At 41.0% G+C, this 71,820-nt stretch overlaps 6 protein-coding genes across 6 annotated transcripts in view; 3 read left to right on the top strand and 3 right to left on the bottom strand.

The window, feature by feature from the left end:
- Positions 1-1,098: 1,098 nt before the first annotated feature.
- evc (EvC ciliary complex subunit 1) lies at positions 1,099-15,316 on the top strand. Its single transcript, XM_083887674.1, has 19 exons — positions 1,099-1,371; positions 3,023-3,136; positions 4,071-4,157; positions 4,575-4,798; positions 4,908-4,992; positions 5,104-5,202; positions 5,362-5,490; positions 5,611-5,772; positions 5,867-6,083; positions 8,722-8,870; positions 9,087-9,185; positions 10,248-10,460; positions 10,622-10,731; positions 11,420-11,621; positions 12,340-12,564; positions 12,649-12,784; positions 14,665-14,767; positions 14,849-14,975; positions 15,069-15,316. Exons 1-19 carry the CDS (start codon positions 1,192-1,194, stop codon positions 15,138-15,140), a joined length of 2,733 nt encoding a protein of 910 aa, XP_083743800.1. The 5' UTR covers positions 1,099-1,191; the 3' UTR covers positions 15,141-15,316.
- Positions 15,317-17,067: 1,751 nt separating this feature from the next.
- LOC310925585 (charged multivesicular body protein 3-like) lies at positions 17,068-17,727 on the bottom strand (the record flags this gene model as incomplete). The annotated part of the gene is made up of 1 exon (XM_083887566.1): positions 17,068-17,727. The coding sequence occupies one exon, from the start codon at positions 17,725-17,727 to the stop codon at positions 17,068-17,070; it is 660 nt and encodes a 219-aa protein (XP_083743692.1).
- A 1,460-nt stretch (positions 17,728-19,187) lies between these two features.
- LOC310926311 (cilia- and flagella-associated protein 298-like) lies at positions 19,188-20,060 on the bottom strand (the record flags this gene model as incomplete). Its single annotated transcript, XM_083888420.1, has 1 exon — positions 19,188-20,060. One exon carries the CDS (start codon positions 20,058-20,060, stop codon positions 19,188-19,190), a length of 873 nt encoding a protein of 290 aa, XP_083744546.1.
- A 3,117-nt stretch (positions 20,061-23,177) lies between these two features.
- txnrd3 (thioredoxin reductase 3) lies at positions 23,178-40,912 on the top strand. The gene is made up of 16 exons (XM_083888439.1): positions 23,178-23,483; positions 25,967-26,027; positions 27,847-27,956; positions 28,609-28,716; positions 29,268-29,340; positions 29,430-29,549; positions 29,630-29,772; positions 30,797-30,912; positions 31,316-31,541; positions 31,819-31,911; positions 34,441-34,517; positions 35,265-35,421; positions 36,277-36,384; positions 37,364-37,459; positions 37,551-37,685; positions 39,365-40,912. The coding sequence occupies exons 1-16, from the start codon at positions 23,367-23,369 to the stop codon at positions 39,425-39,427; spliced, it is 1,803 nt and encodes a 600-aa protein (XP_083744565.1). The 5' UTR covers positions 23,178-23,366; the 3' UTR covers positions 39,428-40,912.
- Positions 40,913-48,443: 7,531 nt separating this feature from the next.
- Positions 48,444-65,149, top strand: LOC310925593 (carbohydrate sulfotransferase 11-like; the record flags this gene model as incomplete). Its single annotated transcript, XM_083887574.1, has 3 exons — positions 48,444-48,537; positions 61,315-61,391; positions 64,304-65,149. 3 exons carry the CDS (start codon positions 48,444-48,446, stop codon positions 65,147-65,149), a joined length of 1,017 nt encoding a protein of 338 aa, XP_083743700.1.
- Positions 65,150-67,965: 2,816 nt separating this feature from the next.
- Positions 67,966-71,820, bottom strand: part of LOC310926284 (macrophage-stimulating protein receptor-like) — a gene marked incomplete at both ends in the record, with an annotated part of 16,539 nt that continues 12,684 nt past the window's right edge. The window contains 5 exons of the mRNA XM_083888389.1: positions 67,966-68,182; positions 68,878-69,014; positions 70,110-70,275; positions 70,362-70,471; positions 70,597-70,778. Coding sequence (XP_083744515.1) covers positions 67,966-68,182; positions 68,878-69,014; positions 70,110-70,275; positions 70,362-70,471; positions 70,597-70,778 — 812 coding nt within the window. The remainder of the gene's footprint in view (positions 68,183-68,877; positions 69,015-70,109; positions 70,276-70,361; positions 70,472-70,596; positions 70,779-71,820) is intronic.

Raw genomic sequence — 71,820 nt, forward strand, 5'->3', positions numbered from 1 at the left:
AGGACATATGAGGCACACAGAGAGGTGATGAAATATAATCTGAGGAAATTAGGGGATCAAGAATTTAATTTAAAAGGAGCAATGGAAATGAGAGAGAAAGCACAAGTTAGGGTACTAATACATTTCTTACGGATTACGGGGCTATTTCACAGGGTGTAAAATAGAAAATTGGGGGAATATATAGGCAGAGGTGGAAAGTAACGAAATACAGTTACTGTATTGAATACTTTTTTTGTGTATTTTATATTTTATAAGTACAATTTAAAATCAGGATTTTGTATTTTACTTGAGTACGTATAAGTATTGTACTTAGTTACTTTATAAATCCTATCCGTTACTGAGTAAAAATAAAAATTCTGCACAATGAAGACCTACAGGGGGAAAATATACACAAGAACCAGACAAATGATGATGTGATTATCACCAGCACTGGAGCGTGAACATAGAGGGCGCTACGCCAAAAGTGACTTAATATCCTGTGTCCTGTGAGCTCCAAAATAGTTTGGGATTTCTGACCCCTTGTCATATTTCTACTCTCACATCCTCACACCCCACGCCAAGTAACTAAGTAACTTTTACTTAAAGTACATTTCAAATCAACTACTTTTTACTTCTACTTGAGTAACATTTCATCAAAGTACTGTCTGTAATGGTACTTTTACTTGAGTAAAATATTTTAGTACTTTTTCCACCTTTGTATTTAGGATAAGAGTGTGTGTGCGTGAGTGTATGGTGTGAGGGTGGCCTGTATCTAGTCCACACTCCAGAGCAGAAGGGGGCGGTAATGCACCTGCAGATGGATACCAACCACCGTAAAACTTAAAGAAGAAGAAGAAGCATCTGTGTTTCGCTAACATTATTAAGTTTTGCAGACTCCTTGAATTTCTGCGCATCCATTGGCTAACATTCACGCAAACGTGTTCGTTCTTTAGCGGAAAGTTCTGTTCTCTTCTGGCATAAATTGAGATTGTTTGATTGTTTTTTTCTAATCAAACAATCTTTAGTGAGCCATGTTAGAGAGGAAAAGCGAAGGCGAGGTATGTGAAAAAGAAAAACTTCAGTGCGGTGAACAGACAGGAGTTCGGTGGCTCCATTATTATTATTATTATTAACATTAGCTAGGTGACGTTTGCTAGCTAACTCACACAGTTTTTTACTTCAGTGTAATGGCGAATTAGAGTTAGTTGTGAAATGTCAGGAGAGGAAGCGATAGCGGGATGCGAGGCCGATGTGACGGTGATGTTTGCCGAGTCGTTGTATGTGAACACTGAAGTTTTCAGTGTGGCTACAGTGAGTGGAGGACTGTCCGCAGTGTTAGCTGCTGCTCTGCTCTACGTCTTCTGTCTGAAGCCGCTGCTACTAACCAGACAAGTAAGTCTATGTGCTTATCAGTCTCCACATGTGTTTTTGAACCATGAAAAGATACGTGATCATTACTTCAGAGTTGATTTATAGGTTTCAGAAATTGTAAACACTGCGTGCTTCATAGTAAGGATGTGCAGTTAGTGGAGTCTTTAAATATATCCCGGCACGGTGTTCGATCATCAGCTGAAATGTGATCTAACATGAATTGTTTTTTAATTAAAGGTCAAAACGAAACATGTTAACAGATAATGTATCAGTCAAAATGGGTCAAAGGTCACACACTTTCTCACTCGCTCATGGAACCTTCATTTGTGCCAGTTCACCTGTCTGCCCTCATCGTTCACCTTTCCTCATCGTTCACCTGTCTGTCCTCATCGTTCACCTGTCTGTCCTCATCATTCACCTGTCTGTCCTCATCATTCACCTGTCCTCATCTTTCACCTGTCTGTCCTCATCATTCACCTGTCTGCCCTCATCGTTCACCTGTCTGCCCTCATCGTTCACCTGTCCTCATCGTTCACCTGTCTGTCCTCATCATTCACCTGTCTGTCCTCATCATTCACCTGTCCTCATCTTTCACCTGTCTGTCCTCATCATTCACCTGTCTGCCCTCATCGTTCACCTGTCTGCCCTCATCGTTCACCTGTCCTCATCGTTCACCTGTCTGTCCTCATCATTCACCTGTCTGTCCTCATCATTCACCTGTCCTCATCGTTCACCTGTCTGTCCTCATCGTTCACCTGTCCTCATCATTCACCTGTCTGTCCTCATCATTCACCTGTCTGTCCTCATCGTTCACCTGTCTGTCCTCATCATTCACCTGTCTGCCCTCATCGTTCATCTGTCCTCATCATTCACCTGTCCTCATTGTTCACCTGTCCTCATCATTCACCTGTCTGCCCTCATCGTTCACCTGTCTTCACCGTTCACCTGTCCTTATCATTAACCTGTCTGTCCTCATCGTTCACCTGTGTTTACCGTTCACCTGTCCTCATCATTCACCTGTCTGCCCTCATCGTTCACCTGTCTTCATCGTTCACCTGTCCTCATTGTTCACCTGTCCTCATTGTTCACCTGTCCTCATCATTCACCTGTCTGCCCTCATCGTTCACCTGTCTTCATTGTTCACCTGTCCTCATCGTTCACCTGTCCTCATCATTCCCTTGTCTTCATCGTTCACCTGTCTTCATCGTTCACCTGTCCTCATCATTCACCTGTCATAACAATAGTTATCTATTGTCCACCGCTGCTTTACTTTATTTGCATTTCACTTTTCTCAACGAAGTGTTTTCAGTACATTTTCTCAGTACACTTTCCAAGTTGCTTACAATCAATTGCATCCTACACACTAAGAAAGTACGAAACTGTACCTAAAAAGGTACAAATGCTTTTATCGCTCCAGTTGTACCCTATCGGTGTACAAGCGCTGTACATTTAAAATGTGTACCTGCTTGTTTGTACCTCTAAAGAAACATTTCTTCACCCCTTAGTGACAGAAATGTACCTGTACACACTGAGAAAGGTACAGTGCTTGTACCCTGATAGGATACAACTGGAGCGACAGCAAAAAGTACAGTCTCATACTTTGATTTCTTAGTGTGTGTATTCAGTCTTTGAATTTGAAATTGAAATTTATATGCAATCACTGTCTCATCAGGGCTACAATGCAAGGAGGCTGCTGGACCCCGATGATGGGGATTTGGACAACAACCACAGTGACTGTGTTAGCAACAGCAGAAAAGAGGCTCCCAGTGGTACCACTAATGAAAAGGTAATGTTGCATCACATCTGGTAGCTTTAGTCCCATACATACAGTGTGTGATGTTAAAGTGCTCAAAATGGTCCATTTAGTTACCTTCAGTTAGGTGAAACTGTTTAGTCCATGTGGGTCATAACCTACATCCCCAGAAAATGTTATCAAAATCTGCCCTTTACATTTAGACTTTTTCTGCATACAAAGAGAAACACGTGGCAAATGTAACCTTTTTGGTATAAATAATTACATATAGAAAGAAAGATAATATTTAAAACAAAGAATCACAACTTAACTTGAGAAAGCACTCGGCAAGTGTTAATTCATAGTTTTGATGCCTTCAGTGAGAATCTAACTTGTAAAATAGTCATGAAAATAAAGAAAAACCATTAACATGGGTAGGCGTGTTGTTAAAAATCAGAAATAGAAGAGTTGGTAGTGTTTGAGAGCTTTTCTAGTCTTGATGAGTTTTACACTATACACTATAGTTTTGCCATTCACATGCTTCAACATGCCTTCCAGGTGAAACACAACTCGCCCTATCACTGAGCTACCATGGCTCAACTTCTCACTTTTTTAATACTTTTACTTTAAGTACATCAAAGTGTTTTGATATTTACTGATAATTTACTATTGACACTAAAGTAAAGTAAATGTCATGTATTCTAAGACTTTTTCTTAAAAGTGACTTCAACTTCTACCAAGTAAATTTCTAGTAAGACACTTTTACTCAACTTATCCCCTTTAGGTCCTTTATACAAGACTGGATTTTATGAGCATCAGTGTCCCCACCCGTCTTGTAACCAAACCTACGTCCTTGGTGACAGCCCTTGTCTAAAACTGCATATTTCACTTAGATCCATCTGTGGTTTCCCTCTGATTTGTTATGCATTAATATGTTCACTTATTAACTTCCCACTTAACCATTTAAATCTGTTTACTCATTGACCAGGGGAAGAAGCAGCCACCCGTCAACAATGACATTACTGCATTTGCATCCAGAGCAAAGGTGGTTTATCCCATCAACCAAAAATACAGAGTAAGTCCATATATATATATACATATTTACATCAATAAAAAGATATAAAAATCAATGACAGCATTTGTAAAAGCAAGTCTTGCTCCCATGATGACTATGTAATTAGTGGTGCATCTATTATCACGAGGTGGCAGCAGCAGCAATAATTTAGTGGAAGGATTTCATGTGTGTTTGCAGAAGTGTTGGAGTTTTTCTTGAATGCATCTCATCATCTGCTCATGTTAACTCAACATGTAGTGAACACTGCATTACTTTCACTAGCTCTCCTGTACTTGAATTGAGAATATTTGAATATTCAACAAATAATACATTTTGAATTCAATATTCGAGAATCACTTTTGTTCTAAATGTCAATTAATAAAGTGTGAGGAAATCGTTGTTGTTGAATGATGATATGCACCTACCTGTACCTGCCAGCCTTTAGCAGATGGAGCATCCAACCCATCGCTACACGAGCACACCAAGATGCCGGCAATGCCTGACGAGGAGTCGTCGTCCTCCACGGACGGAGACTCTATGAGCCAAGAGCAAGACAATGATGACAGCAGTCAGTTTATTTCTTACTCGCTGGTCCCCAAAAGTCTGCAGAACCAGAGTTTCACTCGGGTGTCGCACTACCCCCACACACTGACACAAACGGGGTCTGTAACATAAGCCATAACATTTTACACTAATCTGCAGCAGCTATGCACAAACCAGAATTTGCTAAAAAAAAAAAAAAAAGTGATACGACTCTTGTTACTCCTGCAGATTTGAAGGCAGGATCAGTCTTTACTGTTTGGCCCTGCAAGACATGCAACACCTTTGCTCTCACCTTCAGGAAGAAAAAATTCTGGTCAGTAAATTTAATTTGTTTAATTTAATTTATATTAATCATGTAGTTTTATAAGCCAAATATGGGGATATATATACCATTTTTTAAATGTCTGTGTGTTGTCTTGTGTAGATTTTTCTTCAAATGGTGAAAATAATATTTAGCTGCCGGTTCCCAAAAGACAAAAATGATGCAGACTTCAGCAAGAATATTTTAGAAATGCAGGAAAAGGTAAAACAAAAACACACATTCAACATGTTTTTTTATGTTGACATTTTATTTTTTTTTCAACATGCATTTCTTTTTGTTCACATTTTAAATTGAATGATAGACATTTGTATTTCAAACCCAATTCTGCCGTTTGAAGTATGTTGCCACCTGTCATTTTAGGAAATGAATGAGCTGAAGAAACAGTTGTCGTCAGAGCAGATTGTTATTGAGAAAAACGACAATGCTCCCTGTACGTTGGAGGAGATTGAGAGAACTCAGAAAGATCACCTTGAACGCAGCCTTCAAATGGTAAGAGTGACAAGAAAAAAAGAGAACAAACTTTATATTACATAAATACTAATATTATAGAACATTTACATTCAGTGTGAGTTCAAGTGAGGAAACAAGTCTCTCTCTCTCTCTCTACAGTCCAAAGGTTTCAGCAAACAGGTGGAGGACCTCTTTCAGCATCTGCTGAGGAAGACCAGCGTTTTCTCTCGGGAAGAAGCTCAGGATGTGATTCTGTCTCTCGTTCAAACTCTCTTGTTAGTAGAGAACCACCTGATGAACACTCAAGAAGCTGAGCTCAAAGTAAGAAACGTTGCACACACCACTGATCATCACTGATGACGTGAGGAACTGGATGGACTATATAAAAAAGGTTGAACGTGTCTCGTGCTTCTAGAGGATCCAGCAGAAGCTGCTGTGGTGGGAGGAGCTGACGGGGCTTCTTCAGTCCCAACCTGCCGCGCTTAAGTGGGAAATGTCCGTGATGCAGGGTTTGATAGCCACGACGCTGGAGCAGCTGACCAGTGACGATGTCTTAACTTTTAACCACATGGAAAAGATCCTTTCAGAAGTTCAGGCCACTCTTGCGAAAGGCCTTCAGCAATGCACCGAAGGTAAGACGTCCCCACAATGAAAAGCAAAAGATGGTCGCCGTGTTATAGCACACATTTTATTTATGGGTTAAAGGTCCATACTATTGAGAATTAGTAACATCTTATGCTGAGTGCAACAAACAGAGACCCCTGTCTTTCCCAGGGAGCTTCACAATGCTGTTGTCGGAACCTTTAAAGCTATTGTCTATATTTGGTTTCTAAAAAAGAGACAAATCTGGTGTCTGTTGCCAAAATATAGATTGGATAGTGCTGTCAGTTAAACGCTTTATTAACGGCAAACCCATTGTAACGGTGTCAATTTTGTAAACGTTCTTTTGGGCCAAGAAAAGAATCTTAAAGGTGAAGTAAGTAGTTTATAGTGCCATCTAGAGGAGAGGCTGAAATTTACAACAAAGAACCGCTCCTCTGCTCACCCCCTCCCTTCCCTGAGCGCTACGGTGTCCTCAGACGGTCAAATGTCGTCCTCGTCGTCTTTCTCCGTGTCAGCAGATGAGGTTCGTGAGGCGAGGGAGAGGGCGGAGCTACCGCGGCCGTAGCAGACGAAGCGGAGAGAGTGGAGGCGGGACTTCCGCTCGCGTTTGTCCTAACAGGCTCCCTTAGAAACATGGCGTCGTGGCAACGCAGTAGCGGCCTGCGACCATGTTATTTTACATGACTTTTTGAAACACTACGAAAATTAAACAAAAACTATTATACAGCGTCTAGACAATGCAGGAGCACATAATTATGTATAAAAAAGTGGATTTTGGGTCATATAAACCCATAAATACTACACAGTGTCCCTTTAAGTGTGTGCAGCGTGCCTGTTGCAAGCCACCCGTCACTGTCCCCGGAGCAGGGGTCGTGCCGGCCTTGGGCTCGCCTCCATGCCTCACCGTTTAAGTGAAATTGAATTTCTTCACTTTGACAGTCAGAGCACTGGGCAGAGATCACTTCGCGTCAATAACCCGCCATGGGCCTTCGCGATGCTTTCTTTAAATTAAACAGTTGTATTCCCGAGGTCCACACCAGTTCTAAGTCAGCTGCTAGGTACCGGCCTAGGCGACCGAACGGTGGTGCCGCCCACGCTAACGGGGGTCACGACGGGCGCCGTAGCTGGGGAGATCCGCAAGAAGAGCATTAAAATTAGAAAAAATAGTGGGACAAAAAGAAATCAAAGGACATTTAGAATAGATAAAAAAATGTGCGATTAATCGCAGTTAAATACTTTATTCGTTTCCCATAAATAAGATTTTTAGCAGCTGTCTAGTGTTGGTTTCTACAGCAGCAACAGAATGAGCAGTTAATCAGGAGGAGCTGCTGTTCAGAGGAGTGGTCTGACCTGCTAGTTACGTCACAAGCGAGCACTTTTCAGATCTGTTTGGGAGAGCTCCGGAAAAAACAATAAAACCCCGCGTTCTCAGCAGTGGCTGAAATGCTTGCTATGAAAGTTTAGGGCTTCAGAAACGAGGTAAAGATACACACCTAAGAGCAAACGTTGATTGGAGTGTCCATTCTATGTCCGCTTTAAAGAAACTAGTGCAGTGGGCTTCAACTGACTCAGCATCAGCGTTCCTGGCATATGCTCTTCAATTGTCATGTCTGTCTTTAGGCATGAAGAAGCAGCTTGCTTAGCAATGAATCTGTTGCATTTCTATGAGTCATCTGACAGTCTGTCATGTAAACTGTGTTATTAACAGACTGATCACATTGTGAGTTTGATTAAACACCTAGTCTGGCAGCAGGTTTGCAGAGGACGTCTATCCTAGTTTTTCTAACTCCAATTCCATATTCCCTCAAAATAAACCTCTTTAGTTCCTCAAATAATGTTGGAAACTTTCAGGACAACACTCTGAACATCATGTAATATATTTCAGTATGACTTAAAGGGACACTATGTAGTATTTATGGGTTTATATGACCCAAAATCCACTTTTTTATACATATTATGTGCTCCTGCATTGTCTAGTCGATGTATAATAGTTTTTGTTTCATTTTCGTAGTGTTTCAAAAAGTCATGTAAAATAACACAGTCGCGGGCCGCGGTTGCATAGCCACTGTTAGCAGCGAGACGCCATGTTTCTACCGGAGCCTGTAAGGACAAACGCGAGAGAACAAATCAAGCGTCTCTTTACTTGTAGCAGAAGTCCCGCCTCCTCTCTCTCCGCTTCGTCTGCTACGGCCGCGGTAGCTCCGCCCTCTCCCTCGCCTCACGAACCTCATCTGCTGACACGGAGAAAGACGACGAGGACGACATTTGACCGGCTGCGGATACCGTAGCGCTCAGGGAAGGGAGGGGGTGAGCAGAGGAGCAGTTCTTTGTTGTAAATTTCAGCCTCTCCTCTAGATGGCACTATAAACTACTTACTTCACCTTTAATAAAAGCTCTGACTGTTCTACTATGTGTGTATTTGGAGTCGCAGAATGTTGAAATTAATATAATATATTATTCTGGTAGAGAAGTGGCAAAATCTTTGTACAGGTGCCTTTAACTTACTGTTTATGCATTGTGTGTTATTTACAGTAAACGTTGCATTCAAGTGCAGAGTTTAAGATTATACACCAGTAATAACAATGTGTTACTGTAACAGTAATTGGTTACTCATACTGCACATTCTTTATAGGAACAACAATTTGAAGTTTGCATTTCATGTTGCAGAGTGGGCACAGAAGACAAAAGAGCTGGTGAATGAAAAGTGCAGTAAAATGGTGTCCAAGCAGAAAAAACTCCAGAGGAATCAGACCAAGGGAAAGACGCTTGCTCTCGAACTGATGCAGACTCACGGAGACCTCCAACAGCTCGCCAAGGTCACACAATTGTGTCTCCTTTACATTAATATATTGATCAGAATGTACTGTTGCATAATAAACAGGCCAAGCAAGTGGGCAGTTAGTTACGTTTAAGATGTTATGCAGTGATGACCACTCTTAGCTTCACTGTTAGTGGTCACAAAGTGAAGACAAGACAAGGTGAAAAAAAATATAATGCCCATAAGTAAATGTGAACTTTAACCTTTCCTGCAGGAGTACCAGGAGCTGCTGGTCAAACACAGGCAACAGACATCTGATCTGGAGCTACAGCACGAGAACAGAGTGGCTGAAGCTCTCACTGACCTTTGGAGGGTAAAAAAAAAAATGCATTGTGGGAATGCTTGTGTGTGGATGTATAGTACAGGCCACTTTGTTACACCTCTTCAAAGCTGCTTGTTAACATAAGTATGTAATTAAGGCAATCACGTGGCAGCAACTCGGTGCATTTAGGCATGGGTTGCCAGTTCAAATCCCCACCAGGTCAAGGGGTGGGATACACCAATCCTCATTGCTCATTGTTTAATTGGACACTTTAACGCTGTGCTTCTATCATGTTGCAGTTTGATACAGTTTGAAATAGTAAAACTTTGGGTCAGGCTTGCATTTTGTCTGAGAACAGAACCTTTACTAGGCTACAGCGTCGTGTTTGTACCGGCGCGACGACATCTGTGGGCATTTGCCTCGACTTCTATGGGCACATCCAGTGTACTCCTATTTCCAGGTCCTAAGCCCGGATAAATGGAAAGATTGCATCAGGAACACTTTAGAGTGGCCTAATATTGTGGCCAGCCTAAGGCAAACCTGTGCCATATTCAGGCTGTCGAATCAGCATCTTGATATGCCACACCTGTGAGGTGGGATGGAGAAGTGCTCACTAACACAGATTTATTTGGGAGCAATTTATTAAGAGAAATGGTTCTATTGTGTATATAGAAAATGTTTTAGATCTTTGAGTGCAGCTCATGAAAAATGAGAGCAAAAACCAAAGTGTTGCCTTTATATTTTTGTTCAGTGTATTAACATATGAACTAATTATTAACATACATATGTCCAGGACACAAACAATATTATTGAATCAGTGTTTCAGACTATTTCTAAAGATGATTATCCTCTAGGATTTTCATCCACAATTATCTCTACAATTTACAGAAAATGATCCAGTGAGTGGCTGTTCTCTGGGTGAACAGTAACCATTTGTTATGTCTATGCTAAACAGACCACCTCTGAAAAGCACAGCACCTTGATGCAGATAGGCTGCAGCAGTCGATATCCACACCAGCTGCTACTCCTGCCAGCTTGCCTTGTGTACCCTAATAAAGTGGTTGGTGATTGTGTATTTTTAATTTTTTTATATGTAAAATCCTGTGTCTTCAGAAACTCCGTATCTCCTGGTCAAAGAAATTTGGGGAGCTAGCCAAAAATGTCTTTCTTGCGTTGGTCTCTGCCAAGTCTGAACTCTCTTCCGAGTGCTGTGAGAAGCTGTGGTTTGATCTGGAGCGGAAGCTGGTCGGACAGCTGCAGCAGGTAGAGGGCACTATCAAGGTGCACCTGGAGGACATGAAGGCTGAAGTGGATAAAGATGGACAGGTACCATGTCTTGGATCAGATACACTTGTTTGCATGTGTCTCTTTTGTTTTTAAAAAATAGTTTCATGTTGTTTAAAATCTAAGTCCATGACATATTTGAACAAAAAAAAAAAGAAAAAAGATTCCTGTTGTTTTTAACTCGGCATCTTATTCTTCTGAAGGCGTGGAGTGAGGAGATGTCTCTGGCACAGGCCTGTCTCAAACATCTCACCGAACAACAGATGGACATTCTCAAAGACATGGTGGCCAGACAGAGCTACACACTCGACAGGTAAGATGGAGGGACACTGCCCTGTCACGTGTTTATGGCATATTTAGGCTGTGAATGACCGTACAGCTCGAGTTCATTCATTTGTACCCACGCCACACTAATAGAAGAGAGCACATCACCCCTGTTCTTCACTCTCTCCATTGGCTTCCAGTCTCTTTTAGAATCGATTTGAAACTTTTAATGTTTGCCTTTAAAGCTCTTCATGATCTTGCCCCATCTTATTTATCTGAGCTTTTAACTGTTCGTGATCCGGGTAGAGCTCTGAGGTCAAACAACCAAATGTTGCTGGAAGTGCCCAGGTCAAAATATAAACACTGGGGTGATCGAGCCTTTGCTGTTGCTGCTCCCAGGCTCTGGAATAAACTCCCTGTTGAGATGCGTCTTATCTCTGACCTGGGCCTCTTCAAATCAAGGCTAAAAACCTATTTATTTAGGATGGCTTTTAATACCGAGTAGTATGGTGACACTTTTTATCTTTTGCCTTCTTATCTTTTATCTGATTCTATCTTATTTTATTTTGCACTATTTTATTGTTTTTATTGTTTTTAATTACTTTTATTTGTTTCCTCTTTATTTATTTATTTCTTGTAAAGCACTTTGGATCACCGAAAGGATTGTTGTAAAGGGCTGTATAAATAAAGTACATTTACATTTACATTTACACGCATTTTATGTGATGCTTGAACAGTGGAGTGGGACTGCTGATGGAGAGGAAACACGAGCATATGTTGGCGGCGGTGCAGAGGAGCTTTGTGGTCCGGCACTTCTGTCTGCACATGCTGAAGGAGATGAAGCTGTCGAAGCTGAAGGCACTCTCTCAGACTGACTTCAGAACTGTGCTGGTGGACTGTCCCAGTAAAAGCCAGTTCTGTGTCAGTGCAACTTTAAAGGTGGGAAACATTTACAAGTAAGACAAATACACATTTGTATGCTATATTTTGTTTTATTGGTATAACTGTTCACCTAAGAGACGTTGAGTATCCTTGAAAGTTATCAGCTGACCAGACTTCAGTCAGTCTCACATAGCACCACGTTCTTTCAACATAATAGACTGACTTTGGCTATTTACTACTTCCTGTATCTGTCATTCTGTTCGTCAACTCTATAAAGCCTCAATAAAATGCACATTTTTATGTCACCTTTTTGTTTTGGTAGTAATTTTACAATTGTTGTAAAACATTAGTTACTCTTTACATTATGCACCGGTAACAGATTGGGCTGACTGATAGTGCTTCATTATGCTCTGAACCATAAGTTGGCGTAAAAGGATAAATAAGAGGTCAACAAGCTAATGTCTGCTGATGCAGTTTGAACACTGCGCTCACATAAAAATAAAAATATTCATACACATCATACTTCAGAGGTGCATGACACAGCGCCATTGGACCCAACACGCCCAGGACACCAGTGGAGATGACGATCATTTATGGTACATGCACCCTTACAACAGATGCGCTGCAACAATAAACAGCATAAATAAAAAGAATATCCCTGTTTAGTGATGATTTGATTTTCAGTTGCTCTTTTAGGAATCCTCACGCTCGCACCGACGACGCTGCTGCTCATTTGGTCTGGGCTAAAATGCTCTCGACTCTTGTTTAATCACAGAACAGCAGTGCCAGCCTCGCAGAGAGGCATCTGGGTCCAGAGAGCCAGCTGGTGAGCCACAACTTCCAGCAGGAGTTCCTGTCTGAACTGGAAACGGGGATGGAACTGCTTCAGTGCCATGCACAGCTGGTGGTTGGCAATGCCCTCAGCCAAGCCATTCAGCAGAAGATGGAGACCCTGCCCATGGAATCACTGGCCTCTCCAAAACAGGAGGATAGCTTAAAGGTATGACATTGCTGTTTTTTTTTAATTAAATTACTAGTGTATGATTTTGCCAAGTAAACCTCTTGTTTTTTCTTCCATCATTAGCACCACCTGATGGAAACTGCGCCAGAGAGCGTATACATGACCAAAAACTCTCTCAGTGCACTGGTCCAAAGCTACTATTCACATCTACAGGATGTTACCAGAAAAATACCCCAGGAACAGCCAAACATGAACCAGGGTGAGAACACGACCATATGTGTTAACCCTGATTGTTAGTGCTAAAGGTCCAGTGTGTAACATTTAGGAGGATTTATTATCGCACACTGTGCGATTTAAAGGTCACATAGAGTGGTCCTGTTGCACATATATGTTAGTTATGGAGGTCTACTTACATACATTAACTTGTTTTTATGGTCAAAAACCTCCTAGTTGCTGTAAACGAGTCGATAGAAATCCTCTTTTTTGACGCTGTTTCCCAGCCGCGAGATTTGAGACTCAACTCTCACACCCAGAAGACAGAGTCTTGTGATTGGCCAGTACCCGGAAGTGACATATTAAGCACACCCGCTCTCAGAAGCGCAGCTCCCCCCTCTGGAACGGTGGATGCACTGCTACTCATTATCAAAACATTGTTTTAACAGTGTTTAAAAATTAGTGCTGTCAAACGTTTAAAGTATTTAATTGCAATTAATCGCATTAATGTCATAGTTAACTCGCACGGAACATTTACTCTTTACTTACGCGAGCCGACTACTCTTTGACCGGCTCGCGCGGCGTGTCTGTTGTTTTGTTTCCGGTCTATCTAGATCCGGTGGGGTGTTGTAGTTGTTCTAACGTTACTAGTTGAGGCCACAGCTTGTGAAAAAACGACAAAGTTTGCTTGGCCAAAAAGAGCGTTAAGCCCAATTTATACTCCTGCGTAAAGTGCTCTACGTAGGTTACGCAGAGACTCTGCGCCAACGCAGAACCTGTCGAAGAGCCTCTGCGTCGTCTGCAACTGCACGAAATATTTTTTAAGTGTCCGTCACTCCGTCAAGGGACAACGGAGACGGCAAGAGCTGTGATTGGTCCTCAGGACAGGCCGAGCGAAGCTGCTCTGTGCCGGCTCACAGTGCGCACCCGAGCGTCCACAGAGGCGGAGCTGATCCCCGCCGACAACGCCGCTGCCAAACGTCATATCTTAACACACACAGCACATGTTTAGACTCTAAATGGCCAATTTCTCGCCTCAAATGATCTTAAAACTGCGTTCTCTCTCTTTCTCTCTCGGACGCCATTGCTCACTGTAGCCAGAACGGAACAACCTTGCGCAGCGACCCCTACTGATCGGGTGGGAAATTGCAGCGCGTGTCCGTCACCACGACGCAGAAGTATAAAGGCTCGAGTCGTCTCCGTGGTTACGCAGTCGGATAACGCATACGCAGTCGGAGAAGTATAATGTGGCCTTTAATCGCACGATAAAAAAATTGACGCTGTTAAAATGAGTTCGCGTTAACGTGTTAATTAACGCGTTTAACTAACAGCACTATTAAAAATAGCTTCTTCACGACTCCCCGCCGCAGTCCCTTTCATGACTTTGCCCCGTAGTCAGACCCAGAGTCAGAAGACACTGTCGCTCGTGAAACACCTCCACAACGGACGTTATTCTTCTTCTGCGGTTCAATGTACGCAACCGGATGTGCAACCAGGGCGATCTGCTTTTCCCGGAGAACCGGCGTTTACGTAACCGGACCGGGTTTTTTCAGAGATCTCGCTGAGCCCGAGATTACAATAAAGCACAGCGTTCTCAGCAGTGGCTGAAATAATAATGTTTGTTTCGAACCTTCAGGGCTTCTTAAACAAGGTAATGACGCAGATACACACTAAAAAACAGCGTTAATTGGAACTTCTGGTCTAGGTCTGCTTTTAGTGGACAAGAGCCTAATAGCAGAGATTCATATGTCACATGTGTCTTTTTAGTGTCGGTGAGAAAATATATAATACTTCACCGTTTTACACACAAAAAAAACACTTTTCTAGTGTGATTCTTTTGAACACACTATGTACATACACTGCATACCACAACAAGTGACAAATATTTCCATGTGTTTACATTATTCTTGTGATCTTTTCTATCAGAGGTGAATGAGCAGCAAGAGCGCAGCAGTCAGCTGAACAGAGCTTTACAGAGGGAGCTGGTGAATTGGAGCAAAAAGCCCACCTCGGTCGAGTTTCAACAGAGGTACAAAGAAAAAGAAACGGCAGTGTAAATCTTTTCACATTAAATTAGAATAATTCTGAATTTGTCTTAATTTGTTGCCAGGGTTGAACTTCACAAAACGAGGGTGTTGAAGCAGTGTTGCCTTCAACAGGATATGATATATGAGGAACTAAAGCAGAAGAAAGTGGCCCAAGATCAAACCATGGAAAGTCTCAAAAAGCAGCTTCTGGTGAGTCTCCTTCACATTGACTGTATTTTCTCAACTTCATGTTTTGATTTGCAAAAAAATAATCCTTATAAGCACTTCTTTGCTGTCTTAAAGGAGGCGGAAGAAGGCTTCATGAATGACGTGGCAGACCTGGCCCAGGCTTCTCACATGCAGTCCAGAGATTAGTGAAGAAGAGGACAATGCTGGTGATAAAGCGTAGAGAGAAGAACAAGTCTGTGCCGCCCTCGGTATATGTGCTGAATATACTGTACCTTGGCATTAAAGGGGAAATAAGTAGTTTATAGTGCCATCTAGAGGAGAGGCTGAAATTTACAACAAAGACCTGCTGCTCTGCTCACCCCCTCCCTTCCCTGAGCGCTACGGTATCCGCAGCTGGTCAAATGTCGTCCTCGTCCTCTTTCTCCGTGTCAGCAGATGAGGTACGTGAGGCGAGGGAGAGGGCGGAGCTACCGCGGTCGTAGCAGACGAAGCGGAGAGAGAGGAGGCGGGACTTCAGCTACAAGTAAAGAGACGCTTGATTTGTTCTCTCGCGTTTGTCCTTACAGGCTCCGGTAGAAACATGGCGTCTCGCTGCTAACAGTGGCTATGCAACCACGGTCATGTTATTTTACATGACTTTTTGAAACACTACGAAAATGAAACAAAAACTATTATACAGCGACTAGACAATGCAGGAGCACATAATATGTATAAAAAACTGGATTTTGGGTTATATAAACCCATAAATACTACATATTGTACCTTTAAGTTAAACGCCTTCTTCTCATCAAAACTCTGGAGACATTCATCAGTTTATCCACTTGAAACAAAGAATCAAACTGAGAGCACACAACATTGCATAATCAGACAAATTGCTTCCTGTAAATCTCTTGTAAATATGCTGTAAACATATTTTTTATTGTGAATTAAATAACTTTTTTTAAACCTTTTTAATTCACTCATGTTTACATGTACATTGTGTATTTATTGTGTTTAAACCATCTTTCTAGTTACCCATAGCATTCTTATTCTTTAACTTCTTTTAAAGAGGTCATATTATACCCTATTTCTACAAGTTAAACTGGTGTCCTAATGAACACGTCTGTGACATGCTTTGGTCAAAATACCATAAGAATGAAGCACCACAGCAGTTCAAGCACCCTGCCAAAACAGCCCTCTTCATAACGCTCTGTTTTAGTAGTATCTCTTAAAGAGTAAAACAAAACTTAAGGGACAGCAAATGACATCAGCCATGGAGGCTAGTGGGAGCTAACACCAGTTATCATTTGGAAAAGTGATCATTTGCAGGCTCTAGCAGGCACATTGCTGTCGTATATAACATGTATCCACTGGACAGATTAATCCTCTGAGGCTGGATGTTTGTGTAGAACTCTGTGCTGCACAGTGGAGCCAAAAATAGAACGTTTCATGGACTTCGCGGACTTCCTGGTTTTGGATACTGTATTTAGCGTCTTGTGACGTCCCAACGAGCGCAAAAGTCAACATTGCATGTTTCCATCTCCAGTTCTTAGACTGAGGAGGATCACAAAAACATGAGCGAGTCATCTTTTTTCACACTTTGCCGACTGATAGGACCTCCAGAGTCCCAAATATAAGCATTTAAATGATTAAAAAGTTGATTTTGCATAATATGTCCCATTAAAGGGGACGTTAGTGATTCTAACAATATTGATCTAAAATGTTTACATTGTCTTGCATCTTTGGCTGGCAACTTCCTCCCTGGTTAGTGACCATAGTGACCATGCATATAGTCAATTAGCGGAATAACAAGGTAAAAATGACCAGAGCTGAGTCATTCATAGTCAGATAGCATGCGAATTAGCCTGAAGTAGTAGCAGCAGCAGCAGTAGGCTACAAGCCATCTGCGTTGTGATGTATGCAGCGCAATATACAGTATGGCATGGCATGCATATACACTACCTTGTCCGCGTCATAAGTCTAAAAGTTATGCATTTGCAATTTAATCCAAGTTATTTATGCAGACTAATCTGAAGCACATATGACGCTCAGTACTGTAAATCCTGCATCAGAACCCACTCTGTCCTTTATGGAGTGGCCAAAACTGACTCTAATAAAAGCGTAGCAGTTCATCTTAGCTCCTCAGAGCTGCCAGTCTTGAATACATTGCTTCAGTGTTTTCAGTTTCATCATCTGAGGCTGCGGAGGCTCCAGCCGGCTCCACGCCGGGCAGCGAATCGGTGACTTTATTTGGAGCTTTTCCGAGTGCACCTGCCGTGACCTGGAAGAGAATGTTTTCAACTTCCTCGTCTGCTGCTTCCTCCACGTCCTCTCCATCTTCCATTCTCTCAAAGGATTCTTGCAGCACGTCCTCAATCATACCAGCCTTTATCATCTCCTTTGATAGCTCCATCATGGTAGCCTGGATCCTGGGGACTTTAACAAGGAGCTGCATGGCTTCCATGACCTCTGCGCTCTGCTGCAGGGCCCCAGCTAAACGCTGTACACTCAGCTGATTCTTCATAGCGAGTATCACAGAGTTCATGTGTGCTTTGGACGCGTGGAGTTTTTGAACAGCTCGTTTCGACTGAATCACCTCCTTGACGAGGATCACACACACATCCTTTTGACCCTTTTTAGCAGCATCCTTAATGGATCGTGTAACTTTTTCTTGTTCCCTCTGAATGTGTCGAACCTCTTTGTCAATCCCTCTCATTTCCTTCCTGATTTTATGAGACCAATTATTGATCAGTTCTTTGGGTGGTGTTTCTGGTGGTCGGCCAAACAGTCTCATCTTGACAACCGAGTTAAATGTAATCCAGACCTGGTTTTTAGTATTACGTTACTCAGTTAGTGCTTTTTAAAACTGTTAATATCACATTACTGCCTTCTTCTCTTTCCTTTTCCTCTACTCTCTTGTTTCCTGACCTTCACTTAAACAGCCGTTCATCTCTGTAGACCTATATATTTCAAATCTAGACAGGTAACTAACTTGCCTGTGATCACTGACTAATGGATGAGATAAAGAAGTTGTGTTTGGAGTTCAACGTTCTTCTAATTATTACTGGCAAGCTGTACACTGTGAGGTTTAATACTGCCCCTCCGCAGTTTTATACAGCCAAAGAAGTAACATCAAAGCAAATAGTATCAAAGCAAAGATGGATTATGACACACAAAAGGGAGAAGAACCGTGTTTTAGGAGTTCATAGGAGAATGCGTTATTGTACAGACTGAGCTAGTCTCAAGAGAAAACATGTCTTGCCAGTGAGAAGCCTGGTATAAACCAGGTATAAACCAAAACATATGGTATAATGAATGGGATTATTATATAATACAGATTGTAGGAGCCATTTGGCCTCTTCCCTGTTTAGTTTTTTATGTCCGCTAGGTGGCATAATGAGGTAACTGTGGGTCATGCCAATATAGGTGGGAACTGCCGTTCAGTTAACGGGTGTTGCTGGACGGAGGGGAGCACACAGTTTTTGACCGCTTCGCTTCACTTAACCCTTAGATGCGCCTTCAAAAAAGTTAAGTTAACACACCCAGCACACCAAATGGTGCGCATGAAAGTACACGGCTATAAAAATAGTATACATTTGTGTTGTTTTTTTTTTTTTTTTAAGGTCTAGATCAACATTGGTTATTTCCATGCTTATACAATATTAATATATATTTTTTATTTTTAACCCTTAAATTGCCAGGTTTATTCATGATGCCCCTTGATTTTATGATCTAAAAAACACAAAAAGTTAAATATTTTCAATATACTTCATGCAAACTGGATTTTAATTTTTTTGATTATTGCAGCCTGGTATATGTAAAAGATTACCAGAAGCATTTTCTTTTTGTATTATTATTTTTTGTGTAATGTCAAATGGCCTGAAATCCTAGCACTTTTACACCTAGCACACCAAATGGTGCGCATGAAAGTACACAGCTATAAAAATAGTATACATTTGTATTTTTTCTTTTTTTTTTTTTGAAGTTCTAGATCAACATCTGGCCTTTCCATACATATAAAATATGAATATATTTTTTTTATTATATATATATTATTATATAATAAAAAAAATGACATGATGATTATTGCAGCCTGGTATATGTAAAAGATTACCAGAATCAATCAATTGGGGGGCCACATGTGGCCCATGGGCCGTGAGTTTGAGACCTCTGATGTATATAATAATATAACATAACAAGGAACAGTATTGTGATAGTACAGTGACTCAGACACAGGTTTTTAGAGTCTAATTTTTATCTTGGGCCCCATTTGATGCTTTTGATGCCATGAAACTTTCTTTTGAAGGCCTGTCTGTCTGACCACTCTGAGTCCAAGTAGCTGTTGTCATCTGCCTCTTTCAGTTTGTTGAGCTCCTCCCGCCTCTTGTAGTGATGCAGCATCATCTGTTTCTGCTCCTCTTCGTTGACTAGAGGTTCCCTCGCTGGTGCCCCCCGTCCCTTCTTTTGGATTTTGACCACGAGTCTTGTCTTTTCGTTTTTGCCGACGTAATCCCTCACTTTCTTGTCCCGCTGCATCTCTTTTCCAGCCCACCACAGTTGGCACTCGTCCTCTGCGATCACCCGCAGAGACGCCTGAGTTCCCGACAGGTCTTCCCGCTCCTCAAACTCCATCCTGATGGGGTCATGAGGAGGCAGTCCCATTGGGTACACAATCATGACTGCGCCTCTTAGAAGATCCAGGGCTTCTTTTACCGTCTCCACGGTGACACGAACGTTTGCTTGAACTTGTTTATTTGAAATCAGTGCCTTTGCCTCCTCTGTTGTTTTTATCAACATTTCTTTCATTTTATCATTGGGAGCATGTCCATTCCTCCTCCCGATCTCATCCTTTCTAAGTACTGGCCCTCCACTGGGCACGCACTCGTCTTCCCATTCATCTCTTAGTTTCAGCTCCACAATCTGCTCCTCTGCCAGGCCCTGCATGTTGGGTGGTAGCGTGATGCCGTGTTCTGCGAGCTCAGGGATCTCTGAACATATTCTGTCCACTTTCAGCCTCCTGTTATAAATGGCTGTCATTTCCTGGATCACTGTCTCCAGGCGAGCGTCCACGGTGGTGTTGAACAGAAACTGGCTCTCCTCCCCATGCTTCACATGCAGCTGCACCATTTCGAAAACTTTTTTGTTCGTTTTTTTAATCAGGTTGTGATTTAGCAGTGGTGGTTAATTGCTGTTTGTGTGTAATGTTGTGTTACAGCCTCTTCTATTTTGTCCTTGTTTTCCTTCCCTTCCCTCTGTCCTTCCACTACGTCTTCTTCCTTTAATAATGTCTGTAGGCTGTGCACTGAGGGTTGCAATGCTGCCATCCACAGGGAAAAATAAAATCTGTCTTCAGTTCAAAGGTCTTGAACACAGTTGAAACTTTTTTCTTCTTTTTTGTCTTCTCTCTCTCTGTCAGTTCTCTTCTTCTACTCTTCCTCCCTTTAGACTGACATACTATATCGATGTCAGCGCTGTATAAAACAGATACAATGCACACAACCACTTTCCTTTCATGTTTTGTGACCGCTTTCCTTTAATGACGCAAACCTGTAGAATTGTGTTGTTAGTGAGAACCTGAGGACCATGAAGCACAGAATTCTACAGGTTTGCGTCATTAAAGCAAAGCGGTTTCCTATTTGTCTTCATTTGACCAACCAATTGCATATTGAGGGGTTGAACATGCACAGAAACAGCAAGAATTCAAACACAGGAAAATCATACATTCAATTTTTTTTCTCCTCATATTGCACATTTCCTCTTGGACAGTTACTTAAATATCATAATTTGTGTTTCTTACTGAAGTAAATTGATGATGTGTTGCAGAAGAGTTTTTGATCACTGCTTATCAATACACCAGTTAAATGTCAAATGTGAGAAAACATCGCCTCATTTAATTGGGTGCAGGGCCGGCCCAAGGCATAAGCGAACTAAGAAGAAGAATTTTTGCTTAGGGCCCCCAAGAGCAAACAATGGATTGTTTATTAGTAGTTTATTTAGAATTTTTCTCCCTGTTTTTACCAAAGATTTTTCACAGTTTATACATAGTTGTCAGATGTGATTATTTAACTTTATATTTTATTTATAAACCATTTTTATTACCTTGTTCCAGGTGCCTCTGTTGATTTACATTATTATTTATATATTCATATTGTTTGATATTTATTTGTTTATTTTATTTAATGCTGTGTTTTTTTTTTACATATAAAGGTAAAATCTTTGTATTCACTAGTGTATATTGAATCCCCCCAAAGATTGTTCACATTTTTAGATTTCCTTAATATCTTAATATTTTATTTAAAAAAACTTTTGTTTTTATGTATTGATTCTCTGTGTCGCCAGTAGGGGGAGTTGCTTTTCTGTAAGTTTGCATATCCAGTGTCTGCTTCCATGCAACAAAAAGTTCTCACATTTAGTTTTACAAGTGTAGTTTGACAAGTGTAAGTAGAATAAGTACCTTTAGTATAGTAGGTGTGTGAATGATCAATAATCATTATTATTGGCAGTAACAGAGGGCCCCAAAATCAAATTTTGCTTAGGGCCCCATGGAGGCTTGGGCCGGCCCTGATTGGGTGGCCGAAAGAACAAGGATACGGCTGAACTGTAATCGAGGATGTGATTGATGTGTAGGGTGACTTTGATTTACAGCTGTTTAGTTATTTATTTTTACCCAAGTCCAAGTATCTACATCACCAGTCCATAATTCAGGACAAGAGAAGAATTTGATGAACTCTACATTATACACTTTTCTTTTTTAAACCTTATACTTCACTGGATAGTAAAAAAGAAAAAAATATTAAAAAGCAACAACAGGTTTTCAACTAACTGAAAAGATCAAATGTTGTATAAAATCAAGTACCACAGCTGAAAGTTAAAGACAAACATCCTCCCCAGGAATCAGTGGTGAAGTGACCGCAGATCTCAGTGCATCACACGGTCACAGCTCCACAGTCCACACCGTCATCAGTGTCATGATGACATCATCACACGGTCACAGCTCCACAGTCCACACCGTCATCAGTGTCACCATGACATCATCACACGGGCACAGCTCCACAGTCCACACCGTCATCACTGTCACGATGTCATCATCACACGGTCACAGCTCCACAGTCCACACTGTCATCACTGTCACGATGACATCATCACACGGTCACAGCTCCACAGTCCACACCGTCATCAGTGTCACGATGACATCATCACACGGTCACAGCTCCACAGTCCACACCGTCATCGGTGTCACGATGACATCATCACACGGTCACAGCTCCACAGTCCACACCGTCATCAGTGTCACGATGACATCATCACACGGTCACAGCTCCACAGTCCACACCGTCATCAGTGTCACGATGTCCGGGACTGAACACAAGTGCAGCATGTCAGTCTCCTCTCCTCAATGAATCCACACAACAGCTCGTTAATACATCGATAATACGTTTTAAAATAAATGTTAATGAGCGCCGAATAAACAACTAAAACTTGCTTTGTCATAATATTTAAAAAATGTAAACGAAACCCTCTCATTGTCTTCATTTATTCACATTTCTCATAAAGTTTTCATGTCGTACGGTTCACTGACAGCAGCGCCGTTCCCGAGACGCCACATGACCGCGCTTGGCTGTGCTCGTACACAGCTGTGACGTCAGTCTGGGAAATTTGTTGATTTGTCTCGGCTTTTTAAGGCCTTTATGAATGTTTTTTTCAAATATGAAACTCCGTGAATTAAAAATATAGAATATAAAGATTTATAAAAGCCCGTGTCCGTGTCTCGAGGTGTCCTGTGGACACTTTTACAGGCGCTTTTTGGGCCCCGTGGGATTTTTTTGTTGCAGTACCCACAGTGGCCACCACGTAAAGGCAGAGGAGGGCGGTGCTCTATCCAGTTCGGTGAGCTTTTTCATTTTTTATTATTTTATTACATGTTCGTGTAAACGCGTGTTTAACTCTAAAATACTTTGATTTCGATACATATATGTATATTTTTTTTAATCGGGTGAAATTGCCATTTTGTGATTTTACACAGTCGACAACCCTGTGACGTTTTAAGGGTAGGCGCTTTTTGAAACACGACATAGAGCGCGTGGGCGGTGTTCTTCCTGTTCACTTCACAACGATAAGCGGCGTGGTGTGCGGGGTGAAACAGGTCACAAGAACCGAACGCACCCACACTGGAGAGACGTCAGAGTGAGGATAAAAGACGTTTGGCGCGGCTGCGAGACGAAAGTCGTAGAAGTCACACACACACTGGCACACTCGTCACCTTGCCGACTTCACTCTATTATTATTGTCTCTTGGAAAAAGAACCGGGAGATCGGAGGACGTTTTTTTAAATTTTTTCCCTCAATAGTCGGAACGACGAGTTCTTTCTCTTCCGTTCTCTGAGTGTTTTCGTAGCCTTGCCCCTGCGCAGGCAGACCCGGCATCCGTGGAAAAATGCCTCCCGTCGAAAATAACACCGGGAAGAATGAACTGAAAACCAGGATCCAGGAGCTCATTGACTCGAACCAAGTGATGGTTTTCAGCAAAAGCTACTGTCCGTATTGCACGAAGGTGAGCTGTTTGTTTTTTGTAATGGGGAGGAAGAGTGACTCACTTCACGACGCTCAGGAACTTCCGTCTTATTCTGTGAAGTACACACGGGCTTGGTCTAATTACTGGATCGTCCTTGCTACGCTAATGGTCTTATCTTATAACGTCCCAGCTCGTTTGAGAGTTCATGTTGAGTCGCTATTTGGTTTATTTACAGTGTTGTAATGTAACGAACTTAAGTACAACATTCAGGTATCTGTACTTTATTATTATTATTATTATTATTATTATTATTTATTTTTGTTTTAAGGCAAGGCAAGTTTATTTGTATAGCACCATTCTTACACAAGGCAATTCAAAGTGCTTCACAGGCAGGAAATGCATTTGAAATTAAAACACAATCAATTAAAAAATCAAGTAAAGAAATTAAAACCATTGAAACAATTTAAAATCAAGCAGAAATGAGTGTAATATATAAAATCATTTGAAATTTAAGCACAATAAATTCAAAAATCGATTATGAAATTAAAACAATTTAAAACATTAAACAATTTAAGATCAACAATTCAAAACATTTAACAACTTAAAATCATGCAAAACAATGCAATTTAAAATCATTATTTTAAAATTATTAAAATCATTAAAAAGGAAAATTAAAGTGGTTAAAATTGGTAATATTAGAAAGCTGCAGTAAACAATAATGTTTTTAACCCTGATTTAAACCCTGATTTTAAGCAACTTATACTCCACTACATTGTCTCTAGCTATCGTTGTTACTCATTACTACAAATAAAATCAGGAAAAGAAGAGGTGGTAATGATTTATATTTATATAGAGCTTTTCTACTCTCGATGAGCTGCTTTACACTATAGTTTTGCCATTCACACTTCTTTCATACTTATGAACACGCTGCAACATGGGTTTTAGTGTCTTGCTCAAGGACACGTATAGATGAGCAGAGCCAGGAATTGAACCCACAACATTTTAAAATACAACTCACCCTACCACTAGTCACCATTGCACAAAAAAAATATCTACAAATGTGTGCTATGCTTTCTATTTTAGGTGTCTACTTATCCAAAATGTTAAATGAAAGCCTACATTGATACTGTTATCTAGTGTAATGGATGTTTGTTTTTTTTATTTTTATTTTTTTTAAATGATGCATTTATTAAAGAAATCCAACAATAAAACAATGTCTTTTTTAAAAGAACAAATAACCAAAATTAAATAACAATAACATAACAACAACCAAGCATTTGATACACCAAATAAGTTGGCTTCATTATTGATGTAAAGAGAAGGTTTATTGTTGGAAAGTTTTGATTTGAAAATATGTTATATCACGGTAATTATGTAATAAGTAAAGTGATACATTTACATATGACATGCAATAAGGGAAATTTGGTATGAGTCACAGATATAACGCTGCTTAAACATGAGTTAGATAACACTTATCATTCATCATGTTTCAGGCAATTTATTGGCCAAATAGAGCAAATTTGGTCTTCTAGTATCCACTGTTTTTTTTTTTTTTTTGCTGTTAAGTTTAAAACATTCATGTCAAAACCAAATGTCCCATAAATACGATAAGGTGTCAAAATTGTTACCTCCACAGTAACACTGTTTACCCTTATGTCACAAGACAATGCAGAACACAGAAAGTGACATTTTGTCACATACAAAATTATGCAATTTATACTTCAACATGTGTGTATTGCAGGTAATTTACTGGCCAATTTCACAATTATCTTGATTGACAATGTTATGCAAGTGGCATATATATATATTGCTCACAAAATGTACTGGTTTTTGTCCTGTTCTGACAGCCTATATAATCTATAATGATGTCTAAAACTATGAGGCAAACCTGAACTCTTGTCTTATGAAAGCCAAATGGACATATTGGATGAATATTTATATTTATGTCACAAAAAGTCAACAGCGTAATTTTACAGAACCGCTTTTGGAAAAAGTTAAAAACATTTCAGTTTTGGTACAGTACGGTTTGGAATCGTAAAGCCCTTGGGGGGTCAGGCTTTTGGTAAAGACAGACAACAACACAACAGCCAAAAATGAAGGACATCCAGCAGCTGTTTTTCTGCTGTCGAGCTTTGTATGAGAATAGACGCTGGACATGCAAAAAAACCACAAAAAAAAACACTGTCACACTTGATGGAAACACAGTTTTACATACTGTTTCTGAAGCAGAAAAAGTTTGCCCGTATTACAACAGGGATCAATTTAACTGTAACATAATGTTAAGAAACATTTATTGTAGACAAATCCTGAGAGATTTTTTTACTTTTTGCAGTGAAACCCATTGACAATGCAGGATCTATCACGTAATGTTTGGGGGTGGCTTGATGCCAATTTTTTTTTGTCTTATCTTGAGAGTCATACGATACAGTATCAGTCTGAAACTGTGTTTCTTTTTTCTGATCAGTATCTGACTAGTCCTGATACTGAGTATTGTAGTAATGATACTATATTGTGTTTTCCAGGTGAAAGACCTGTTCACAGAGCTGAATGTCGAGTGTAACGTGGTGGAGTTGGACCTCGTAGGTAGGACTTGGATGTCTTGTCATGTTTGCAGAAGGGCTGAATGATTAATCTTATTAAAATCATAAACTGAGACAACACAGGTAGCAAATGGCAAAGGCTGCACTTTTGTGTATTATGAATGAATTACGTTTTTACTGAAAGGTTCTATTATTCTGGTTGTGTTGCTTCATTTAATAGTTTAATAGCATTTTTGGTGATTTTTTTTTTGTTAGTTAAAATACAGTCCCTGACTCAAAAGTGAAGTCAATTTATTTTAGTATATTAAAGCTCACATAGAGTGGTCCTGTTGCACATATATGTTAGTTATGGAGGTCTACTTACATATATTAACTTGTTTTTATGGTCAAAAACCTCCTAGTTGCTGTAAATGAGCCGATAGAAATCTGTCTTTTCTGACGCTGTGCTGAGCCGCGATATTTCAGACATAAATCTCACACCCAGAAGACCGAGTGTGTTATGATTGGCCAGCCAGCGTAGAGCCTTCCCAACTGTCTTGTGATTGGCCAGTACCCGGAAGTGACATATTCGGCACACCCGCTCTCAGAAGGGCAGCTCCCCCCTCTGGAACGGTGGATGCACTGCTCCTCATTATCAAAACATTGTTTTAACAGTGTTTAAAAATAGCTTCTTCACGACTCCCCGCCGCAGTCCCTTTTATGACTTTGACCCGGAGTCAGACCCAGAGTCAGAAGACACTGTCGCTCGTGAAACACCTCCACAACGGACGTTATTCTTCTTCTGCGGTTCAATGTACGCAACCGGATGTGCCCGGACTAGTGCCCGGAGCAGGACGATCTGCTGTTCAGGAGAACCACTGTTTACGTTACTGGACCGGGTTTTTTCAGAGATCTCGCTGAGCCCGAGATTACAATAAAACAGTGTTCTCAGCAGTAGCTGAACTGTTTGTTTTGAACCTTCAGGGCTTCATAAACAAGGTAATGGCCCAGATACACACTAAAAAACAGCGTTAATTGGAACTTACTGTCTAGGTCCGCTTTATATATAATTTGGGAGGGTTTTAGCTGTCAAATGAGCATTTCTTAAACCAGTGGATTAATTAAAGTCAGGATATAAGCTGTTGTTTCTACAAAATGGATAAGTGACAAGACTTTTGTCAGGGACTGTAATGCGATGCATGTTGGAAACAAGTGATGTTTTCATTGTAATATAGTATAAAGTGTTTGAAATAGTATTTTAATGGATATTTTTCAACCCTAGTTTACAGTTAAAGTAACATAGGTATGCTGTATCTCTTTTGCCTGGTTTATAAATGTTCCTTAAATTAACATTTAAAGGAAATCATTTTTGAATTTGAGTCCACACAGACTTCTGCCATCACTTGTGATGATTTAACAGTAATTGCAGGAGGAAATGGGGACGTTTCTTCAGAATTCAAAACCTGCCGAGTCACTTTGCAATTTCCTCTTGGCCCCAGGCCAGATCTACGGTTTGAGTTTGTTGAGTTGAGTTTACCTGACCGTCTCAGCTGTTGAAGGACCCTAGTGTGTAGGGATGTTGGTAAATAAGTGGTAAATGAATTAACCATTTAAAATATAATCTATTGAAAAAAACAAGCAAATGTGATTTTTAGAGATTTCAGTTTCTGTTCAAATCAATACTGACCACGTTAACGGCGGCTGAATGATTTGAGGAAATTATACTGACATACACCTGAGACATCAACACAATATGAACTTTTATAATGTAATGCAAGCATGAGAGTTTCAGATACATGAAACCATCAAAAATAGATATGTTTTGATTCAATAACGATTCAATGTTCAGCCCTAATAACAAAAACATTGATTCTTCTGTCCAGAGGATGGAACCAGCTTCCAGGAGATGCTGCTTGAGATGACTGGACAGAAAACAGTTCCGAGTGTCTTCATCAACAAGACACACGTTGGTGGCTGCGACAACACATTGCAGGTAACGAGCAAATGGGTGGAACTGCTTCCTCAGGACACTAATGGGTTACTCATCAGCAGTGTTGGGTACGGTTACTTTGGAAGGTAATTTATAATGTTGCTGTTAAATAAAAGTAATCCGTTGTGTTAGTGTGTTAACTCCTGGGTTACCAAAAATTAACGTTTGTGACTCCCCCACATGCTGTGGCTTATCTGACCACAGGACACACACACAGCCTCCTTTTAAATGTACCGGGAAAGTCCAGACAATTTGTAATTCAGGAGGCTAAAATTAACAGAAATAGTCCACTTAATGGGGCTTAAAAAAACGTTTAAACCAAAAGGCACAATCACTGGACATGTTTTGTTTATATAGAAAATGTTTTAGATTTTTGAGTTCAGCTCATGGAAAATGGGAGCAAAAACAAAAGTGTTGATCAGTAATGTGCTAGGGCTGTGCAGTTAATTGAAACTTGTGTTTCAATTACATTATGGCACCAAGCCATTACTAAAACAAAACAATTATTAAAATTTCATGTCAAAGCCACTTATTTTACATGCAAGAAATTCCATTTGGTTCACGCCAATGAATAACCGTTTGAAATAATCGTGATTTAAATTTTGAGCCAAATAATCATGATTATTTTCTTTATGGTCTCTTCCGTTTCTGTCAGGCTCATAAAGATGGCCGCCTACAGCAGCTACTGGCTAGTGACGGTGAATCATACGACTATGACCTTATCGTCATCGGAGGAGGCTCCGGAGGCCTGGCATGCTCAAAGGTGACAAGATAAGCTGCGACACGTTCACCGTGGTACCTGTTAAAACCTGCACGACTGTTGATCTGTGATGTTATTTTGTGGGTTTTGTGTGAGGTTGTAATGAGTAACTCGTAGGGGTTACCAAATTTACTGATTTTAAAAGAAAAACCACCACAACAACAATGAAAACCTTGGAGAATTTGCAGCGATGCTGAACACGCCACTGCCCCACCACCGTCAAAATGTTACATCCAGACGCTGTATAATTATGTGTTTATGCAAATTAATTAATTTGCCTTGAGTGTCTTAAAAGGCGCCCTTCAAATATAATGCATTATTATTATTATTATCATTAATGAGACAGCGTTTTACCAGATCTCCAAAGATCCAGCGAGATGAGGTCGCTACAGAAAATAAACAAAACGCAACTTAATTTTTTTTATAATTTGTTAAATATTTGAAATGAATCATCAATAACACATTAGTGACAACAGTTGTTCGATTCAGTGTTTGTATTTGGTGACAGAGATATTTGTGAATTGTTGCAGTAACACTGGTTCTGTTGAAAACAGGAAGCCGCCCTGTTGGGGAAGAAGGTGATGGTGCTGGACTTTGTCGTGCCCACACCCAAAGGGACTACCTGGGGTAAGGTGCTTCCACTTTGGGGATAAATGAACATAGAGTTGAAAGCAGCATTTGTTTGCTGACGGTTTTCTTGCGGTGGTACTGAACAGGCCTTGGTGGTACTTGTGTGAATGTGGGCTGCATTCCCAAGAAGCTGATGCACCAGACGGCTCTGTTGGGCACAGCCATGCAGGACGCGCGCAAGTACGGCTGGGACTTTCATGAGACAGGTGAGATCGTGGGTGGAATGCTGACTCTGCAGAGCTATCGTTCTCAGTAGTCACGTGTACATGTGTGTGTGTGTTCTCAGTGAAACACAACTGGGAGACGATGAGGACGGCGGTGAACGACCACATCGGCTCATTGAACTGGGGCTATAGGTTGTCGCTGAGAGACAAGAATGTCAACTATGTCAATGCCTACGCAGAGTTCATTGAACCACACAAAATCAAGGTAAGTGAGTAGTTTTTCAACGAGAACCACACCTTGTCTGTGTGGTTCAACACTGAAAGTGTGTAGCATTTACAACAATTTATTTGGCAGAAATTGAACATAATGTTTAAGAAAAAAAATTCATGGGCTTCCAGTTGAGCCCGCAGATGGTGTAGGCGTGTTAAGCGAGTGCTCCTGTGAACCCTCCAGTTTCCACACCAAAACAAGTCCTATTTCCCTTTAAGTTAAGATGAGATAAGATAAGATTCCCTTATTGGTACCGCAGTGGGGAAATTTCCAATTTCTGCATTTTAACCCATCCTAATTAGTGAACACACACAGCACACAGTGAGGTGAAGTACATGCTAACCCAGAGCAGTGAGCTGCCTGCATTCAGCGGCGCTCGGGGAGCAGTGAGGGGGACAGGTGCCTTTGCTCATTGCTCAAGGGCACTTCAGCTGCGTACAGGTCGGGGTTTGAACCGGCTACCCTCCGGTCTCAAGCTTGAAGCCCTAACCACTAGGCCACTATTGTTCTCTCTCTGCCATCTCTGAAATGTCTTTGAGAGACGGACAGTCGGGGGGGAAAAGAAGATGCTAACGCTTGCTTAACACAACACTAACTCATTGATGCCCTTCAATGATTGTCTTCTGGATAACGGTCAGATCAGCAGTCTTCCCCATGATTGTGTAGCGTAGTCTTGTGAATCAAACTGAGAGACCATTTTGAAGGCTCAGGAAACCTTTGCAGGTGTTTCGAGTTGATTAGCTGAATGGAATGTGACACTATAAAGTTACAATAGTGAACTTTTCACCATATTCAAATTTTTTGAGATACTGAATTTTGGGTTCTTGCTAAATGTGAGCCAAAATCATCACAAGAACCAAAGACTATTGAATGTATATAACTCGCAAGTTTCACTGTTTGAGTTGAATTACTGAAATAAATGAATGTTTCCATGATATTCAAATTTATTGAGATGCACATGTATATTGAATAAGGTTGGTTAAGTGTTTTCATTCATGTTTTTTTTTTTTTTTGACAGGCGACAAACAAACGAGGGAAGGAGACATTTTACACCGGAGCTAAATTTGTCTTGGCTACTGGCGAGAGACCACGCTATCTGGGCGTTCCTGGAGACAAGGAGTACTGCATCACCAGGTGATATGCCTCAGGGTAGCTATTCATGTCCCAGCTGTTTAAATGTTATGCAAGATTCTCCTCAGGTGTTTCATTTGGTGTTGCTGTTTCAGCAACCTACAAATGGTCTCATGCTGCTCACTTAGTCCCACGAAGCAGGTGGTAGTATGACGTATTGTACAAACCCAGCCTGGGTATAACTTGACAATATTATTTTATTTCTGCTCCACATTGGATGGTGGTGTTGAGAGTTTTTTCAAGGAATATCTAATCTGGTCATCATAAAATGTCTATTTTAGTCCATGAAATGCCAGTTTTCCCAAGGACCCTCGGGTAGCATGAGGGCTAATATAAGGCTACTGACTGCTATGCTAATAAATAATAAAATCTCTCTCCATTTCATGTCTGCATCTTATTCCACTAGTGACGACCTTTTCTCGTTGCCTTACTGTCCGGGAAAGACCCTGGTGATCGGGGCGTCGTACGTGGCTTTGGAGTGTGGTGGCTTCCTCGCTGGCTTGGGTCTTGATGTCACCGTAATGGTCCGATCCATTCTGTTGAGGGGCTTTGACCAAGAAATGGCCAACCGTGCCGGAGAGCAAATGGAGGAACACGGTGTCAAGTTCCTCCGGCGATTCGTCCCTGTCAAAGTGAGTCTTCACAAGTGAGACTGAAGCACAGCCTCCTAATGGGAATGATGTCCATTAAAATAAATGTGTGTTTCAGTATGGCTACTCTATGTGTAGTGGAAATTTAAAACTGTGTGATTACTGTAATTAGGCAGATATGTATTCAAAATAGTGACGGGTCTTGTAACTAAATGTGTTGCTTCACAAATGTTATCATACAACTCATCTTATCAGTTAAACATACCGTCAAATATTTTTGTTCCCTCCCTTCTGACTCTCTTGTGTCTGTATGTGTCAGATAGAGGAGCTGGAAGCAGGTACTCCTGGGAAGCTGAAGGTGACGGCTAAGTCCACAGAAACTGATGAGATCATCGAGGGAGAATACAACACCGTATGTACTCCTCATTCTTCTCTTCATGCCCACGCTTCACTGTTGACAAATTGTTTGACGGTTCTCTCTCTTAATCCTAAATAAATGAGGTGTGACAACAACAGTAAAGGCCACATTATACTTCTCCGACTACGTAATGCGTTATCCTGTCTGCGTCACCACGTAGACCACTCGAGCATTTATACTTCTGCGTCGTGGTGACGGATAGGCGCTGCAATTTCCCGCCCGATCAGTAGGGGTCGCTGCGCAAGGTTGTTGTGCTTCTGGCTACAGTGAGCAATGGCGTCCGAGGGAGAAAGACTGTTGTTGTCGAAACAGTGGCCGTTTCTCACTTTTCTGTGTCCTGGAACGCAGTTTTAAGATCATTTGAGGCGAGAAATTGGCCATTTAGAGTCTAAACATGTGCTGTGTGTGTTAAGATATGACGTATTTATAGTTCGGCAGCGACGAAGTCGGCGGTGTTTAGCTCCGCCTTCTGTGGACGCTCGGTGCTCACTGTGAGCCGGCACAGAGCAGCTTCGCTCGGCCTGTCCTGAGGACCAATCGCAGCTCTTGCCGTCTCCGTTGTCCCTTGACGGAGTGACGGGCACTTAAAAAATATTCCGTGCACCCCGAGACGACGCAGAGGCTCTACAACAGGTTCTGCGTCGACGCAGAGGACTCTGCGTAGGCCACGCAGAGGACTCTGCGTAGGCCACGCAGAGCACTTTACGCAGGAGTATAAATTGGGCTTAAGTTGTGTGATGTACTGATGAACTATCAGTGCTGACTGAGGTCTGCCCCCTGCAATACATAACAAGGCAATCAGAGAGGGCAGACTTCTGGCTGCCTCTGTTCGTCATTAGAATTTGGAATGTGAATGTGTGAGGCGACTTAAAGCTGGTCCCGTATGTTAGCAAGCTGTCAATAAGTTGAACTCGTGCAACATGTGTATGTAATGCTCAAGCATGTCTTGAATAAACCTGGCGTAATAGACGTTTATTACAGCAGATATAAATAACTATATATAGATATAAATGAAATAGTAGGACAAACACAGGATTTACCGGTAACATTAATTAACGTTCCACTCCAGTATTAACCTCTTCTTCACGGTTGCCCCCGGGGCCAGGGCAGCGTCAGACGCAGCGACAAAGGCGTCATAAAACCATATCTAACTTTAACAGACACAGACATGCTGCATACCCACAGAAAGGTCAGAAACTCAGCTAAAAGCTCATATAAACCATTCTTATGTTCACGAAACACAGTTAAAACACAGATGGATCAAACGGCAGGAAAAAAAAACGCCACCGGAGAGTCAGCGTGATTATGTAAACAAAAAAAACACGTCAGCGGAGAATCTACAGATTCCAGCGGTACCATTTTTTATCACTCTACGACCAAGATTCACGGATCCAGCCCCAAAATAAGAGCAAAAAAACAACTGACTTTCAAGAAATACAAGCAGAAATGTTGTCTTACCTTTGCTGTTTATCAAAATAAGTTATTTCCACCAGAACAAAACCGCTTCTTATGAAGAACTACACTTTCCAGCATGCTTTGGGAACAAATCCCGGTCTGATTGATCATTACAGAGCGACATTAGAGAAGGGCGAATGTCCGCATAAATGCGTCATATGCATTTGACTCGCTAATGAAGTGATTCACACGCATTTGGAGACCGGGGTCTGATTCTACCGGTTTAGAGGTTTAAAACGAGCTGTCGATCACCCTAATAGACCAAGGTAAGCCAGAGCTATGGCGCTGCGTAACTGAAGACGCTGCAGAGCAACAGAGTTGTTATTACGCACCGCACAGGAAGCATTCATTTACAGCGAGTTATCATACTTTTTTTTTTCTTTTCAAAACAAGTTCTTTTTAGACCTGTAGTGACATATAAATAAAATTAAATGGGTTTTTAATAATTTGGTACCTAAGAAATCTCAAATGGCACAGATGGTGCCAAAAGAGAGAACGCCCAGACATCTCTTTACTAAAACCTCTGTAATTTCACTCTGCTTCATTTCAGCAGCATCAGACTTTGCACAGCTCATGTCCACGTGTTGTTACATGACCTCCATGTGTTTTTACGCTCTTACTGCATATTTTAGAGGTGATATTTGCTTTAAAATGCAATATTTTTTTTAGGCGAGAGAAAAAAATTCTTCAGTTATGCTGTGTTCCATGTATGTTTACTCTGACACAGTGGCATCTACAGTGAAACGTACACCTCTGGTGGAATCTCACAAGTGTTATCTGTATTTTGATACCAAGATAATCCACATAGAGCTTGTAACTGCAGAGGTTTACTCTATTTAGTTTGGGCATGTCATTTTCGAGCAGGGACTCCAAAAAGAGGGTCAGAGAAGAAGTGGTTAACAGAGCTGTGTTATTGTTCAAGAATAAGGGTAAAAAAAAAAAGAAAAAATGGAAAAAACTATCCTCTACTTGTTATAGAATTGCTAAAAACCCCAAATCTAATGGTCTATCTTTAGTTGACTTTCCCTTTTTTTTCCTAATAAAAAGCTATTTTGCTTTGCTCCTCAGGTGTTGATAGCTGTGGGTCGTGATGCGTGCACTGACAAGCTTGGTCTGGACAAGACGATGGTCACGGTCAACCCTAAGTAAGTGTGCTTTGTTTCTGTACAGTCTTCCTTGTTGCTCATCGTGGCCTGTCCCTTTAAGACTCATGGTTGAGTCACAGTGATTCAGCAGTTATTGCCGCCCTGTAGATCTCTGCAGGGGAGGCGTGTTGGAGCACTGTGGGAATTGAGCAAGCTTTGGTACAGCTGTCTGTTAGTAATGGGGGAAACACCCGTGTATTGTCTCTGCAGGTTTTCAGTTTGGAAGAATATCATAACTCAAGTAGTGTATAAATTATCGATATTAACACTGAAGTAATGTTATGGACTACTGCAGTTCCCCCCCCCCCCCTAGTATTGCAGGTGTTGTCTGTGTATTCTTGTCTTTAAGAACTTTAAGAACTAAGGACTTTCCACTCATCAGAGTGGAAAATTAAATGAGGGACTGGTTCATACTGAGGCCAGCGGGACGGCATGAGTTCACCTTAAGAGTGCAGCGAGTCATATGACCCTAGGAGTAGAATGCTAACTTCTCTCTCACGCTCACCCTCCCCCTCTCCATGCCCAACACAACCTTAGACCCAGTTAATTTGAAAATTTGAACTCTATCTTGCCATGAACCGAAGGTTTATTGTTGCTGCTGGAAAACTACCCCCCCCCCCCTCCCCTCCAGAAAACAACCCAAGTACCTTTCTATTGCCCGAGTGCTCTTAACCTCCTAAATGATTGAACTGATTTTGAATTGACTATGCTTTATTCTTCCACTAAATTCTCCATATATACCTTCAGGAATGGCAAGATTCCAGTGAACGACGAAGAGCAGACCAATGTGCCTCACATCTACGCCATTGGAGACATACTGGAGGGCAAGTGGGAGCTGACGCCCGTTGCCATCCAGGCTGGCAAACTGTTGGCACGACGCCTCTATGCAGGATCAAGCCTCAAGGTACACCTGCATTAAAGCAGTTTCTTATTCTTACACCAAAACAGACTGGCCTTCTGTCTGAACTTAATGTGGTCTGAAACATCACACGTAAGATATCTATTTTTTTTGTGTGAAAAATAATATTTTTTGTAAGATCATCAAAAAGAATTGCAAGCACTGTGTTGGTGAGTTAGACAGGATCTTTTTTTTGAAGTCACAAATCTTAACATTTATCTCAATTCATGATTATCATAATAGAAATTCATCAATTATTATAAGTGCTTGTTATCACAATGGTCAATAATACAGTCCTGTATTTGTGTCTCGACGGTAATGCTTTGAGAACACAGTAGACTGGTGGAGATGTAATGTCTGTTGCATCAGTTCCACTGTAGCCTGCTATTGTAACCTTTTCCAGACTCTGGATAGATTTTTATATATATACATATAGTGTTTCAGAAACATTTTCGAGTTAAAGTTTGCTGACAAAAAATATCCCTGATCGATGTTTGAATGACGGTTGCCATTTGCCATTTACCATGCACCCCAAAAAAAAAAAAAAGTATTGCAATCACATTTCCAGCCTGCTTGAAATGGTTATACAATACCAGTTCTCCCAAGTACAGAAATGCAATGTAGGACTGCAACACTCCCATTCACAAGATGGCACGTTTTGTAGTCATATAGTGACTGTGCAGTGATCATATAACTGTGTGTCAACCGTTGACCCTAACCCATGACAAGTCGTATTGTGTGAAATTGGCTTTAGGGACCCAGACAACATCACTGACCGATCCTCCGCAGCAGATTTCACTGCTGTAAAAAGGATTTATTCCCCCAACTACACGTAATGATTAATTGTCCATGTTTTTTTAGTGTGACTACATCAATGTGCCCACAACTGTTTTCACTCCACTGGAGTATGGTGCCTGTGGTCTGTCAGAGGAGAAAGCTACGGAGCTCTATGGACAGGAAAACCTTGAGGTAACGCGCGTACACGGTCCGACGCAGCCATCGTATAATTTATATTGTAAAGTAAAGTTATGATTTTGTTAGTAGGTTTTGCATACAACAGAAAGTATGTTAACGTAGCAAATGGAAATGGTAAACATGATTGCCCATTTACGCCGACATCACCCAGGAATTTCTGTGGCAGGAATGACGACGGAGTTGGATTCACTTTCCCACAAATTCAGACGCCACACAAAGGAAAAACAAAGTGTTGGGCTGTTCATAGCCAAAGATTCAAGGAGTTATCATCTATAGCTATAGTAAAGACGGAAATGTACAGTGAATTGCGAAAAATGTATCCATACTAGAGCTGCAACTAACGATGAATCTGTCGATTATTTTCTCGATTAATCGATGAATCGTTTGGTCCATAAAATGTCAGAAAATGTCAAAAAACGTTGATCATTGTTTGTCAAACCGGGAAATTACGATGTTCTTGAACGTCTTATTTTGTCCACAAACCAAAATTATTTTTAATGATTTCTTTATGTGGAGCAAAGAAACCAAGAAAATATTCACATATAAGAAGCTAAAACAATCAGATATCTTGTTTTGATCATGAAAAAAGATTCAAATCGATTATCAAAATAGTTGCCGATTAATTTAATAATCGATTAATAATCGATTCATCGATTAATCGTTTCAGCTCTAATCCATACCGACTATGATGACTTTTTTATTTGCATGTAATGCCACTACTGGCTGAATTTATTTAGCTCTTGTTGTGAAAACTGGTGGAAGTTTTCCTTGTCACCATGGCTGAATAGAACATTTCGTATTTGTACAAAACAAAATACTGACCATTCCAAATGTTTTTCTTCTCCTTAATGTGCAAAAAATAAAAAAGTGACCTATAAACCGTGACCCAAAACAGAAATACAAGCCGAACAGTGGGCTTGTTGAACTGTTGCACCTCTAATGTAAAAGCTGACTGTTTCTACTCTTTGTTCAGGTGTTCCACACTCTGTTCTGGCCTCTGGAGTTCACTGTGCCCAACAGGGACAACAACAAATGCTATGGCAAGATCATCTGCAACAAACTTGACAATGTGAGATCAGTACCGACACGTCTGTAACAACTGCACTCGTAACATTCAATGAATGTGTCGCATGAACAGTAATGATTTTGTTTTTTTGTAGGATCGAGTCGTTGGGTTTCACTACTTGGGTCCCAATGCAGGAGAGGTGACGCAGGGCTTCGGTGTAGCCATGAAATGCCGAGTCACCAAAGAACAGCTGGACGGCACCATCGGCATCCACCCGACCTGTGCTGAGGTAAGAATTGGAGTGCAGAGTGGGCAACGTTTATCCGTCCGCTAGAGTATTGACCAAATGCCAAGCTGTTTCTGAACAGATTTTATTCATTTGCCAACTCGTATCAAGTACGAGTATAGGCCCGTCACGATAACACATTTTGCTCGACGATGAATTGTCCCAGAAATTATTGCGATAAACGATAATATTGTCGTTCTGAGGCCGTTTTCATCTAATGCAGTGATTATGGCATAATGATGCAGGTACACCCAGGGTTCCTACGCAGCATGGAAAAGTATGGAATTTAATTTGAGTCATTTCCAGGTCTGGATAAGTATGGAAAAATGTTTGTGTTGTTTCCAGACACTTTCTAAAATTAAATATATTAATATATATATATATATATACAAATCAAAACAAGTTGCTAACACAACATAGCCGACCTGCAGATGATATGAAACTAATCAAGTTGGCCGTAGAATGGTGTCGCGTTACCATGGTTACTGTTACTGACTGCGATTTTCATTTATTATTTCCATAAATGAGTGAAGGATTTTAAAACCATTTATTTACATAATAAGCATCTAACAATTGGTATTCAGATGTCTAATATTGACTGAAAAATCCTCAGAGAAGTCTGGAAATTTGTGTCTGGAAAAGTATGGAATTTTTAAATGGAAAATGTGTAGGAACTCGAAGAACAATAATGTTTTATTTATATAGAATATTTAACACTGGAACTGGAAGACATTTTAAATATCCACAATAAATGAGCAAAACGACCAAAAACGATAAATAAAATGCACTCTGTCTCTTAAAGGTCACATAGAGTGGTCCTGTTGCACATATATGTGAGATATGGAGGTCTACTTACATATATTAACTTGTTTTTATGGTCAAAATCCTCCTAGTTGATGTAAACAAGCCGATTGAAATCTGTCCTTTTCGAAGCGCTTGTCAGTCGCGCTATTTCAGCCATAAATCTCGCCCGAGAAGACAGAGTTTGTTGTGATTGGCCAGCCAGCGTAGAGCCTTCCCACCTGTGTTGTGATTGGCCAGGTATCTGGAAGTGACGTAATCTATCACGTCAGTTCTCAGAAGCGCAGCGCCCCCCTCTGGAGCGGTGGATGCACTGCTACTCATTATCAAAACATTGTTTTAACAGTGTTTAAAAATAGCTTCTTCACGACTCCCCGCCACAGTCCCTTTATGACTTTAAACCAGAGTCAGACCCAGAGTCAGAAGACACTGTTGCTCGTGTAACACCTCCACAACGGACGTTATTCTTCTTCTATGGTTCAATGTACGCAACCGGATGTGCCCGGACTAGTGCCCGGAGCAGGACGATCTGTTGTTCAGGAGAACCGCTGTTTACGTAACTATTAAGGGATTTACAGTGATCTTGTTGAGCCCCGAGATTACAATAAAACACAATGTTCTCAGCAATGGCTGAACTGTTTTTTTCGAACCGTCAGGGCTTCATAAACAAGGTAATGACGCAGATACACACCAAAAAACCAGCGTTAATTGGAACTTCCGGTCTAGTTCCGCTTTAAATGAAACCAGTTTTAGAAAAAAAAATTTGGAGATAGTTATTTCCAGTAAGTCCAAATAAAAACGGTACTTGTGTGTTTCTGAAAGTTGCAGAAGGTTATGACAAAGCTTGCTCTGCCTAACTCGTGTGTCCTCATCCTTTCCAGATCTTCACCACTTTGGAAGTGACCAAGAGATCTGGTGAAAGCATCACCCAGGCGGGCTGCTGAGGTTAAACCCTGCTAGTTTAGCAGGCTGCTCTCGTATCAAACTCCGCTCCAGATGCTCACTTTACTCAGGACGAACCCAACACAACACAGCGAGTGTCTGAAGCAGTGATCAGGAGCAATGCAGAGCACAGACTGTGGAAGTCTGCAGCTCGGGCTCTGTAAGTCTGATATGAGAGCAGCCCGCTGAACAGTGGGGTTACTTTGCTGTTTTCACTGGCCACCAGTGATGTTCTCAGAGGAGCTCCAACACCGGTCTCTGTGTGTTTGGGCTGTTAGTGACGTCCTGGCCCGTAACCGCTAACGATGAGGTGGGCAAGGATCGATGTCCCTCTGCAGCAGCAGCACCTGATGGCCAAGCCCCCCCCTCCCCCACCCTATTTGTCCTACACCCAAATGTAAAATACTTGGGCTTAAATTGACTTGAATAAGACGCACGTAAATGAACACACACGGAGGGTTTGAATGGATGCTGGGCTCCAGTACAGAATGTTATTGTAACCCCCATTATTTAATCAGATGTGTGTATATAGATTAAATGTAGGGATGTATCTACTGATATGGGATATCAGTCTGATGGTCTTGGATCCCAAACGTAAAGTTTTAACAGTTAAGCAGATATTCAGCTCACTCTTATTCTGGTCACATGGTGGCACATGTCTCTTTACAGCGTGTCCGCTCGGCCTCAACACTCAATCATTCGTTTGTTCTATAACTTCAGGGGATTTTTGCCAACCCAGCTGACAAAGACCCATTAGGTCTGAACAATGTATCTCAAATATCTAATTGTGATTTTTCTGACCTATTATTATAATTTGATTTTGCTTTAAGTCAATCTAGAGTTCAATATTTATGGTATTATAGATCTAAAACAAGATGGCGCCTTATCACGTCAAACTATTAACAGCCGTTCACGAATGCAAGAATGAGAACTTATGTATTGTTTAAAAAATGTGACCATTATATGACATCTTACGTAATTTGCTAATTGCAGTTCTGATTTAAAAAAAAAAAAAAAAAAAAAAAAGTTTTCATATCAGATCCAGTGATTTTTGACCAGTACCAGGCAGATACCACTATTTAATATCGGATCCACTCATCCCTAATTATGTGATCTTGTCTCAGTATAAAGGTTAGGTGTCTGTCAATTTCCAAGTCGTAGAGACCATATATTTTTTTTGATTTAAAAATGAATAGATATGCACAGAGGTGAGGAGCCAGCACATGTACACCACCTCAAACCCTCTGCTGTGCTGTATCACAGACCAACTTCCATCTGGAAGTTAAACCAAAATTATACTGAATACTGTTGTTTGAACAGGAACATTAGCCTTAATTTAAAATCTTGTTTGTTGAATCTTGCTGTCTGCATTATCTGTATGTTAATGATATAGTCAGTCTTGTAGAGGACAGTATTCTGACTGCTCATCTGTATAAACAACTTTTGTTGTTTTGTTGGTGTTGGTGTTGAGCCCCTGGATCTCACGTGCCTCTCAAGATTTAATAAAGGAAAAGTTCACCTCACTTCTCAGGCTTTTTTAAATTGTTGAGAACTATCACACATGCACCCAAAGCTATAAATGCAATACTGACCCCACAGTTCTCCATGTGTGCCTATAGGGTTAGTTAATGCTTTATTGCGAGTTGAATTTTTAGGAAGTTTCATTCCACATGTGGATGGAAAAGTTGCGTCTTTGTGATGCGTGCAAAGTTTTCCTGTGCTTTTCAACATGTACAGCACAGTGCAACTCATTTCCATCATTTAGTTAAAGCTTTATCCTCCACAGGATAAAGTGTGACGATGTGCCAAATAATCTCAGCTGATATAGCGCGATAAGATGGCGTACACCCTGGACAGTTCACCGTCACAGGGCCACACACATAGAGAGACAAACGACCATTCACTCTCTCACACCTACGGTCAATTTAGTGTGACCAATTTACCATGGAGAAAACCCATGCTCACACCGGGAGAACATGCAAACTTCTTCTTGCTGTAAAGGCAAGAGCACTAACCACTACACCAATCATGTGCCGTATCTATTATGTGAAATTAAATATGTAAACAAACTGTAAAGTCACAACTGCATTGTAAAGAAGTTACATCTTGAATCACAATTCACATATTTTAAAGGGACACTATGTAGTATTTATGGGTTTATATAACCCAAAATCCACTTTTTTATACATATTATGTGCTCCTGCATTGTCTAGTCGCTGTATAATAGTTTTTGTTTCATTTTCGTAGTGTTTCAAAAAGTCATGTAAAATAACATGGTCGCGGGCCGCGGTTGCATAACCACTGTTAGCAGCGAGACGCCATGTTTCTACGGGAGCCTGTAAGGACAAACGCGAGAGAACAAATCAAGCGTCTCTTTACTTGTAGCTGAAGTCCCGCCTCCTCTCTCTCCGCTTCGTCTGCTACGGCCGCGGTAGCTCCGCCCTCTCCCTCGCCTCACGAACCTCATCTGCTGACACGGAGAAAGACGACGAGGACGACATTTGACCGGCTGAGGACACCGTAGCGCTCAGGGAAGGGAGGGGGTGAGCAGAGGAGCAGTTCTTTGTTGTAAATTTCAGCCTCTCCTCTAGATGGCACTATAAACTACTTATTTCCCCTTTAATGCTTTATTGCGAGTTGAATTTTTAGGAAGTTTCACGCCACATGTGGATGGAAAAGTTACGTCTTTATGATTGTTCTGCTCTGAAATGTGGAAAATAAATAGTGATAAAATAGTAAGAGAGAGCATCAGGAAATCCTTAAATAATGAATTTAAACATTTTAAAATGCTGCTTTTGATTTAATGATGGCACTTTAATGATCACCACCTCGCCCCCATTCAGCCTCCACATGAAGTGTTCCTCTTGATCAGGAGCATCTGTGCTGGTGTGAGCACCCTGCCATGACAACCGCAGCTTTGATGAATTTGATTATTTGGCTGATTGAGGACAATGTTTTGTATTAGACGGGTGATTTCCCTATGAAAATGTAATGCTCCTGACTCAGCAAACAGTATAGGAGAATACAACTAAATGAAATTAGTTTAAATCAATGTGGCATGTTTTGTCTTCCATTTACTTTCGCCATGCACCACATCTATTTTCATTAAACACTATATTAGGTTCAGTTTGGCCCAATTTAATGCAACACAATGAAACCCAAAATGACACGATGCACAGCAGCCGTTTACAGTCTATTCTCGCCCAAGTTTACTCACAAATAAGAGCAAACTGTTGCCGTGAGGCTGCAGCGCGGCTGATAAAGACAGAGCGGGTGCTTTGCTGATAAACTAATTCTGTGTTTACGTGCTGTAAGTGGTTAAACTGCCACCAAAATCATGAAACTGGTGCTTCTCCACATGTTAGCATAGCATTTATGTTAATATTCTACACAGACAGCTGCAGTAGTTCTGGATAAAGTGTCTTCATGACTGTAGAAGTTGCCAGAAAGAAACTCAAGCCTTAACAGACACTTGGAAGTCTCACTATGACTTGCTGATTTCCTCTCTCTCCTTATCATCACTGCAGAGGACACGAAAAACCCAGGCTTACGTAAACAAATCTCATAAATATTTTTAGTAGTGGATTCATGTTGGCGGGTATGGAAGCAAATTTGTGCCATTATCCGAAATAAAATGCATTAACAGAAATGTTAATGCATTTTTTTCATTTCATTCTTTTTCATTTTCTAAATGGAGCTGCATTTTGTGACTCATAAACAAAATAAATAATCAGTATTTCAAAATGCATTTTCATTTCATTCACAATACGGAGCGGCGCAGGATAGTGACTGCCAATGTTTAATTTGTGAAAATAAATTCAACCTGAAGTTACCCAGTGAACTAATGTGCTATTTAAGGTGGTTATTGACGAATAGGATACTAACAGTCCTTATGTGATGGATACCGGCAGGATATGCCTTATATAATAAGGAAATAATAACTCAAAAATGGATGAATAAGGGTGCAATACAATACAAACTTAGACTTTATACTATAAAATAATAGACACTCAAAAAGAGTACCTGATTTATCATTATTATTCTGATTCACAAAGATGCAGGATGCTAAGGGAAAAAATTGGTGGGTGCACACGTCATGAATACAGCAATGATTTCACACGTCATTACTTTGTGCAGCGATAAAGAACATTTCTGTGCATTGTCTGCATGTTTTATTTCTCAGGTTTGGTCCTTTTTGCACTGCTGCAGACATTGTTTGGTCATTAGATGGCAGCACAGTCTCACTCGTGTGTGTGTGTGTGTCTGTAACAGCTGAGCAGACTCTGTTCTTTTTCTTGAACAGTATGTTCCAACATGGCAGACTTTACACCATAACCTGCACTGATTTATTACACCTTTAAAAAAAAAAAGTACAGTAAGACACAGTTTCTGCTGTCATGAGCTCTCACACCAAGACAATTGATGAAATCATTCAGATTCAGTGTGTTCTCCTCTTCAATCGCACACACACACATAATATGGCAACAAGCCACAGTCTGCTCTTCTTGAACATTATGTTCCCTGTAAAGCAGCACGTGTCTCTTCTGCAGAAAAATGTGTTTGCAATGAATCTTGATGCTGTGCAGCATATAAAGTGTCTTTTCCAGCTGGGGAGTAGAATCTTCTGCTCTCACTGTTTCAACCAGAGGCAGATTTTTGAGGGCAACATGCAACCTCACGAGAAGTCAGAAAGCAATTCAAATGTATCCTGATTATTGGGTCTTGTGTTGGTTTACACTTTGATTGCTTGTTATGGTTATGGTGATTTTGCACAGGGAGTCGCTGAGTCTTTATATAAGGGCAGCTGCATTGGGTTCACTGATCACGTGTGTATGCGTTATCCGACTGCGTCACCACGGAGACGCCTCGAGCCTTCATACTTCTGCCGGACACGCGCTGCAATTTTCCGCCCGATCAGTAGAGGTCATTCATTCATCTATTCTGTTTTGATTTGTTACGGTCTCCAAACAATTAAATAAATAAATCAGTGGCTCAAATTGGAGACCTCAACATAAAAGAAGGACACCAGAAAATGGAACATTTTAACATGTTTATTCACAAACTTTTCCCACAGGGAAATAAACATATTTTTACGAAAACTATAAATACTTTACCAGATAAAGAATCGTCAAACCAAAAAGAACCTGGAGATGCCAGCCAAACTCAGCAAAATGGAGGGGGGACCAGGCCACCCCCTATAGGGACGTCGAAGCTGGTTCCCCCTCCCTCCCTGACAAAACAAAATTATGAACTAAAGCTAAGCGAAAAGTAAGACTACCGGCCATCTCCAAGCCAAAGGAAAATAACAACTAAATTAAATATTACTAAACAGAAAAGTATTTAACAAATCATACGGTGAGACTAAGGTGTTGCTGGGTCTGAGCCTCGTGAGAAACTGAGCTGCTGGCTTATATAGCAGGCTGGTAAATTGTTTTTTTAATTTTGGACGACATAGTATAGTATGAGGTTTTTGTCAAATTTTGGACCAAAAATGTTGGAGAAATTTTTTTTTCAAATTTTGGACGACATAGTATAGTATGACGGTTTTGTTAATTTTGGACCAAAAATTTTTGGTCAAATTTTTTTTTACATTCTGGTCGACATAGTAAAGTATGACGTTTTTGTCAAATTTTGGACCAAACATTTTTGGTCAATTTTTTCTTTTTCAATTTTGGTCGACATAGTATAGTATGACGGTTTTGTCAAATTTTGGACCAAAAATTTTTGGTCAAATTTTTTTTAACATTCTGGTCGACATAGTATAGTATGACGTTTTTGTCAAATTTTGGACCAAAAATGTTGGAGAAATTGTTTTTTTAATTTTGGACGACATAGTATAGTATGAGGTTTTTGTCAAATTTTGGACCAAAAATGTTGGAGAAATTATTTTTTTCAAATTTTGGACGACATAGTATAGTATGACGGTTTTGTAAATTTTGGACCAAAAATTTTTGGTCAAATTTTTTTTTAAATTTTGGTCGACATAGTATAGTATGACGGTTTTGTCAAATTTTGGACCAAAAATTTTTGGTCAAATTTTTTTTAACATTCTGGTCGACATAGTATAGTATGACGTTTTTGTCAAATTTTGGACCAAAAATGTTGGAGAAATTGTTTTTTTAATTTTGGACGACATAGTATAGTATGAGGTTTTTGTCAAATTTTGGACCAAAAATGTTGGAGAAATTTCCCCTCCCTCCCTAACAAAACAAAATTATGAACTAAAGCTAAGCGAAAAGTAAGACTACAGGCCATCTCCAAGCCAAAGGAAAATAACAACTAAATTAAATATTACTAAACAGAAAAGTATTTAACAAATCATACTGTGGGACTAAGGTGTTGCTGGGTCTGAGCCTCGTGAGAAACTGAGCTGCTGGCTTATATAGCAGGCTGGTAACTGGGTGGCAATGATTGTGGATCTGCTGCAGGTGTGTCAGCCTGAGTGAGCCAGCCTGATGAGGAGAGAAAGAACATGCAACAATTAAAGGACTGAATATGAATATGTGGGTAATGCTAATAGTGGTGTATTAGCAATTACTAATAATATTTAATAATAATAATAATAATAATAATTATTATTATTATTATTATTATTATGTCATATGTAGCTATATACTCCCACAAAAAGATTCAGAAATGTAAATATATTTTGACAGTGACTCACTTATCCTGCGATTCACATCAATTCTACTACGTTAAATGCAGGACATTTCTTGTCTGAAGCTGAATGTGAGACCACGGTGACTCTTGATTAGCCCTAATGGGAAATTGGGAATAAGTTCAACCATGATTAAACTCTTGATCCACTCGCACAATGTGTCAAGTTTGAGTACATAACAGTCTAGAATACTAATAACTAAAAAAACTACCTCATATAATGCAAAAATGCATTTGGCACACACAGTATATATGTGATGGGAGCATCACAGGGAGTTCAATCTCCACAGATGAAATCATGTGACTGGAGCAAGAAACTTTACCGTAATCTGACAAATGATACCACTGCTCATCTTTAACCGCTCAGCATCTTGTGCCTCCATCCATCCATCTCAAACCAGACTTTTCTTTGTTCAGCTAATTAGAGCAGCGCTGACGTCCTGCTGATCTGCTTTTGACTTCTGATGATCCCTGCATTCCTCTTGTCCTTCTTCCCAGACATCATGGGATCTAATCCCGGGGAGAAGTCACTGTGCGTTATAGCTGCCGTGCGACTGATCAAACCACAGGTCCTGCTGGTGAGATGCTGTGATGCCTGTCAATGTTTACAGTCAGGGAGTGGAATGAGGGGTAATCATTGGTAGATTAAAGACTGGCCAGGAGTCAGTGAACATTCCAAAAGCGACTGACCAATCAAACAGAGTTGTGTGTGGGCAAAGGTCACAGAGGCAGGTTTGTTAAAGAAATCTGTCTGAGAATACTGATAACTAAGACTAATACCCCATTCCCACTGGTCAAATCCTGGATTTAAACTGGATTTTGACCAGTAAGTGTTCTATCAACATTCACTCCCAGGTCAAATGACTTTGTAACACACATACGTAACCATTTAATGATTGACATTAGTGAGAACGCAAGACCCCGGTGAACATGCTAATTTCTTCTTTGTCATTATTGGTAGTGATGCAAATTCCAGTGTCATTTTCTATGTCAAAATAAAACCCAATTTATACTTCTGCGTAAAGTGCTCCGCGTAGGTTACGCAGAGTCCTCTGCGTCGACAACGCAGAGACTGTCGAAGAGTCTCTGCGTTGTCTCCGACTGCACAAAATATTTTTTAAGTGTCCGTCACTCCGTCAAGGGACAACGGAGACGGCAAGAGCTGCGATTGGTCCTCAGGAACAGGCCGAGCGAAGCTGCGCTGTGCCGGCTCACAGTGAGCACCGAGCGTCCACAGCTGAGCTGATCCCCGCCGACAACGCCGCTGCCAAACTATAAATACGTCATATCTTAACACACACAGCACATGTTTAGACTCTAAATGGCCAATTTCTCGCCTCAAATGATCTTAAAACTGCGTTCCGGGACACAGAAAAGTGAGAAACGGCCACTGTTTCAACAACAACAGTCTTTCTGTCTCGGACACCATTGCTCACTGTAGCCAGAAGCACAACGACCTTGCGCAGCGACCCCTACTGATCGGGCGGAAAATTGCAGAGCGTGTCCGTCACCGCGACGCAGAAGTATGAAGGCTCGAGGCGTCTCCGTGGTTACGCAGTCGGATAACGCATACACACGTGATCAGTGAACCCAACGCAGCTGCCCTTATATAAAGACTCAGCGAACGTACTGCACTCAGGGAGGAGGCGAGTCACGTAGCGGGGGAAATGGGCTCCTGCTTAGAACCGAACGATACGGTGAACGAAACTTTTTCAATCGAATCATTTTAATGAACCGATTCAAGTGATTCAGTACACTCAAATGAACTGACGATCCCATCACTAGAGGGGGACCCACGGTTTTGAGAAAGGCTGCGCCGTATCCTGATGTGTTTTATTTTGAAAGGTCAGTCAGACCGCCGGAAACGTGACACATGTTCTCTGGCTCGGTTACAGTAACGAGTCTGTGTCGATTCCCGAGACCCGAGCCGCGGTCAATGATTAAACCGAGCGGCAGCTTGGCCCCACATTTTCCCCCCATACAGTGTAACAGAGAGGCGGTTTGTGTGTTGTTGTTTTTTGAGGCACAATCACCTCACGGGCGGCTGCTCTGCGTGCTAGCGTCGACGGGCTCGTTCTCCCAGCAGCAGCAGCAGCAGAAACAGCAGCAGCAGAAACAGCAGCAGCAGAAGCCCGGTTCACTAACCCTCTCCGTGCCTTTATTACTACAGCGACTGCCGGACTGGACTATGCCAGGATGTACTGGAAGATAAGCAGCAGCAGAGGTCAGCGAGCCCGGTCAATGCCGCTGCTGCTGCTGCTGCTGCTGACCGTCATTAAGTAAGACACCGCCGGCCAACCTCGCATGAACACCGGCTGGATTGGGTTCGGCTCCTCGGTCGCCTCGTCCTCAGACTAAAGGATGTGGAAACCTAAAGTGACTCGTGTGGTTTTCGCCTTTTCTCTGGCCTTTTTCGTGATGGTCGTCTTCTACTTTAACAGCAACCTGAAGCCAGGTGAGAAAATGTTTTAATATTTATATTATTTGTCGCACATTATTTATAATAATCATAATAATGAATCATATAATTAGCAATTATAGTCTAATATCATCCTGGAACTCAGTGATTCGCAGTTGGGTACTTATATTTCATATATGACAATTATTTAGTCATTAACCACTGTGGGTACTGCAACAAAAAAATCCCATGGGGCCCAAAAAGCATTGACCGCAATAGTAAAAGAGAAGCCTGTAAAAGTGTCCACATGACACCTCGAGACATGGACACGGGCTTTTATAAATCTTTATATTATATATTTTCTTAATTTATGGAGTTTCATATTTGAAAAACATTCCTAAAGGCCATAAAAAGCCCAGACAAATCTTATTTCCCAGAGTGACGTCACAGCTGTGTACGAGCACAGCCAAGCGCGGTCACGTGGCGTCTCGGGAACGGCGCTACTGTCAGTGAACCGTACGACATGAAAACTTTATGAGAAATGTGAATAAATGAAGACAATGAGAGGGTTTTGTTTAGATTTAAAAAAAAAAATATTATGACAAAGTAGGTTTTAGTTATTTATTCGTTGCTCATTAACATTATTTTCAAACGTATTATCGATGTATTAACGAGCTGTTGTGTGGATTCATTGAGGAGAGACTGACATCGTGACATTGATGACGGTAACCGTGTAGTTGTTATGTGTTTTTTATTTTAAGTATGGAATTTATGTTGTCACCATTCATATTATTTTTACATTACATGTTATTGTTTTATGATGTGTTTAAGTTGTATTGTTAACTTTATTGATTATGTTATTTAGTCTATAATGTTTTATTGTCACTTTAGTCTTTTGTTTTCTTAGCGGAACATAATGTTGGTTCCGCGTCCCCTAGTTGTGGTGGGGAACCAGGTAAAGGACGGACCGAAATTAGAGTCGGCTCCGCGTGAGTTGGTTGTTCTGTTACCTGTGATTTAGAGAAATAAAGTCTCGCTGTCCTGCAGAAACGGTGTCGCTTCATTTGAAGAATTATATTTAGCTTTGTAACCCGCAAAACCGACGCTCCTGGCGCTACCTGTCAAGATGTCGGGATTACAACGGTGTGGACTGTGGAGCTGTGAATGTGTGATGATGTCATCGTGACACTGATGACGGTGTGGACTGTGGAGCTGTGACTGTGTGATGATGTCATCGTGACACTGATGACGGTGTGTGGACTGTGGAGCTGTGACTGTGTGATGATGTCATTGTGACACTGATGACGGTGTGGACTGTGGAGCTGTGACCGTGTGATGATGTCATTGTGACACTGATGACGGTGTGGACTGTGGAGCTGTGACCGTGTGATGATGTCATCGTGACACTGATGACGGTGTGGACTGTGTAGCTGTGACCGTGTGATGATGTCATCGTGACACTGATGACGGTGTGGACTGTGGAGCTGTGACTGTGTGATGATGTCATCGTGACACTGATGACGGTGTGGACTGTGGAGCTGTGACTGTGTGATGATGTCATCGTGACACTGATGACGGTGTGGACTGTGGAGCTGTGACCGTGTGATGATGTCATCGTGACACTGATGACGGTGTGGACTGTGGAGCTGTGACCGTGTGATGATGTCATCGTGACACTGATGACGGTGTGGACTGTGGAGCTGTGACCGTGTGATGATGTCATCGTGACACTGATGACGGTGTGGACTGTGGAGCTGTGACTGTGTGATGATGTCATCGTGACACTGATGACGGTGTGGACTGTGGAGCTGTGACCGTGTGATGCACACCTGCACTCACTTCTTCATTATTTATTATGTCAGTGAACCGTACGACATGAAAACTTTATGAGAAATGTGAATAAATGAAGACAATGAGAGGGTTTTGTTTAGATTTAAAAAAAAAAATATTATGACAAAGTAGGTTTTAGTTATTTATTCGTTGCTCATTAACATTATTTTCAAACGTATTATCCATGTATTAACGAGCTGTTGTGTGGATTCATTGAGGAGAGACTGACATGTGACATTGATGATGGTGTGGACTGTGGAGCTGTGACTGTGTGATGATGTCATCGTGACACTGATGACGGTGTGGACTGTGGAGCTGTGACCGTGTGATGATGTCATCGTGACATTGATGACGGTGTGGACTGTGGAGCTGTGACTGTGTGATGATGTCATCGTGACACTGATGACGGTGTGGACTGTGGAGCTGTGACCGTGTGATGATGTCATCGTGACACTGATGACGGTGTGGACTGTGGAGCTGTGACCGTGTGATGATGTCATCGTGACACTGATGACGGTGTGGACTGTGGAGCTGTGACCGTGTGGTGATGTCATCGTGACACTGATGACGGTGTGGACTGTGGAGCTGTGACCGTGTGATGATGTCATCGTGACACTGATGACGGTGTGGACTGTGGAGCTGTGACTGTGTGATGATGTCATCGTGACACTGATGACGGTGTGGACTGTGGAGCTGTGACCGTGTGATGATGTCATCGTGACACTGATGACGGTGTGGACTGTGGAGCTGTGACCGTGTGATGATGTCATCGTGACACTGATGACGGTGTGGACTGTGGAGCTGTGACCGTGTGATGATGTCATCGTGACACTGATGACGGTGTGGACTGTGGAGCTGTGACCGTGTGATGATGTCATCGTGACACTGATGACGGTGTGGACTGTGGAGCTGTGACCGTGTGATGCACACCTGCACTCACTTCATCTCCCGAAGAGGCTGTTTGTCTTATCGTCTGTTCATTAAGTGACTGATAAATGTGATGAACACACGAATTAGTAGAAGACTAATTAGTTGAAGATAAACATGTTGAGTGAAATAATTGGTAGTTATAAAACTACTTTTAACACGCTGTTATTCTTCCTCATAATATGACCATGAGTCTGCAGGTTTTCTGGCCTGACTTTATTTTGTGATCATTATATTAACGACAATAGTAACTATAATAATAAGCTTTAGCTTTATTTGTAAACCACCTATCCAGAAAAAGTTACAAATTTGAACTTCTTATTCTGGGGAATTTTAATTAGAAAAGTACTTAATGTTGGCATTATTTATTATGTCCTAAACTCTGGGAACGAAGTTATGACTGCAAACTTTTCACTGCTACTCCAATCTGCTGCACTGCTGCCTCAGCACTCACACTAACTAGCTATAGCAGCCTGAAGGTGTCACACCCAAACTCTTTTAAAGATACAGTCACCCCAAATTGAACATGCGTGCCGGGAGAGGGCATCAAATTAATAGAGTAAAAGAGTGACAGCCCAATTATGTATGACAGTATTCAGAATGTATTTGGTCTGTGGACTAAACAAGACATTTGAATATGTTGTTATTTTGTGGATATAGGAAAAAGCTATCAACATTTCTCAATATTTTATGGATTTTTCTTGACAAAACAACTAACTGATTAATGATGAATAAATCAATAGATGGTGTAAATAGATGATGAAAAGTAATTATCATTTGCCGCTCTACTGCGTTTCTGTGTCCTAATTACATAGTCTCAGATTATGGTCCTCTGCTATGTACTAGGAGTTGTGCTGAGAGAAGTTGCGGCTGGCTGCAAGCAGGGTTGGCCCTCACTCAGATCTGTTTCCACCTCTTTCTGGTCCTTCTCTGCCACATACAATGGTCTCTTTCACGCATGCCCTGCTGTATCAATGGGCCAAAAAGTATATAAAGCGCGATATAGAGCGTGATGTGAGTGAGAAGGGTTTATACAGGGAGAGGCCAGTCAGTGCTGTGTGTGTGTGATGTGTGACACAGAGCAAAGACTGTCCATTTTTATTAATATTCTGATTTTGAAGCGTTATTGGAGAAACTTTAACTTGTTCGCCTTCTCTGTGCCAGATCTGGTGAATTGTTACCAGATACGTTTTTCTCCTTCATATAACTTGGACATAGAATAGTCTGCAAACTGATGAATTTAATCATCAACAATGTGGGTGTTTTTCTGATGAGGCCACTGATTAAATCACTGTGTCTTGTTTTCATTTATATTTTTTAATGATACTGGTATGTATTTTGTTTTTTAAAATGATAGTTCACAGGTTTATTTAAAGTGTGGTTCGCTGTATGAGGTGCTGACTGTGCTGTGCTTACCCTTTTTGCCGAGAACCAGTTTGAGATGCTCACTCTCAGGTTGTCAGGGAAAAACAGGCTATGCTGATAAAAAATAAATGCCCATTTATATCTACAACAAACATCATCTTAAGTAGATGTTTGCCTTATCTCACTGCTAGACTGCCTTTTCTGACTTTGTAATCTGCTCACTCTGTCATACCAAAGTTCATAGAGAAAATAAATATTAATAAATAAAATAAATATATTCTACAGGCACACATCTGTTATTCCCTTAATTACAGCGTTAAAGCGTCTTCTAGATTGAGACCGGAGTGAAAACAATAAAAAGTGCGCTCTTGAGAATCTGTCAACACGTTTTACTAAGATCTTCTCGGATCTCCTGTATTTCATCGCGACTGTACTCGATCCTCGTCATAAAGATCATTATGAATGTTTCATATATGGATGTGGGGATAAAACTGAACATAGAGAAATTATCCATTCTGCGTTGGATACCAGAGCCCGCTTGGAGCTGCACACAATGCATGAGAGAGAAGAGTAGAGCCAGCAGGGGTGGTGTGGAGAAAAAAAGGCCCGCACCAGATGAGGGGCACCCTCTATAATTGCAATGCCTTGACTTAAGTTTTGTAAGTACACGCAGTCCCAGCCATAACAACACAATAAGATTAAAAAACAATGTTACAGAATGGGCATAATAATTAATTTAGTTTTTTTTCCATTTTGAGTTACTTGCCCTTCACCATATGTCACCATGATGGTCTTTCAAAAAGCCTCAGAATGCCCCATTTTTACCTCTAATTTTCAAAAGCTCCGCATGCCCTGCATTTTTTTAATACATTTTTTTTGGTACTTACTTGATGCGGCCCAGCCTCACCCGGACTCTAACTCATGTGGCCCCCAGGCAAATTTAATTTGAGACCCCTGGTCTAAATGAAGCATTTCAAACGCTAGAGTCAGAAGATAACACGTTTTAACTTAAAGGTGGAAACAGCAGTGGATCGACAACTTCTGTGTTCTCTGAAGGAAAATCGCAGATTTTCTAAGTAGTTTGCTGTGGATAGTAATCGGTTTACTTTTTTCCCCTCATGATGCTTAAATTTAAGCAACTTTTTTTCTTTTAGACAATTTTCAATCGCTCAAGACTAACTACTAATAGACACTGTCAAGAGCCAGCTAATATGAAAAAATAAAATGTAATGGGAGCCAGAGAAGGCAGTACATACATCCATTTTTAACATAAAACATGTGATTCAAATACTTAAATAAAATAATAATAATTACTAGATAACCATATATACTAGTTTTAATAAATACACAAGTTTTGTTACTCTTTAGAAGGATAAAAAGATTTGCTCTGTTTATGGCTTAGAGGAACACGTATCACCCTTTCTATATTTTTTTACATTTTCTAACTTTATTTCTGTAGGCGCTGGCAGGAATGCTGCAGAGTTTTAGGGTTAAACCAACAGAAGTAGTGTTTCCTTAGGTGGGGTTGGTGAATCACTTTAGTGGAGGAATTTCAACTAACACCTGAGACAGTGTTGCTTAGAATAGCACATGGTTTGAATCCACAGTCTGATAAGTTGTGTGGGACTTTGTCAGCAGTTCATTTAACAGTTGAGTCAGTACATTCTATATATTTTGTATATGTAAACAGTGATGTTTCCTGCTCCCCCTTAGCTCAACAATGTCATTTGCTAATTCCCTGACATTTTCATCTGCTTCTTTGTTGAATGTAAATTGTAGATGTCTTCTCTTGCTGAGTGATGCCACGTTAACAGGGGAGTAATGACACACTTTATTCCTTCACTGAAAGCTGAAACATTCAGTCTGCTGACCATTTGTTAGTTCTTATTATTGTGTGTCATTTAAGATGGGGAAAGATGGCTTTGGGAGTGGTCCTGTTGGGAAATAGAAATGTTCCTTAGTTGCTGGTAATTTCCATTAGGAAGTGGCGAAGTGTTTTAGACAACAGGCCAAATAAACGAGTGGACTGTAGCTCCTCTCTCCTTGGTAACTCCAGCCAGAGGACACACTCTCTTTGGTTGCTGCATCCAGCAGCATCACTGACCCTGGATTTCCACTGGCCGTTGCAAATCGCTTCCATTCTAACCACTGTGAGCATTCCCACCGGCCGCGCTGCGGCGCGTCTCAGCAGCGTCCCAGAAGCGGCTCGCCGCGCCGCAGCGCTATCGATAGGAATCAGTTCTATTTTTTCCGTTGCCGCTGCTGAACCTCGTAAATTTCAACGAAGCAGATCGCACCAGACAGGAAGTCCGACACAGAATCAAAGTAAAACATTTCCGCCCCCCCTAAATAAAACACAATACGCAGGTCATACAGCCCCACATCAACATTACGCCGTGACCGGTGCTGCCAGGTCAACAGTCAATTAATCAGAGCGTCTCTGAGAGTCATAATGTACGACGAGAGACTGATTGTTGAAGTGGAGAAACATAAAATCATTTATGACACTAGATCAACAGTTCTTCCACGTCGGAGAATGAAAAGAAGCTGTGTTGTTGTTGTTGTTTACTTTATACACACAGTCTATCGCTGGATCTCGCGAACTCGCGTCCGTTCAAGATTATCGCGCGATCTTCCGTGAATACCGCCGGCTCCCAAGGCTCCGCGCCGCTGCCGTAAACGCGCCCGGTGGGGATTGCCGCCGGGCAGAGGACGAAGCAGAACCGCGCCGCTGCCGTTCCGCGTCCAGTGGAAATCCGGGGTAACTGTTGGTTCCTGTAATGAGGCATAATTTGGCTTCCAGGTAAAAGTAAATGTTCTGTCAAGACTAGGATTATGCTTGTGGTGTACAAATGTACAATAATTACTATGACTGACTCCCTGTGCCTAAACGTCAAATGAGCAGCTGTTGGCATCATGTTCTACTGTTTTATCTGTTATTATGAACCTGGCTGGTTGTGAATCAGTGGTAGATTGTATCATCTCTGCTTAGGCCTGTCACGATAACAAATTTTGCTGGACGATAAATTGTCTCAGAAATTATTGCGATAATCGATAATATTGTTGTTCTGAGATAATTTTCATCTAATAAAATGATAATGGTATAATAATGCAGGCACACCTTTTCAAAGAGAAATAAACTTTTATTTTTAAAGAATATTTAACACTAGAACACAATAAATTAACAAACAAGCAAAAGCAATAAATAAAACGGGTTAGCTGCACTCTGCTGTGGTAGGCTACGCCAGGAGTCCCGCCTCCCCACACACCATGCGACTGACAAGTGACTGACATGAGGGTTCACTCATCGTTACTCTGGCTTTACACGGCAACGCTCCCGGGTGAAACCGACAAAATATTTTATCAGATGTGCCTTTCGTTTAGACGGCGACGGCGTTTTTGGGGCTTAAAAACGCAAAAAAATGAACCCACCCCCCAGAGTGGAAATCTTAAAAACGCTCCGCTGTCGCGTTCCCGTCTAAAGGGTATAAAACGCAAAAGTGTTTTCTGAGCTGCTCACGCTGGCACGACGCTGAAGTTGGCACCACATTCGCCTCAGGTTCAACAAACATGTGGATTAGAATCCATCAGTCGCACATTCAAGTCGCCTTAGCTGCTCTGATACTGATCCAGGAGTCATTTCAGCAATTACGCCGAGTCAATGTTTTGGTTTTCGACTGTGGGCGACTCGGCGCTACTAGAGAGAAGTAGAAGGAAGTTTCAGCGCATGCGCGCGCTCCTGGTGTTGTTGTATGGCAGTGCTTCACAGCGCCACCTAGCCACCTGGCATGCACACATTTCACACACTTTAGGACCCGAGAGGGAGAGAGAGAAAGACGGGGAAAACAAAAAAGCATGCAAATGGCATTTATAGCGGCCAGAAAAATGATCGCGATAATCTGGATTATCGTGCGATTAATTGATTTATTGAATATCGCGACAGGCCTGATCTCTGCTAGTCTATGTGCTGATATGCCCTTGGCCAAGACACATAACCCCAAGTAGTTCCTGACAGGTGTGCTGGCAGAGTGTGAATGGGTATGATAGATAGATAGATAGATAGATAGATAGATAGATAGATAGATAGATAGATAGATAGATAGATAGATAGATAGATAGATAGATAGATAGATAGAGACAACTCAGTACTATACTTACTATAGATTAGGAACTCATCTGAACACAGATGAAACTATTTTAAAATCAAAACTCAGTCATCTGGATGTGTATATGTTCAGGTGTCGTCACTGAGCATGTGTTGCTGTGTTCTAACATGTGCAGGGCAGAACAAGAATGCTGCTCTTAGAGCCACACGTGTCTCCGTGCAGTAAGAAAAGGTTTAGGGTGGCCAATTTCCTGTATTGACCATAAAGTCATGTCGTCTAGACACACAGCCAGAGGGAATGTGACAGTGTCCATGCAGCCACAGATACTGCTTTAAAGAATGTGTCGGTGTATATAGTGCAGAGGGGCACTACACTCATATTATAGTTGAAAGACTGAAATAAATAAAACAAAGGGCTTAGCCTAACATCTTCCAGCTAAACCTGCTGTCCATAGCCATTTAACTGTTCTACTAAAACTGGATATGAAGCAAATTACATATAAAAGATGTAACATGATAATAACAAGGTCTTCCTACAGCCTGGACCTCATTTGAGACTAATATAAGTCTGGAAAGGGTGTAGTCAAAATGCCAATGACTAATGATTTAGATGACATTTTGCAGAACCATGGAAAATGGAAGCTACAGCCTAATCGAAAGCTCTTTGGTGGCCACCATGTAGGATATATACAAAAGATGCTAGACCAGGGGTCTGCAACCTGCGGCTCTAGAGCCACATGTGGCTCTTCAGCCACTCTGCAGTGGCTCCTTGTAGCTTTAGAGATCAAGGCGACAAATAAAAGTATTTTAATATCTTGTGCATCACATCCTACGTCGACGTAAAATGCAATATTCAGTACATGTTTGGATGTGTCCTGTCCATCTTTGGATCCACATGCCTTTTTCTCGAGCATGAACAACATACAATCCAAATATTTGCTTCATTTATTTCAAAGTGGGTTCATTTTAATTTCTTTAATTTGACACAAACAATGAAACAATGGAAGAACCAGGTCTACGGGGTCTAGAGGTTTGGTATAAACTGAACATGTTGTAGTTCTTAAATGTCATAAATGAAAGAGACTATTACTATTGTATATAGTTTGTCTGTATAAAAAACTTTATACTTGTTATTATCTTCATCTTGTGGGTTTTTTTGCGGCTCCAAATGAATTTTATTTGGGTGGAGAGACGACAAAATGGCTCTTTTCATCCTAAAGGTTACAGACCCCTGTGCTAGACGTTGCTTTTCTGTCATCATCATGTTAAGCCCACCTGTAGTGTGAGAATTCTCTGTTTATGTGACCGCAGTATCAGAACGAAGCAAAAGCTGCATCTACAAGACGATATAAGATCCAGATTCCCTCCTGAGCTGATTTGACATAATGCACCCTGTGGTTCTTCAACAGTATGAGTTTGTTTTGAAAAAAAAAAAAAGTGTTAAAAGTTCTTTCTCAGTGAGTCTGGAACCAATCGATTGTCTCTTTGTGAGCTTGGGCTCGTGTCAGAGTGACTGCTCCTAAAATATAGTACCACAGCAGAAAATGTAAGAAAGGAATTACAGTGAATATCAGAGAAAAAAAACAATCATTTAAGTAATAAATAAAAAAAACACAGACTCACACACGAGTTGCTGTTCCTGGATAACAAAAACTCACAGTTTGCCCTACATTCATTCAGCAGTGATACAGCAAACACCACGGCTAGATTATTGAACATCACTACAAAAATGTAATGGGATCGTTAATGATTATCGCTCATAACCTGCAAAGGGGTTACTGCTGCTGCTGCACAAGCTAAATTCATATTAGATGATTTTTGTTTGTTTGTTTGTTTTTAAGCAGCAAATATGTTACTTTGTGTTGCTTATATCAATTAACATACTTTGTATTTTTTAATTATATCCGCGAGAAATGCGGATATTATGGAATCAGTCTCGCGCGTCCGCGTCCGCAGATTTTAGCCGTTAATGCGATAACTGGAAAGGCGTTTGAGATTAAATTTTCTTATTTTTTTTATGGGTCACATACCCCCTGTAGATGATCCCTATTGATTTTGAGCTGTCTACCATTATTATTAATTAGTTAATTAATTAATTAATGATATAAAAAACATATTTTCGCCTGTATCTTCCAAAGTATTGCAGGTATTGGCTTCAAATTTTGCATGGGCATCACATACCACCTGAGAATTATCCCTATCTTTGTAGCTTTATTATTAATTAGCAAATGAGTTAATTTATTATGCTAAAAACACATTTTCGGCTATATCTTCCAGACTGATGGAGATATTGCCTTCAAATGTTCATGTAACAACTATCTACAAGTACAATCATTATTACTTTGGCTATGATTGGTAATAGTTACATAATAAGTTAACTGATTAAGTTATTAGAGAACAGAAAAAATAGTTAAGGCATTTTTTCTTTATTATTGAGCTCATTTGGACACATTGAGGATATCATGGGTTTATTTAGCACTTATTCATAATATTTATTACATTATAATATACATTTATTAATTATCATATAAAAAATAGTTAAGCCTCCATTTCTTTATTAATGCATTGAATGGAACATTTGAACATATTTTAGCTTTTTCATGAAATTTAATAAACATAGTGTATGCTTTTTCATGACATTTGGACACTTTGAAGATATGGCAGGTGTGGTTAGCATTTTAATATTCATAATATTTAACAAGGTATAATAGGTTAACTAGTTTTATTAAAAACTAGAGAGAAATGTATGAGTTCAGGTATTCTGTGTTCAATATGGAGTTTATATGGATACTTTGAACATGTATAAAGTGTAGTCAGCATTATATCATAATATTTAACAGTTATTTTGTTGAATTCATTAATAATTAATTAAAACAGTTAGTGGCAGGTGCGAGTGCGTATACTTTGGGTATATTGGAAAGTTGAGGATTGGACAAGTTCGCGGATATACCCCCTTGCTGTCGGCCCCGACAGCATAGGCTAGTTTTAATATGTGGTCATAGTATAATTATGTTGATTTTTCAAGAAATTGTTGGGAGTTTGTGTGATCTATCTGATCTCATCTATCTTTCTGCAAAAAGCAAATGTGTTTCCCATAAAGATCTTCAATAACACACAGAGCTCATTTCTTTTTTATTATGAGGGACAAGCTAAACCAAAACCATATACCCACATTACACAGAACATTTTGAATATTATATTTATTTATTTAAGACATTTTGATTTATTTTAGCAGAAGTTGCTTTTAATTAAGTCTAAATTGAAGTCAAAAAGCTGCAGTAGCACACAAAGTCCCACAGAGTCTTTGTCCCAATTAAAGCCTGGGCTCAGGTAGTGAGACTGTGTCCTGATGGATTGTAGCTGTGTAATGTGATGCCACAGTGAAAAGTCACTCCTGCAAACAATAGCTCAAGTATGTCCCCAGCAGTGTTGCTCTGTTAACCCACACATTACCTCCTCTGGTTTCTCTCTCTTGCTAATATAAAGAAAAAAATGTATTTTATGTTATGCTCACTACCATTACAGTAGTACTGACTCAGAATAAGGTCTGCAATAATAAATACAAATTTCACATTGTTATTTTCCACCAAACATTTTTTAAGCTTGCTTTGTTGAGTTTCAATTGTTCTCTATTCATTTCTAGTGCTAAAAGTGGTATAGCACTCAGCATCTATTAAAGCGGAACAAGACCGGAAGTTCCTATTATCGCTGTTTTTTTGGTGTGTATCTGCGTCATTACCTTGTTTATGAAGCCCTGACGGTTCGAAACAAACAGTTCAGCGTTTGCTGAGAACGTTGTGTTTTATTGTAATCTCGGGGCTCAACGAGATCACTGAAAATCCCGTAATAGTTACGTAAACAGCGGTTCTCCTGAACAACCGATCGTCCTGCTCAGGGCACTAGTCCGGGCACATCCGGTTACGTACATTGAACCGCAGAAGAAGAATAACGTCCGTTGTGGAGGTGTTTCACGAGCAACAGTGTCTTCTGACTCTGGGTCTGACTCCGGGTCAAAGTCATAAAAGGGAAGCTATTTTTAAACACTGTTAAAACAATGTTTTGATAATGAGGAGCAGTGCATCCGCCGTTCCAGAGGGGGGCGCTACGCTTCTGAGAACGGATGTGCTGGATAGTACTGGCCAATCACAAGACTCTGTCTTCTGGGGGTGAAAGTTCACTCTGAAATCTCGCAGCAGAAAAACACCGTCAGAAAAGAGGATTTCTATCGGCTCGTTTACAGCAACTAGGAGGTTTTTGACCATAAAAACAAGTTAATATATGTAAGTAGACCTCCATAACTAACATTTATGTGCAACAGGACCACTCTATGTCACCTTTAAAGGTGGATATCCAATATTTTGTCCATTACATAAAACCAAGCTTGTTGCCAGCAGGGATTCATGATGAGATGTGGAGAAAAACTGAAGCTATAAAATCAAGTTTAACATCACTAGCCATTATTAATGGTGCAGGGTAATATTTCAAAACAAAAGGCAGTTGCTGGTTTAGTGTGAGGGGTTGATTGGCGTATATAATTTTTTTGCAACCATTGTTCAGGTAGACTGTGAAATTATAACTTCAATTTAAATTGTCTGTTTTCCCCACAGCTTCCGAGTCTGTTGGTGAAAGAAGCAGTGGTCAGAAGTTGAGGAGAAGTCCACTACAGACGCTTTATGACGACCAGGTCAGTACACTTTAACTGAAAACTAAGACTGGAGACTGGAAGATTATATACTGCTCATTCTCCTGTACCAAAATCCGTCGAGATAATCAACATTTGTAGCTGGCAGGGACACAGAGCTACTGTGTCTTACCTGTTAGGGTTAACCCTTACCTGTGTCTAACCCTGTCTTCACTTAGGTTAGGTTTGCATCTCTTAGGTCAGGGGTCTGCAACCTGCGGCTCTAGAGCCACATGTGGCTCTTAAGGCGACAAATAAAAGTGTTTTAAAACTTGTGCAACATCCAATGTCGACGTAAAATGCAATATTCAGTACATGTTTGGATGTGTCCTGTCCATCTTTGGATCCACATACCGTTTTTCTTGAGCACGAACAACATACAATCCAAATATTTGCTTCATTTATTTCAAAGTGGGTTCATTTTAATTTCTTTAATTTGCCACAAACAATGAAACAATGGAAGGGGGTCGTACCTATGTTCCCCTGGTCCTATGTTCCCCGTTTTCCCAAAAAAAGGTCCTATGTTCCCCACTTTGTATGTAACAGGGGAACATGGGACCCTTTTTTTGAAAAAGGGTAGGGTTAGGGTTAGGGTTAGAGAAAGGGTCCTATGTTCCCCAGTCACATACAAAGCGGGGAACATAGATATGGTCCTAATGGAAGAACCAGGTCTACGGGGTCTAGAGGTTGGGTATAAAGTGAACATGTTGTAGTTCTTAAATGTCATAAATGAAAGAGACTATTACTATTGTATATAGTTTGTCTGTATAAACACCTTTATACGTGTTATTATCTTCATCTTGTGTTTTTTTTGCGGCTCCAAATGAATTTTTGGGTGGAGAGACGACAAAAATGGCTCTTTTCATCCTAAAGGTTGCAGACCCCTGCCTTAGGTCAATGCCAACAAAGGTTTTCAAACACTTGTCACAGAAGTGGTGATTGCTCGTCTTTGAAACAGGGGAAGCTCATTTCATTCATACTACTCATTTTTAAATGACAGTGATTCTTCTGCATTTTATTTCATGAGCTGCAACACAAATAAACAATCCTATATTCCTCTCTCTGAGTTTCTCACTGCAAACATAGCCTTGTCGTTGCCTTCTCTCTCAACACATGATGTGCCTTTACATCACCTGATTCAGCGGAGGCGGAAGCCTGTCTGCAGTTGAAAGTTTACAAGCAGCAGCGCCGAGTGCAGCACAGAACATAGGAGAAAGTGCGTGAAAGGAGAAATAAATACAAAACGGATGGTGAAAATGCAACATCTCCTTCCACTGCTATGCGGATGACACCCAGCTCTATGTCTCCACCAGGCCCTCTTCCACTCTCCCACTGCTTAGAGGAAGTCCAATCTTGGCCCTCCTCTGACTTCCTCAAACTAAATAACAATAAAACGGAGGGACGAGTCGTCCCTCTGACAATATTTCTCTGACCATAGGTAACTCCACTGTCCCTCCTTCCCCTCAGGTAAAGAGTCTGGGTGTCGTCCTCGATGGTACACTTTGTGAGCCAAAATGAGCCAAACCAATGGAGAAAAACTGTCAATGAAGAAAAATAATGGTACAAAAAGAAATCAAGGGACATTTAGAATAGATAAAATTGTGCGATTAATTGCGATCAATCGCGAGTTAACATTAATGCGATTAATTGCGATTAAATATTTTCATCCTTTGACAGCACTAAAAAAAATGTAGGTAGAAAACACTAAATCCACTCCATCCTTTGTAGAAGAGGAAGGTAACTTCCTAACAAAACCAACATCCATCCATCCATTATCTACCGCTTCATCCTCCACCAGAGGGTCGCGGGGGGTGCTGTGCCTATCTCAGCTGACATTGGGGCGATAGGCCGAGAGTTCTTGAGGCAACCTCTAAAACATGCACTTCTTTTTCATATAATCTGGATGCTTTTTGTGTTGTTTTCTGTTTGTGTTTTAACTGTGTAAATGTGTAAAGCCCAATTTATACTTCTGCGTAAAGTGCTCTGCGTAGGTTACGCAGGTGTCCGTCACTCCGTCAAGGAACAACGGAGACGGCAAGAGCTGCGATTGGTCCTCAGGACAGGCCGAGCGAAAATGCTCTGTGCCGGCTCACAGTGAGCACCGAGCGTCTACAGACGCGGAGCTGATCCCCGCCGACAACGCCGCTGCCGAACTATAAATACGACATATCTTAACACACACAGCACATGTTTAGACTCTAAATGGCCAATTTCTTGCCTCAAATTATCTTAAAACTGCGTTCCGGGACACAGAAAAGTGACAAACGGCCACTGTTTCAACAACAACAGTCTTTCTCCCTCGGACGCCATTGCTCACTGTAGCCAAAAGCACAACAACCTTGGGCAGCGACCCCTACTGATCGGGCGGGAAATTGCAGCGCCTATCCGTCACCACGGCGCAGAAGTATAAAGGCTCGAGTGGTCTACGTGGTGACGCAGACGGATAACGCATTACGCAGTCGGAGAAGTATAATGTGGCCTTTAATCTCAATTTCCTTATTTGAATGTCTTTTTAGTGGCTGTTTATATTTATGATCAAGTGAATAGAGCCGAGTAGGCTGGGCTCAACACACTCAACCAGCTTGCACTGAAAGCAAAATCATCACAGTGATAGGACAATCCCACAGTAAAAACTACAGCCACTTTAGAGGGCAATGTGTGCATAGAACTAGTCACTATAGTAAGTACGAATGTATATGGGAGCTGGCTAAATGCAAACCTTGAAATTGTGGCACTGAAGGTAAACGGTTCAAAAAATTTAGGCACAAACATTGCAAAAGGTTAGTCTGGAGCCATGTGTCACAGAACAGGACAGAATTATTTTTGCAGCATGTGCAAAACCAACCTGCTTCAGGTTTTATTCCACTACTTTTTCCTTCACTTGATAAATATGTTTTTTTTCCTTCTCCCTGCAGATTGAATCAGCAGTACAGTGGCTCCATCATGGCCGACGGGAGCTGTTAGAGGAAGCTTGCCACTCTTACACCCGCAAACGCAGAGTCCTTATCCCAGAGGACCTGAAGCACGTCATTGTTGACGATCAGCATGGTTTGCTGTACTGTTATGTGCCCAAAGTGGCCTGCACCAACTGGAAGCGGGTTCTCATGGTACTGACCGGTGTTGCAGGATCCCAAAGAGATCCCTTGGCTATCCCGGCCAACGAGGCACACATAGCGGGAAACCTCCGCACCCTGTCTGAGTACTCGACCTCCCAGATCAACCACCGGCTGCGCTCCTACATGAAATTCGTCTTCGTGCGGGAGCCGTTTGAGAGGCTAGTGTCTGCCTATCGCAACAAATTCACGCGAAGTTACAACACGGCTTTTCATAAACGATATGGAACAAAGATAGTGCAGCGGCACAGACCGGACCCGCAGCCGGAGGCTCTGGAAAGGGGAAATGACGTGTCTTTCGAGGAGTTTGTGTATTATCTCGTGGACCCTGGCACTCAGCGAGAGGAGCCCTTCAACGAGCACTGGGAGAGGGTGCACTCGCTGTGCCACCCGTGCCTTATTCACTATGATGTGGTGGGGAAATACGAGACCCTGGAGCAGGACTCCCGCTACGTGCTGCAGCTGGCCGGGGTGGAGGACCGGGTCAGCTTCCCTGCCTCGTCCAAGAGCACCAGGACTACGGGAGACATGGCCGCCCAGTTCTTCCAGAACATCAGCCCTTTTTACCAGAAAAAACTATACGACCTCTATCGTATGGACTTCCTGCTTTTCAACTATTCCAAACCGTCCTACCTCAAGTTTAGATGAGGCTGGGACAGCGACCAGCCGCAGATCCCACTTGACCTTGTGAAGCCAGGAAGAGTACAGTTCTGCTGGCCTTATTATTGACACTGTTTGAAAGATGCACCAGAAAAGATGAGGGTTTGTTTTTACTGAACAAGAAGGGGAGGAGCTCCTATCATCAGCCTATAGGCAAATTGTACAGTATTTTTCACTGAACACTTACCAAGTGGAAGTCGGTCACTTTCTCTGAGTGTGTGAAATGCTATTGGCCTTTTCATTTTATTAGTTTGCTATTTCAAATGTGTATTTTGCACAACAAATGTACATCCACAAGGTGAGGTAACACAACGAAAGTATTAAAACGGTGAATGTTTCCATTCATAGGTGCCTTTAACTGTGGGCCTTGTTTTGATCCAAGCAAGAGATGGTGAACTGTGAACTTTTCTTTGTTCGTTTGCTTGTTTTATGTGTGCGACTGTGATAATGTCTGTATTTATTGGAATTTCTGACTCATTCAAAAATAGGTATATAGTTCTCACAGATTTCAAATAAATGCATTTCATCAAGAAGTTGTGTGTTTTGAATATTTGACTTTTCAAGCTTTTGCTTATTTACTGACATCAGTCACCGCAGCCTTAGGGAATAATTACATCTAGTATAGGTCCCGTGTTATGTATTGAATCTGTTCCATGCTGAGGCAAAGCCCAAAGTCACAATTTTGGGCTTTGCCTCAGCAGCTGATATGCTGCAACATGTTAGTTGTGTTGCTCGTATACTATCAGTCTTGCAGTATTTACTGTACATGCTGTTTTAGTCTTGTGTGAATGTTTCACACAGCTGATATAAAAGAGATCAGAGCATCTTCTATATTGAAATGATTGCTTACTGCTGCCATGTTTTCCCACATTCTGAACACCGACTGAGCACTATTGTCGTTTTAGTCAGGCTTCCTTCTCCTTAAGAACAACAGGCGAGATGATGATGTAGTAAGAAACCACTAAAACATGACTGAGTCTTGTTTTTTCACATTTTGGGGACTTTGTATGGCCCACTGAGTCCCAAATATCAGTACTAAAAGATTAAAAAGTTAATTTTGCACAATAGGGGACCTTTAACAAACACCCTTCAGTAGTCATCATCATCATCCACCCTCAGCTCAGACTTAAACCACACCAAGTGACAACCTCTGCACATACATATACATGGATGCGCAAATACACAGACATACAGATACGCATTTTGGTTCATGATAGAACCACCATAAACTGATACAGCCGTTGTAAACGAGTACACCTTTTCTATATGTGGTTGTTAACATATAGATATAGGTTGGTACTGCACTTATTCAAACGCATATCAGTGATGTTAATGTTACAATGTTATCATTATTGACTTATTGTGTTATGCAACTGACTTCTATCCAGTGTCTCTCTCTCTCTTTCCCCCCCATCTCTCTTACACCTCCCTTGTCTGTCTACCAACCCTCACCCCCACCCCCCCTGTCCGGCCCGGTCCTCCCACACCAATCGAATAAGTAAATATATAAATCAATAAAAAAAACAATAAACATGCATAAATAGCAAGACGGGTATTACAGTCCCGTAATTACTCGTCCTGCAAACAGCAAAATCTGTTCAACACCAACAGACATGCAGGACAGGTTAAAAAGAAATAAAAATAAAATAATATTTCACAAATATTGAGAAAACATATTTCTGGTTTTATTTTGAAAAATAAAAATGAACAAATGATGCACGGATTCCTCTAATCTTAACTATAACCGATGAAGGCCTTACCTCACTGTAACCAGTTATTAGCTCTACACTTCCAGAGTTCACATTCAACAACACTGACCTCTGGTGGAGAACCGCATCAATGATAAGTGAGGTCTGTTTATATAACAGCTAAAATAACGTGTCACTGTATGTCAAATAACATATGAATTAAACTGCATATATTATGCATCTTTTAACAAATTCATAGCGATCATAGTTACAAAAATGTATAAACAAATAAGTATTTACATTTATTTCACAATTTTTTTAGAATACATTGTGTCAGAAATACAGGAAATCAGATTTATTTCAGAACCTGGTAATCAACTTTTTGCCAGATGTGTGATCCAGTATATACAGAACAATCAATATGATGAAAAAGAATTAAGGAAACATAATAATGTCAAACTTAATCATATATACACACACCACCTATGCTACTGTAACAGTTTATCGTTATATATGTGCATGGGTTAGGGTTAAAATAAAGCTTACTGTGCCACTGGCTTTTTCGCAGCTAAATGTCACAATAGCTGTGCTTTATGTGACTCCTCTCCTCAATAATTTAACCTATTGGTTGTCAAACGTTTTATATCAAGCACCACCTGAAGAAATATTGAGCTCTCGAAGTAACAGTTCGAGAACCACGGCTTTAACCCTTACTGTTAAAAAATTGCAATGAAATCCCTAACATCAATGTAAAATATCTGTTGTTTTGGACAGTTATGAAAGTTTATAGAGCTAACTATCAATTCAGAAGGCTTTGTGTCATGCAATTTTTTTTTTTTATAATGGGGTAACAAGCGATATCATGATGTCTTGGGCTATCTAAGCAAGTGCTGCAAAACACATTTTTATGCTTTATATTTTAATAAAAAATATAACATAAAAAATAAATTGATCTTGAAAATATTTTGTTTTTATTGCTAACGCATTGTTTGAAAAAAAGAAAAAAAAAAAAACCTCCATGCAGACGCAACATGTACATCTCTCTCGAGAGAATTTTTTGTGCCATTTAAATTAAAATTCCGAGTGAGGAGCAGTTGGATCAGGGGGAGAATGAGCCTAAGAGTCTAAGACATCTGTGGAGTCGTATTCATCAGCAGACTCTGTCAGGGCCGGGTACGGCCGTGGCTGGTCCAAGTTGACGTAGGTTACGTTTAGACTGATGTAGTGTTCTCCCTCCAGGCCTGACAAGATGGCGGAGATGGACGACGCTAATGTAGTGAAACTGGGCCTCAACTCTGGGTCAGGGTCCCAGCACTGGAGCATAATGCTATACCTGGGAAAACATAGTCAGTCACAGTCATGAATAAGGAACAATGTGCAGCTTTTTTTTTTCATGATATGGTATGGACAAGTGTATACATAACATGTATCATATGCATGAAGAGTTTTATACTATTTGAACCCTCTTCATGCATATGATATGTAGTCTATGACAATTTTGACAGCTTTGACTATGAATTATTTCCAATGTCCTCTTTCAGCTGAGCAGGGACTTGAAGTTGTACCACTTTTAGGACAGATTAAATAAACATGATATAACACACTCATTTGTGAAACATAGCTGCTTTCAGACATGCACTGAACTCCAGAGATTCACGGTAGACGACAAAACATGCACGAAAACACATTTCAATACTAGCTGTTGGTTTCATTGTCTTACTATCGGCAAAAAGAGAATAAAAGATTATTCCCTGAGATATTAAACTCCCCCTTTAATGTTCTGCATGGGTCCATGAGCCAAAGACATAGACATCAACTCCCAAAGAGCATTGCTATACTATTTGAAAACGACTATTTGAAAGTAACATTTGAATTTTTTTTTTGTTTTTTATTGAATTGTAATGCTACCGTTACCTTAATTCTGCAAAGTTAATACAATTGCTATATATTCAAACAAAGCAATATCATCAAATTAAGATCAATTCTTTATAATATATTAACATGGTGACCAATATTCCTGCAACTTACAAAGGGTTAGGGCAGTACTGTGGCTGGGGTAGTCGCCTGCCCTTGAGTAAGTAATGTGTTATGTCGTAAGGGTCCACCTCTGGGTAGGGGCTCGCTCCTCTGGTCAACATCTCCCACATCAGCACACCGAAGGACCACTGCATCAGAGAGAAGCGAGGGTTAGTGATATTCACACTAGTGATGGCCTAACTTATGGTGGGTATCCATTTGACTTGACCAAGAAGAGATGTGGGGAAAAGGTGCAGAGGGAAGAGAGAGAGAGAGGGAAATTGTATCCACAAAACAAGTATCCTTGGTTTATATAGTTTTTCTGTCCTGAGGACCAATCGCAGCTCTTGCCGTCTCCGTTGTCCCTTGACGGAGTGACGGACACTAATATTTCGTGCAGTCGGAGACGACGCAGAGGCTCTTCGACAGGCTTTGCGTCAACATAGGAGTATGAACCGGGCTACGTGTCCGTCACTCCGCCAAAGGGACAACGGAGACGGCAAGAGCTGCGATTGGTCCTCAGGACAGGCCGAGCGAAGCTGCTCTGTGCCGGCTCACAGTGAGCACCGAGCGTCCACAGAGGGCGGAGCTGATCACCGCCGACAACGTCGCTGCCAAACTATAAATACGTCATATCTTAACACACACAGCACATGTTTAGACTCTAAATGGCCAATTTCTCGCCTCAAATTATCTTAAAACTGCGCAGAAAGGTGAGAAACGGCCACTGTTTCAATATCAACAGTCTTTCTGTCTCGGACGCCATTGCTCACTGGAGCCAAAAACACAACAACCTTGCGCAGCGACCCCTACTGATCGGGCGGGAAATTGCAGTGCGTATCCGTCACGACGCAGAAGTATGAAGGCTCGAGGCGTCTCCGTGGTGACGCAGACGGATAACGCATTACGCAGTCGGAGAAGTATAATGTGGCCTTAAGGGTTCCAAAAGGGTTCTTCTACAAGGGCTGAGGTTCTACCTGGAAACATTTACTTTTAAAAAACCCTTTCCCGAAAAGAGAGGGTTTTTCAAGGGTTCTTGGTAACACTAATGGTTCCAGTAAGAACCACTTTGATCCAGAGAACCCTTTAAAACCCCTTTCCTGAATAAAGCCGAGGAACCTTATATGGTTCTACTTAGCACTTTTATTTCTAAGAGTGTACACTGCTGTGTAAGAATGTAACAATTGCCTACACGTTCTCCTTGTTCTTGACAGTGAAGTTGACCTTGGCCTTCGTTTACTCACCACATCTGACTTTGAGGTGAATTTCTGCGTCTGCAGACTCTCAATCGCCATCCATTTGACCGGCAGCTTAGCCTTCCTGTGGTCCTGAACACTGTAATACTCCTTGTCAAACACATCTCTGGCCATCCCAAAGTCGGCCACCTTCACTGTGTACGACTCGTCCAGCCTAAGGGCGTAAAAAGCAAGCGGTGACCTTGCAAATGAGTACTGTGATGTAAAAAAGATTCTGTACAATAAACCATTCCCACTCACATGCAATTGCGTGCTGCAAGATCTCTGTGCACAAACTTCTTCTGGGCCAAGTACTCCATCCCCTTTGCAACTTGAAGCCCAAAGCCAATCAGATCCTTTACAGTAGGGTTCTAAACAAATCCCACCGATACAAGAGAAAAAAAACTAAATGACAAATTTAAACACTTGCAAATTATTTTTGCTATATTTTTGCTAAGAAAAGTAAACACGTTATTAATTCTCCAGTGTTTATTACCCTCTTCTCGCAGCGTATAAAGTGCCGTAGGTCCCCGTGCTTCATGTAAGGCAGCACCACTAGAGGGAGCCCTTCCTGTGGCAGGAGGATGCCCAGCAGAGAGAGTACATTGCTGTGGTGGAAACCCTTCATTATGATACCTTCTTTCAGAAATTGCTCCACCTCTTCCACATCTGTTATTCCTGTTGACACAAACGCACTTCAATTATGACGATTAATCTAAAGAAAAAAAAAATGTTTTTAAAAAAGTAAAACAGGACACCATTTTTGATATTTGACTCACAAGCAGTTTCCAAGTGTAACTGCATAATATTCATAAATACAGCTCAGACGCCACGACATGCCTCCTCCGTTCAGCACAATGTTGCAGAAAACAATGTCATCTGACAAGGTACGGTCATTTTTCATGCTTTTATTACCTATATTATTACTCATCTCATGCAGTTGAGTTGCAATTATTTTTTTTCACATAAAATAAACAGCTAAATGCCAAAGATTAACTCGTGTTTCGTCTCTTGCTCAACCAGACTTTCCATTTTCGGGGTTCTTAGCCTCCTCCTGAAAGTATCCGCTTTGGTTTTCAGCCTCTAAACAAACAGTTCAGCCATTGCTGAGAACGTTGTGTTTTATTGTAATCTCGGGGCTCAACGAGATCTCTGAAAATCCCGTAATAGTTACGTAAGCAGCGGTTCTCCTGAACAACCGATCGTCCTGCTCCGGGCACTAGTCCGGGCACATCCGGTTGCGTACATTGAACCGCAGAAGAAGAATAACGTCCGTTGTGGAGGTGTTTCACGAGCAACAGTGTCTTCTGACTCTGGGTCTGACTCTGGTTTAAAGTCATAAAAGGGACTGCGGCGGGGAGTCGTGAAGAAGCTATTTTTAAACACTGTTAAAACAATGTTTTGATAATGAGGAGCAGTGCATCCACCGTTCCAGAGGGGGGCGCTGCGCTTCTGAGAACGGATGTGCTGGATAGTACTGGCCAATCACAAGACTCTGTCTTCTGGGGGTGAAAGTTCACTCTGAAATCTCGCAGCAGAAAAACACTGTCAGAAAAGAGGATTTCTATCGGCTAGTTTACAGCAACTAGGAGGTTTTTGACCATAAAAACAAGTTAATATATGTAAGTAGACCTCCATAACTAAAATATATGTGCAACAGGACCACTCTATGTGAGCTTTAAACGTTCTCTTTAGATATATAATATAACAATTAAATATA

This window comes from Microchirus variegatus (genome assembly GCF_963457635.1).
Source record: "Microchirus variegatus genome assembly, chromosome: 4".
Taxonomy (NCBI): domain Eukaryota; kingdom Metazoa; phylum Chordata; class Actinopteri; order Pleuronectiformes; family Soleidae; genus Microchirus; species Microchirus variegatus.

What these genes read in the sequence shown, in the direction of transcription:
- txnrd3 (XM_083888439.1), top strand. Translation starts at nt 23,367, where the DNA reads ATGCCTCCCGTCGAAAATAACACCGGGAAGAATGAACTGAAAACCAGG. An exon ending in ACCCAAAGGGACTACCTGGG is followed by an intron (nt 29,341 to 29,429) that starts GTAAGGTGCTTC and finishes GGTACTGAACAG; the next exon opens with GCCTTGGTGGTACTTGTGTG. An exon ending in GGCGATTCGTCCCTGTCAAA is followed by an intron (nt 31,542 to 31,818) that starts GTGAGTCTTCAC and finishes TGTATGTGTCAG; the next exon opens with ATAGAGGAGCTGGAAGCAGG.
- evc (XM_083887674.1), top strand. Translation starts at nt 1,192, where the DNA reads ATGTCAGGAGAGGAAGCGATAGCGGGATGCGAGGCCGATGTGACGGTG. An exon ending in CACACACTGACACAAACGGG is followed by an intron (nt 4,799 to 4,907) that starts GTCTGTAACATA and finishes TTACTCCTGCAG; the next exon opens with ATTTGAAGGCAGGATCAGTC. An exon ending in GTCTCAAAAAGCAGCTTCTG is followed by an intron (nt 14,976 to 15,068) that starts GTGAGTCTCCTT and finishes GCTGTCTTAAAG; the next exon opens with GAGGCGGAAGAAGGCTTCAT.